Source organism: Pleurodeles waltl, chromosome 12 (genome assembly GCF_031143425.1).
Source record: "Pleurodeles waltl isolate 20211129_DDA chromosome 12, aPleWal1.hap1.20221129, whole genome shotgun sequence".
In the NCBI taxonomy this organism is placed as follows: Eukaryota; Metazoa; Chordata; class Amphibia; order Caudata; family Salamandridae; genus Pleurodeles; species Pleurodeles waltl.
The window spans coordinates 632,666,632-632,738,720 of record NC_090451.1 but is presented as its reverse complement, the minus strand read 5'-3'; the positions used below and the strand labels follow the sequence as shown (position 1 = coordinate 632,738,720).

Below are 72,089 nucleotides of genomic sequence, written 5' to 3'. Positions count from 1 at the left end.
CAAAAGTGTGAAGGGACGACCAAGTTGCGGCCTTGCAGATGTCGACCACAGGAACACCCCTAGCCAAAGCCGAAGTGGCCGACTTAGCTTTGGTAGAATGAGCTCTAATACCATCAGGAGGATCCTTCTTTGCTAAAGAGTAACAAATTTTAATGCAAAGAACAACCCACCTGGAGAGTGTTCTCTTGTGGACTGCCTTTCCTCTCCTCTTGCCCACGTATCCGATAAACAGCTGATCCTCCAGCCTGAACTCCTTCACTCTGTTAATGTAGAAGCTTAACGCCCTCTTTGGGTCCAAGCGATGTAGTCTTTCTTCCTCCTTTCAAGGATGAGGCGGAGGATAGAACGTGGACAAAGTGATTGTCTGGGCCAAATGGAAGGGTGAAACAACCTTCGGAAGGAAAGCAGCCTTGGTCCTCAACACCACCTTACCCGCATAAAAAGTTGTATAAGGGGGTTTTACTGATAAAGCCTGCAACTCACTCCCTCTCCTTGCAGATGTTATGGCCACCAGGAAAACTGTTTTTAATAACTAAGTACCTTAAGGGGCAAGAATGCATAGGCTCAAAAGGGGACCCCATAAGAAAAGTCAGGACCAAGGACAAATCCCATTGAGGCATAACGAATGGTTTTGGAGGATATTTATTTAGAAGACCCTTCAAGAATCTAAGAACAATAGGGGACTTAAACAGCGATGGTTGGTCTGGCAGACAAATGAAGGCTGACAAGGCAGACAAGTAACCTTTAATAGTAGCCCCTGCACAACCTTTCTGCGCTAGAGACAAAGCAAAAGATAAAACATCTGACAAATGAGCACGTAAGGGATCAATCTGTCTCTCTCCACACCATACCACAAATTTAGACAGCCTATTAGCGTAGATAGTTTTAGTGGAGTGTCGCTTGGCCGCTAAGATAACATCCACTACATCAGGCGGGAGAGAGAAGGAACTCAGGTTGCCCCGTTCAATCTCCAGGCATGAAGGTGTAGGCTCTGGAGGTTGGGGTGTAAAACCTGCCCCTGCGACTGCGAGAGGAGGTCTGCCCTGAGAGGGAGACGGAGCGGAGGGCACATTGAGAGTTGAAGAAGATGGGAATACCCACCCTCCTTGGCCAATCCGGAGCTATTAAAATTACTAGGGCCCGGTCTTGGCGAATTTTCCTCAATAGTCGAGGAATCAAGGGTATGGGGGGAAACGTGTAAAGCAACTGGTCGCACCAGCTTCTCTGAAACGCGTCCCCCAAAGCCCCCTGCATCGGATACTGGAGACTGCAGTATAACGGACAATGCGCGTTCTCCCGAGTGGCAAACAGATCTATCCGAGGAAACCCCCACATCTGGAAGATCAAACGAACTTGATCTGGATGTAGACGCCACTCGTGGTCGGCCGAGAAATGGCGACTGAGACTGTCCGCGCGTACATTCAAGACTCTGGCCAGATGATTCGCTACCAAGCAAATCTGATGGTCCTTTACCCAGGACCACAGTCGAAGAGCTTCTCTGCAGAGAAGGTACGACCCTACTCCACCCTGTTTGTTTATATACCACATCGCAGTAGTATTGTCCGTCAGGACCTGAACCGACTGACCGCGAAGGGATGGGAGAAAGGCCTTGAGAGCCAGACGTACAGCCCGCAACTCCAACAGATTGATATGAAAAATATGTTCCTCTGGAGACCAAAGCCCTTTGATCTCCAGATCCCCCAGATGAGCTCCCCACCCTAGAGTGGAAGCATCCGTTATGACCGTGGTCACCGGTGGTGACTGCGCGAACGGCTTTCCTTGTGAAAGATTGTCGCCCGCAATCCACCACTTCAAGTCCGCAGCAGCATCTCTGGAGATTTTGACCGAACTTTCGAGATCTCCTTTGTGTTGAGACCACTGCCTTCCGAGGCACCACTGAAGAGCCCTCATGTGCCAGCGAGCATAGGTGACCAACAGTATGCAGGAGGTAAACAGACCGAGCAGACGAAGGACCTTGAGGACTGGAATGACCGCTCCATTTTGAAACATTGGAACCAACTCCTGAATATCTCGAATCCGCTGAGGCGGAGGAAAGGCTCGATTCAATGTTGTATCCAGTACTGCCCCTATGAACAGGAGACGTTGAGAGGGCTCTAGGTGAGATTTGGGCACGTTCACCGAAAAGCCCAGGTCGAACAACAACTGGGTTGTTGACTGCAGATGATGCGACACAAGCTCCGGGGACTTGGCTTTGATCAACCAGTCGTCCAGGTAAGGGAATACTGCTATCCCCTTTCTCCTGAGCTTTGCTGCAACCACCGACATCACCTTCGTGAAGACTCGAGGTGCTGAAGTAAGACCAAATGGGAGGACCGCAAACTGATAGTGCTGCGACCCTACCACAAACCGGAGATACTTCCTGTGCGACTCGAGTATCGGGATATGAAAATAAGCATCCTGCAAGTCGACAGACACCCTCCAATCTCCATTGTTTAACGCCAAATGCACCTGAGCTAGGGTCAGCATCTTGAACTTTTCCTGCTTGAGGAACCAATTCAAGATCCTCAGGTCCAGGATTGGCCTCAACCGACCATCCTTCTTGGGAATCAGGAAGTACCTCGAGTAACAACCTCGACCCCTTTCCTGCTCTGGGACCAACTCCACCGCGCCCTTTAATAGGAGGACCTGAACTTCCTGTTCTAGCAACAGGAGGTGTTCTTTTGAATAATACGATGGGCGGGGCGGGATGGGGGGTGGAAACTCCCGAAAGGGAAGGGTGTAGCCTTTCCCCACAATGCTGATAACCCAAGTGTCCGATGTAATAGTCTGCCACTTGTGAAGAAAGTGCCGTAACCTTCCCCCTACAGGAGAGGAGTGAGTGGGGACTGGTGGAAGCCTAAGGCTGCTTCCCCTGCTGCACCCCTCCAGGGGACGAGGAAGAAGCAGAGTGCTGCTGAGAGGCTCCCCTGGTGCGGATCCTACCTCTCCCTCTAATCGATCTAAAGGTGAGAGAAGAGGCAGGTTCTTGGTATCTCCCCCGAAAGGAAGAGGAGGAAGAACCCCGTCCAAACCCACAAAACCTCCTAAAAAACCTAGAGGAGGCAGAAGAAGGAGCTTGCAGTCCCAGTGACTTGGCTGTGGCTCTGCTTTCTTTAAACCTTTCCAAGGCCGAATCCGCTTTGGCTCCAAACAGTTTGTCCCCATCAAACGGGAGGTCCAACAGGGTCGACTGCACGTCCGCAGAGAACCCTGAGTTGCGGAGCCAGGCCTGTCTCCTCGCCACCACAGCTGTGCCCATCGCCCTAGCTACCGAGTCGGTCGTATCCAACCCAGACTGAATAATCTGGGTTGCGGCAGCCTGGGCATCCAAAACAATGCTCAAAAGTCCTTGGGGAAGCTCCGTATACGAAGATGATATGTTGTCCATAAGAGCATGGATGTATCTCCCCAAAATGCAAGTCACGTTGGTGGCCTTCAACGCCATACTGCAAGACGAAAATATCTTCTTGGATAGCGCGTCCAACATTTTGGAGTCCCTGTCCCCTGGTACCGTCGGGAAAGATCCAGGCGCTGATCTAGAAGAACAGGAGGCTTGCACCACCAAGCTCTCCGGCGTAGGGTGTCTAGACAGAAAGCCAGGGTCAGATGGCGCAGCCCGTTATCTCCTGGCCACAGCCCTATGAACAGCCGAGGAAGATACTGGCTTCTTCCACACCTCTAACACTGGATCAAGCAAAGCCTCATTGAATGGCAAAAGAGGCTCCGCTGCAGTAGAGGCCGGATGTAGCACCTCAGTCAGCAAATTCTGTTTCGCCTCTGCCACCGGCAAAGGCAGTTCCAGAAAGTTAGCTGCCTTTCTTACCACAGAGTGAAAGGTAGCAGCCTCCTCCGTATACTCCCCTGGAGATGATAGGTCCCACTCAGGGGAAGTATCCAGCCCACTGGCTGTATCCAGACCATGAAGTCCATCACCAGAGTCCTCAATCTCCCCTTCCTCCAAGACTCGTTGGTATTCCTGCTCTTCCAAAAGACGGAGAGCACGCCTTCTAGAGTGCAGTCTTTCTTCGATACGCGGAGTCGACATGGCCTCCACCGAAGTCGAGGATCGGCGCCGATCTCCGGATCCATCCGACGCCATGTCCAGCGCCACAGGCAGCTTCGGCGCCGAGGTAGGAGCCGGACGAAGAGAGTCGCGTCTTGGAGTCTCCGATGGTCCCGCTGGAGTCACAGGTCGAAATCCCGAAGTCGACGGGATGGAAACCTCCGGGGCCAAAACCTCTGGAGCCACCGGAGCGGCCACCGGCGCCGACCCCACATTCCCTAAAGGGAGAAAGGGCATAAAGGGTGCCGGCCGTAAAGGCGCCGGAGCACCCAAGGAAAAAGCCAACGGCCCCGAAGGACCAGCTGGAGCACCTCCTGGAGCCATCTGCTGAAAGATGGTATACATTGCATTCAAAAATGCGGTATTATCGGCTCCAGGGGCAAGAAAAGCCGGATACTGGGGTGCCTGGATCGAAGGCGACCCCGACGCCAGCCTCAACGTCTGTGACGCCGGAGAAAACACCTGAGGCTGCGTCACCTCAATCAATGAAGTCTGTCCAGGCGAAGTCGGTGACGCCGGAGAAGGCAACGGCGTCGACGGATGTGGCGTGACCGTGGGACTGACCTCCCAAGTCTTTCGACGCCGAGCCGAAGGCGACCTCGAACGAGACTCCTTGCTGGAATGGCGCCGTGAATCCCTACGGCGCCGGGAGTCTTGATGACGCCGATGAGACCTCGGCGAAGAAGACTTCCTATGATGCTTTTTCTCCTTCCTTTTCGACTTCGCCATGAAGAGTTTAGCCTCTCGTTCTTTTAGGGCCTTCGGATTCATGTGTTGACATGAATCACATGTTGCAACATCGTGGTCAGAGCTTAAGCACCATAAACAGTCGGAGTGAGGGTCAGTAACGAACATCGTGCCCCCACACTCCCGACAGGGCTTGAAACCCGACTTCCTCGGAGACATAAAAACCGCAGAGAAAATCCACGCAGCAGAAAATACACTGTAACTATGAAAGGAACAGTAGCTCCCTCGAAGATAACCGTTTCGAATGCACGGAAAAAAGGGAACTGACGTCGGCACGTCGGCGAGGACCTCTTATTGCCTGTATGACGTCAGACGGCGTCGCGTGGGCTAATGTGACGTCCTCGTCGACGTGCAGAAGCTGGGAAGAAGATTTCTGTCGAATGCTGGCGCCATGGGAGTATTCATTAGGTGAGGAATCCACAGGTAGTTGTATCCATCAGAAATTTTATCTTGGAATGTGGCTGGTCTTCATGCAAAACTAGCAGCTAATGAATGACTACTGTTAGCAACTGAGTTCCTGGTTGGCAGCGGTATGCACCCTATCCAAGCAGAAACCACAATCCTTGTCAGGGTAAGTCAGATAATTACCATAAATTAACTTGTGCTCACTCTCTGGTAGATTGACACAGAGAAGGCAGGCTTAACTTAGGAGGCAATGTGTAAGGTATTTGTGAAACAGTGAAATCAAAACAGCACCCAAAAATAATCCACACCAGGATAGAAATGTTGAGCTTAATTTAATAAACCAAAAAAGACCAAAATGACAAAAATCCAATCACCAGAAGTCGAGATATGAATGTTTAAAGATTATCTGCAAATATTGTGCTTGGAAACTTAAAGCACTAACCGAGGCTACCTGGTCGTACTAGACTGGGGTAAATCCAAAAGGTCAGGCCAACCGTGATGGAGCGCAGGCGGCTACAGGGACCAACCTTGTCCTGCTGAAAAAGTAGCTTGTGTGGAGGGTTGCGTTGATGTTGAAGATCTGATGTGAGGAGCAGAGGGGGCGATGCAAAGGCGATGTGTTGTTCTGATCCGCGCAGTTAGGGATGAGTTGTTGTAAAGCCATGCAGTCTTCAATGCGATATCCTCGAGCAGTGCTGTGGCATTGAACCCTTTGGGATGAAGGTAATGCGTCGTCATCACGCCACACAGCTTGCGGTGCAATGGCGATGCATCGGGACTGAGAGCGATGCACTGGCTCAAAGTCAAGCAGTTGCTGCTGCAATGTCTTTGTCCTCAGCTGCAATGCACCAGCTGCGAGGAGAGAAGTGGAGGTTCCAATTGGATTGGCGGGGTAGGACTCATGGCTGGTAGAGTCCCAACATTATAGCAGAGTTAAGTAAAGTCTTTGATGTCCCCGAGACTTCAAGAACAGGAGGCAAGCCCTTGGAGTCAATTTGGTTCTGGGGTTGTAGAGATGCAGGTCAGTCCTTCTCACTCCCAGGCAAGGAGGCCAGCAGTGCAGGTAGAGCAAGCAGGAGTCCAGCAAAGTCCAGCAGAGTTCCAGCAGAGTGACAGTCCCTTCAGCAGCACAGCAGTCCTTCCTGTCAGAATGTCCTCAGGTCCAGAATTGTTCTGATTTGGTAGGGTCAGAAACCCATTTCAAACACCCAGTGGTGCCTTTGAAGTGGGAAAGACTTCAAAGGGAGGCCTGTGGAGTGCACAGGGTCCCCGCCCTTCCTGCTCTGGCTCCAGACACACTACATGGGGTTATGCAGCCCTTTGTGAGGTCTCAGAATCTATCCCACTCAAGTGTGTCAGCTCCTCTCTCCCTTCCTGCCCAGGATGGACCATCAATATGCAGATGGCCACTCAGTCACACCTAAGCTTTCTTTGTATGTGGCTGTCTGGAAGGAATGCACAAGAGCCCAGCTGTTACCAACCCAGACAGGTATTCAGGGACAAGTAGAAGGCACTAGATGATTTAAAGTGAGCACATTTTCAGAATTACAATTTAAAATTCAACTTTACCATAAGTTGTGATTTTAAATTGTGATTGCAAAGACACCAAACTTGGGAGTTCTATCTCTTTCCAACTGGAAATTACACGTAAAAGTAGAATAAGGCAATACCAATGTTAACCTATGGGAGAGATAGGCTTTAAGATGGTCAACAATGAATGTAAGAGTTTTTCACTACCTGGACATGTTAAACTTAAAAGTACATGTCCGACTTTTTAAATACACTGCACCCTTCTCTTGGGGCTGTCCAGAGTCTACCTTAGGGGGAGCCTATGTGTATTAAAAAGGAAAGTTTGGGCCTGGTAAAAGGGATAACTGGCCAGGTCAACATGGCAGTTTAAAACTGCTCACACAGGCTCTGCAATGGCAGGCCTGAGTCACGTTTAAAGGGCTACTTATGTGGGTGGCACAATCAATGCTGAAGTCCCACTAGCAGCATTTAATTTACAGGCCCTAGGCACATGTAGTGCACTTTACTAGAGACTTAGAAGTAAATTAAATATGCTAATTGTGGATACATTAATGGTAACAAGTTTGAGGGAAAGAGCACACACACTTTAACACTAGCCAGGAGTGGTAAAGTGCCAAAAGTCCTCAAGCCAGCAAAAACAAAGTCAGCAAACAGGAGGTCAGGGGGAACCACACCAAAGATGCCAGGTCTGACAAATACCTTTTATGTCTCAGGATCCCATTATTATTTTACAAGAAATGTGGCATCTTTCTGCCCCACATATTAACAGATACACTATGTCTGTTGTCATTGGGCCCTGTTCCTCTTCATGCACGGTGAAAGGTGGACTACTTGTTTAAGTTCACTCTTGACATTAATTGTTATACAAGAAATTAGGTTAGAATCTACTTATATCCAGGTGGGAGAATAGGTTACAAGGAAACTTAGCTCTTTTATAAAATTGAATTTTTATAAAAATAACATAAAATTTTCTAATTCGTCCATCACTAATCTGTCTTGTGTGATGGGCTGTGTAATGGATAATAAGTTACAAAGTGCTATCTTCAATACTCGTTTGGTTGGGGTTTTCAGTGTCAGTTAATAGACTGCTACAATTATCTACAGTTGTGGATGATAGTGACTCTACTGAGTCATTTTCTCCTTACTTAGTAAGGTTTGCAGCACCTTTTATTCAGGATCCTGCTCTACTAATTCTTTTTGGCTATGGGCTCCTGTGGAATTATTGATTATATATTTGCCTCAGTATTATTAATTAATCAAATCATAAAGCACAAGGCATTCTCTACAGATTATAGCAATCATAATCCATTTCCTATCATTTGAATTCTCGCTTAGCCTTTAATTATAGGCACAATATAAGACCTCCAGAAGAAATCACTTGGGACATCGGAATGGGACTGTGTTGGAGAAGTGTAAATCATAATACGGTCCTGAAAAAGGCGTTTTTTATGGCTATTCATGAGATATTAATATGTCTAGGTTAGGTAATGGATTTTAAGGACATTGGTGCCACTTATGGCGGTGGGTAATACGATCAACAATGCTCTTTTTGACACTTCATGCAATAAATCTTACAGCTGGCCTAACAGACGGTTTAGAAGCAATTGTAGCAATGCCAATCACAAGTTGAGACTTCCCCTGAGCCAGGTACTTAGGATTATTTACTGGTTAAAGAATATAAATCTGCTTATAAAAAAATCAATTAGTGCTAGAAAATGTTATTTGCAGGAGGAAACATGGGATGAGTTGTGTTTGGCATCGCAATTGGGTGACAATACTGCCTTCTGGAAGGTGGTTAAGTAGAATTATTTCACCAGGGTCACAGGTTGTCAGAATCCCTTTCAGAGGGCCACAGGTCAAGGGGGGGGTTACCAGGCCCAACTGTGGAGTTTGAGGCCTTTTACTCATGATATACTGGGGCCGACATACTGTGTATACTGAGCAACTGGGCAAAGTACCCCTTCAGCATTTTACTTTCAGTGGCAGAGCGGGTTGAGCAGTTCAAGGCTTCTTGTGAAGGATGGTGGGGAGACACAGGGTGGCGAACACAGGCTTACAACTCAAAATATGCTTAGGATCAGCAACAAATGATTGATGAGTCAAACACTAGCTTTTATGAAAAAAGGAGCATTAATATCCATCCACAAAGTAAAATACAACATTCACAGTCCCTGAGGTCTGGGCTCTAGTGCTTCATCAGTGGGTTTCCGAGTCCCACTACCCTCTAGCTAGAGGATATGGTTATTCCCCATTCACTGTGGGCTACATTCAGGTTAAGCCCCACATGTAGACGAGTCTCAGGAGTCCTACTTTGACTCTAAATTATTCTCAAAAGTGTTCCAGGACCGCAATGCTGTCTGTTAAGCAAGTTTCACAGGGCTGTCTCGGCTGACAATCAGTCTTACCTGCATCAGCAAGACCAGAGTGACCGGAGTCTCTGAGCATTCCCTCTTTCAGGCACTGAAGCTGCAGCAGCTGCCTCTTTTAAGTATTTCACACGACGCCCAGGAAGGCTCTGGACAGGGATCCTTGAGTTCCTCAAATGCGGTCCCGCAGCAGTCGGGGGTTCTCAATGCTCCTCAGAAGCTTGCTCATTTCTTTGGGTTCCTTCTAATGGATAGGGTCAGAAGGGTTTGCGCAATCCTAGCCCTGGTCCTCAGTCACAGCTTGGGCCTGCTCGAGTCACCAAAGGGGCCACCTTCCTCCACAGACAGCTCAACCAGATCACACTTCATACTTTGTCCCAGTGGCCACCCCAGCATATGTGGTCACCATTCTTCCTCTGTGCACGGTCCTCAGTCCTATCGGCACAGCAGCAAACATCATAGCAGCCGCACCTAGCATAAGGGGTTGCCAACTTGATACTATACATTGGCTATGGCCCAATCAGCGCAGCAATAATCTTCACAGCGGCCCCACCTGGAATACAAGATCTCCGACTTGATCTAACAACACACCTAAACTAACACAAACAATTATTTTGGATTGCTTAGTCTAGACACCAAAGATGAATTCCTTTAACTTAGGTATCTCACAAATATTCTCTTTGAAATTGGTCAACCTGAACTTGTTTTCCCACGAAATCGAAGGCAGAAAGCATTTTCTATCTACACATCTTGGATCCAGAACAACATCCCTGCACAGAGTGTAGAAAAGAGTTGAAGACGCGCTTCATTAAAGAACACTACTTCACTAATGCATTAACAGCACCTAAACCAGCTACCTCTCCTGCCTCTGATTGACAGTATGCTGGTCTGATACTATACAGTGCTCCGCTGCCTTTTAGTTAGGTTGGCACTACAGAAATACCACATAAATATATACATTCATACAATCATACATATTTGTGGAGGGAAACTGTGTAATGTTAAAATGTTGTTATTTTCACAAAGATTATTGAGAAGAGGATGAATTAATAACCCACTGGTTAGATCGTATGTGACAACAGTTAGTAATTTATGCTTAAAATTTAACCTTGATCTCGTTCCTAATGTATGAGTGTACTCTGTTATTTAGGTTTAGAGTTGAAGTCAATGCACCACTTATTGGCAACTCTTTAAGTTTGGCAGCTTCTAATCAAATTGATATCTGTTCTTTTGACAATCATTCTTCACAGACTACGGTGCATTTTATGTTATTTTGTGATCTATTTAATTTCCCAAGAATTAAATATCTATTGTTATCATTTACATTTTAGTAATTGTTGTGCTGCCTTTGCGCGCCCGCAAATGTTAACATCAACATGTTTTAAGATTTAAACGGTTACTGAGATTTTGCTCATGTATTATTTATATATTGAAAAAAACTATATTTTTGAGTGTTTTGTGGACTTTTTGCCGAATGAAACTGAAATTAGTACAGAGTACATCTCTGTGCGCTTAAATGTCAGCAGCATTTTATGGTCACCCTTATGTCCTTAATAGCAATTGCATCAATGTTTGTAAAAATGAAAATCCATGGATGAATCCATGGATGAATTCGGGGTGGTCATAGAGAGGAGACACTGGTCATCAAGTGCAGCATGTAGGGTGCTATTAACAGTTTCAAAGTTGTTTAGAAGGGGTAATGGGGCAAGGTTTGGTGCGTTTAAATCAGATGGAGTGAGACAGAGATCAAGGAGTACGTAATGGATGAAGAGAGGACATCTCAAGGAACAGGTGAATGAGGGAGTCACGGGGGGGGAGAACAATCAACTATAATTTGACAATGGGGAAGTGTGCAGGAGGTGAACAACAGGTCCAGATGATTGCAATGTGAGTAAATATGAGAGGCGAGACTGTTGTGTTGACTGATAAAAGAGCACAACCGATTGTTGGTGTGATCTTTAAAACTGAGGCTGACTACACTCAGGATGACGAATGGAGATGAGGAAACAGATAGCCAATATAGTCAAAGAAAGACTGAATGGGGCACGGAGGATAGGCAGTGGATGACTATAGGCTTTGAACATGTTACTGGCAGTAAAGCTGCGATGCTCTATGGAGAATGGTGGAAGAGAAGTCGAGCATGAAAGGGGTGATCAGTAATGACTCACTAATGAGTAGATGTATCTCTTCACCTTTATGCAAAGAGATTGGGAGTGGATGGCATGGCTAGAGTGGAAAGCAGACAACCCATCAAGTTATTTCTAATAGCTGTGAAGTGGCTACGGTATTGTGAGTCAAAATGTTTTTTTTAATGATAGTTATTTTGTTGCAGACTGACATAGCATCACATATGTATTCAGATATGTTTTGGGGATTTGCTACTAGCTTGTAATGGGCCAGGGTTTGTTGAATGAATGAAGGGCGTGGGAAGAGGAATCAGAAAGTAGCGCGAGACCAGCTGTGGGGTGGGGAACACGTAATTCGCCGATGAGGTTGAGTAATCTAAAGAAAATGTGGCAGAGACAAAGAGCTAGAAAAAGCTGTAGGAGTAGACAGGTTATACTCTTGGAGTATAACCAGCAGGTCCAGATGACTCTTGGACTAATCTTCGCTAGCTACGTTCCTCGCCGCTTCCCGTGCTGCTCTGTGATATGGTGTGTATTTTACAGGTCAAAATACACGTTATAAGTCCGTTTTTAGGTTTTCTAAATCACAAGCTTCGCGACCTCAAAAAACCTTTAGCACATTAGGGCCCTTGTTTCTGTGATGACTCCCATCGAGCAGGCTTGTAGAAAACAGAAGTTCCTCAGTCCTCCCACTCAAGTTTTTTTGTGTGGGTCAGCTGCTGCATTTTGCTTGTGGCACAAACGCGTGGCTTGACATTGAAGCTTTGTGCCATGGGCCTTCCGAGATGGAACCAAGAACTAAGAACCAAGAGAAAGCAGCAAAACAAAAACAAAAAAGTTGGGTGGGGTTCCACGGCATGTAAACAGGGAGAATGAGACAGGGTTACAGTTCACAGGAATCAGTTGAAGGAAGTACATTACCCGGTTAGTTTATGTAGTATCATTGTCAATTGCAGATTGCAAAATATTATCAGAGAGACATTTAGGAGTAGCAATTAAACATACTTAACCAGAAAGGCCGGAGGATGCTATAAGATTCTACATACTGTCGAAGTCGCTAGGAAGCATATTTTTCTAACATCTAAGACATATAAAAGAGAGGTGAGAAATGGGCTAAAAGAGCTCGTTTGGTTTAATTCAGCACTTCTTTTGTTTTTTGTTTTCTTTTTTTACCAATGAGGAAACGACTAATTATTTCAGGTGTCTTTGCGCACTTCCTGGAGCCAGGGACAGATTTATGAAATGGCAGAGCACTGAGATGATGCTGGGTCCTTATTCTTTCAAAAACATGTGGGGCACACATTCTTTTAGGAGAGGGAGAGTCCTTGCTGCAGGCCATCACTTTGATGAAACAATCGAGTGGCAGGGAATTAACTTACCTCGTGAGCACGGCATGCCATTTTTATGGACATGCGGAATATCAACATGAAGTGAAAAATATTCCTTCTAAAATCCTTGTGCAAAGTGTGTATAGTTATCAGAGACGTTTTAAGGCATGGACAAAGTGGGCTCTGGCCCAGGACTCCAGCCTTTCAAAGAGCCCCGTTATACTGCCAGCTCTCTTCCGCAGAGAGGTTCGCCCTGAAAACCTTGAATAATTCTTAAATAGATTGTCTTAAATAGATTGTTTTAAATGCCGTTTTCCTTTAATGTATTTTTAATGTGGGTGATGTGTGAGAGTCTATTACAAACATTTTGCAGAGTAAATGTTGTGTTTATGTTTCATGCAATATTCATAGAAAAGTTTCATTTTGATCAAAACAGGACCTCACATATAAGACACAGGCGGTTGTAATAAAGGTTATTTGCAGTAACATTAAAAAGCTGCTGCTGTGTTACAATATTGAAAACACACATCACTATCCCTGAATACTGTATGCAGACACATTAAGAATTTGGACGAGTGTCCCTGTGCACTGTGAGTTGCCTGGTCAAAGAGGACACAAAAGAGCTGAAATTGGATCATAAATTCAAAACTGTTGACAACAAGGGCTACCAAAATACATCTGGCCCGAGGCCCACAAAATCCTTTAGATGTCCCTGGTAGTTATGTATAGTGCTTAATTTGTAAATAAAAACGTGCCAGTGCCCAAAGCCCTCCTCTTAAAAATGCGACTGCTGCAATTAAATGTCGAAACACGGAATACTGAGGCAGCGTAATCCTGAAGCCATCTCGGGCCTCTTCGAATCATTTAAAGCCACTCTCTGGCCCTTCAATATACTCTTGCAGCTTTCTGCTTTCTCCCTTTGTGACGCTTTTTCGTTTTTCTCTTCCTTCCTTTCCAATGTGTGTCTTTTGCTAGCAGCAAATGCTTGAGGCAGAAAAATAAGTGCTGGCCTTCAAAAATAAGTGCTGGTGCTCCGCACCGGAAACAACAAGCACAAATAAAGCACTGGTTATTTGTTAAAAAACACTCTGCCAATAAGTTGTAAACTATAATAAAGGATAAAAAGTTTTCGGAACATGCAGAATCCTTCCCAAAAAATTGTCTATTGTTGTCCTTGAAACATTATGGCATTCATACGTGCACACACAATTCTGACTTGTCTTCACTTCCAACACTTAACATTCTGCTCTACGGACTTCCACAATTTCCACTATTTAGATCAAGCTTTCATAGATTTAAGGGAAACACTTAAGTGGGATGAAATCCTATAAATCACAAAAAAGTGCTTTTAATTGACGGAAAATGTTATTCGGCTCCAGTTCATTCATAAGGATTTCTCTCAAATTGAGATGACAAAGTTAAGAAACGTATCTTGGTCATAAATGGATCATGAAGCCACATGCACATAATGTATATGTGCTTCATGCTACTGGCATTGAGTTATTTAGTGAGCAACGCAGTGGGCACCATTTCTGTTTTGTTTTACTTACCAATCCAAGAAGAGCGACAGCACTTGGATTGGTAAATAAAAAACTAGAAAGGTCTGGCAGCAAATTGTAGCTACCTGGCCCTCCATTTAATTTTATGTAAAGTGACGGGTGGGGAAGCAATGAAGGAGAAGTACAGGGGGACCAAGATGAGCAATGTGTGTAAGAATTTATGAAAATACAAAGAAAGCCAAGGTGGAGGAAGCAAACAACAAGATGGGAAGAGAAGCGAGCAACATGGACTGTGTGGGGTTGGGGCAGGCGGATAAAAACAGCACACGAGTGAGAGGACAAGTAGGATGAGGAGAGCGCATAATGGAATGCTCAAGAATGGGGATGCAAAGGTTTGGTATGAAGGATCTACACAAAATAAAGATTCTCTTGCGTAGACCAACACCACCAGGAACAACTTCACCGCTTGCATGTCTGAAGTCGCAAACTGGATGTGAAAAAACTGTCTCAAACTCAACAAGGACAAAACAGAGATCCTGATCTTCGGAAATAAGAACTCCCCCTGGGACTCTTGTTGGTGGCCACCCGACCTGGGTCCTACTTCCACCCCCACAAACCACACCAGAAAACGGGGCATCTTCCTTGACGAAAAGCTCTCGTTGAACAAACAAGCCAACACCATGATCACAGACTTGCGCCACATCCTCAGAATGCTTCGCAAAATCTTCAATGGCTTCCCAAGCACACTAGACACACTGTCACCCAGGCCCTGATCACCAGCAGACTCCACTAGGATAACACACTAAATGTCGGCATTAACAACCATCTCACACAATGAATCCAAACCATCCAGAACACTGCCACCAAACTCATCCTTGACATTCCCAAAAGTGCACACATCACACTCTACCTCATAGAACTGCACCGGCTTCCCATCCAACAACACTGCAAATTCAAGCTTCTCGTCCGCCCCTAAAGGCCCCCCACAACGCATGACCAGCCTACCTCAATGACCAACTGCAACTCTACCAATGCTCCAGACATCTAGGCTCCACTTCTCTCTCCCTCGCACAAATCCTCACATCCACAGATGCAAGAGAGAAGGTGACAAATTCTCCTTCATTGCAGCCAAAAGCTAGTACAAACTCCCTGTAGATATAAGGCCCGCCACTTCACTTCTCGACTTCCGCAAGAAGCTGAAGATCAGGATGTCCAACTAGGAGCAGCTCTAGACCTACACTCCTGGATACACTCACGGGTGATAAGCTGAGCAATACAAACCTACATAAGATAACATTCAGAAAACACATGCAGTGGCCAAATTTTATAAAACAAAAACCGATACATTTCACAGTAATACATTAGGAACTACAAATTGACTTCAACCGAGAGGCACAGAATGACAGTGCTCATCAACATAGGAACACATACAACAAGGCACTATTGGCATAAACTAAATGCATTTTTTTTATTTAACCCAGTGTCATGGGTGTAAATGAAACTGCTTTCTGAGAAGAGCTGCTACCTAGTCACCTGGTCACCCTTCATACAGTTGAAAGCTTACAGAAAAAAGTATGTCCCTAAACGTGAACAGCAGAGGGATACAAGTCAGTCAACCAAATGGATACTAAAGAGGTTTTTCTGAGGGGAAAGGACAAACACAAGAAAAGGAAGAAAGGCCATCAAATACGAAGCAAACAAATGAGAGTGACAATAAAGCCAGTCGCAAATAGTAAGCAGTGGACATGCTCTAAACCCACTGTAAGTTTTTGGGATGGTCCACAAGAGTCTTCTGCCTACCAGACAGCAGGCGAGACCTAGAAATTGCCTGTGTGCTTCTGTTGTAGAACACTGGGAGAAGAGGCAAAACATGCCTTGGGACCACTTACGTAAAGGTAATTTCGGTGGTAATAGTTAGAGAGTGGCAGGAGTAGTGACATGAACACCTGCATTTGCTTCTTGACGAGGAGTGACACTGAAGTGAGGGAGTCTTGGGGTCACGGCAGGTGATTAATGACACGAAACCCCCATTCCTTGCCACCCTACACCACCTCCCTTAGGTTTCATGAGCTGCTCTTCGTGTGTATGAAAGTACTTGATAGGTTTCATTCTATGAGAGGGGATATGGAGGCCGTATTTTACTATCAAATTCCACAATCAAACAGCAATCAATACATTGTTTTATTTTACTTGGACGAGGTGTCTATATTTTGTTTCCCTTGATAATGCATGTTCCTTTGTCATGCTTTAAAAAGCGGACTGTTTAAAACACTGGCTTCCTTTGTTTTACGATTTTTCCCATGTTGCATTTTTAATGGACTAAACTCCCCTTTCACCGCACACCCCAGATTCCTTTCTTGTTTTTGTAAGGGAGTGTGATCTAGGTGGGGACTCTCTGAAATTCCGCCTGCTTAAGAAGAATGAAGACGGTCAGGGAGTGGAGAGATTACAGGACATGCCTTGGAGAAGGGGTTTAAGATGGCCGAGACCTCAGGAATTCCAACGTGAATCCAAAGGGGGAGGGTAGGAAGGAATATCACGCTGCATGAAGCTAAACTAAGAGACAGAGAAGGATAAAGGAAGGAATAAATATAATGTGAAGGAAATAGGAAAATACAAATGTAAAGAGTTGGAAACTGGAGGAAAAAAGAGATGAAATTAAAAATATATATAAACGGAAGTGTGAAACCCAACATGGATGTTTCAGTAGGGACATTAAGTTGACATATGTCTACATAAATATGTTTGATTCACAAAACAAACACATAAATAAACATGATTTGTTTCATTTTTGATATTTCAGACAAACAAATAATGTAAGTCATGACTTATTGGTCAGCACTTTAAACGCTGTCCAGGTCATCCAAATGTGTCCATGCTCTGGCTATGTTGGACATATGACATCAATACTTATTTATCGTCCACTTTGATTTGTTGATTCGCCATCAACCTATACTAATCTCCAAGGGGCAGACGGTGTCAATGAACGTAATAGCGAAGGAGACATCCACTAATATTTATCTGTCTAATAATTGCTCCAGGACTACTGGATTACAGCACTTTACACACGTCAGTTTCCCATTACATTAAGCAATATAAACATATTAGAATCCTTTGTAAAACAGAACAGTCATGTTTGCAAGGAAATTGAGGTGAAACGATGATATTAACTGGAACATATGTGTATGGGGTCCACAGGTTTAGATGGGGTAGTTTTTTTAAGACTAACTGGGTGGACTTTGATCCGATGTACGGAGGAAAAGTTTCAGGAAATGGCACCACCGAAGGGCTGCTTCTGGACACGATCCGTCCAGTCTTGTTTTATTTCCAGTTACAGGAGGTACATCTTCTGGTGTGTCTTATTCCTACATCAATGGAAAGCAAGTCAGACAGACAACGAGGATTGCTCTGGTGAATAACCTTATCAGAGGGAAAAAAGGTAGGACACTGAAAGATGTGAAGAACGGAGAAGAGAAAAGCAGGGTGTAGGGAAGCTCAAGGATTAAAGGGCCTCATACTGATTGTAAGCATGGGTGAATTGAGCGAGTCTGGCAAGAGGAGCAAAATGAAAAAAGAACTTGAGCCCAGCGTAGGGTCCATGGTCACAGACAAATGACTCCTCCCACTTCCCTAGAATTTTGATATGGTTCTGGTCATCCCCATGGCTTGGTACTCTGACATTTTGTCACAGCTTTGCCTTATCATCATGTGTGGCTCGTCAGTCTTCTCTTCAACACTGTAGCCATCAGAATGGGATCCAATCTTCTCATGAGCATTACAGAGAGAAAGAGACCCAACCATGCTTCATAAAAAAGCCTTATCGCATGCTGCTTAAGGCTGGTTGTTGAAAGCAAGGAGCTGCAGGCAAGGCCTGTAATGAATGATAGGGCCTTTAACAACCCATATAGACCAAGGCAGAAGGGCTATAAGACTATTATAAAATTCCACCCACGAAGGGAGAGAAGGTTCTAAATTAAAAAGAGAGAAACAAGAAGACAAACATTGGGAATGTCATTATAAGTCCGGAGCTACTCTATTGTCTTCTATGGAGTTCTCAACAATACAATGTTCTAATATAGCCTTATAGCTCTCTGCAGAGGGCTATGCCGGTAGTTGCAGGCCCTAAACCCGAGTTATAGGGCCGAACTGTAGGCAAGGGCCTATAATGAGGAAGAGAGTCCTTAGTAACCAGTATAGCCCTAGGCAGAAGGTCTATTAAGCTATTAGGACATTCCACCAACTATGGGTAGGATGTTCTAAATTAAAATGGGAGCAAAATAAAGACACTGCAATGTTAGAGTAGAAGGCTTATACCAGCCATTTTAAGCCTGGAGCTACTCCATTGTCTTCAATAGAGCACCCAGCGTTCCAATGTTCTAAAAATGTGAAGCATACACTGATGAACTGTTTTTGAATGTTTAAGACCAGAATTATTAGACTCTCTAAAAAAAAGTAGCTGCTCAAACAGGATTCATATAAACCCCAGCCACAGGAACCAATCTACACCTGACAGAAGAGCCCCAATCAGGGTGAAATTGTCTTGGGTTGCTTGTGTTCTGGTTCAGGGAGGACCTGGCCTGGATTGCTTTCATAAAGAGTAGGGTCAAGACTGATTTGTATATGGCTGGGTCCGAACTGATGTAGGATGGTGGGCAAAAGAATGATGGGTGGGAATACTAATCCAAGGCATTGCCAGTGGCTAGATTTATGGCAATCATTGCCCCCATCACATTTTGTGTGTTTCATATTCCCTAGTCTATCCAAAAACAAATAGTGGTCTCACGGGTGCAGACCCCAGAGACAGTAGTATGAAACGCTACCACAGTCAACAAATACATGCTGAAGAAATCATTCTTACCTCAACATATACTGTGCTCGCCATAGGTCACTGAAATCAGTACACAAGAACAAAGTTATTCTGAACTGAACAGATTTCACCTACTCAGTTTGCCCTCCTAAACCCAGAATTAGCTGTCATACACCATGAATTTACTAATAGGGTGGATAGAAAAGGCAGAAGCCCCAATCAGTTATGAGCATTGATATATTTTGGTGATAGACTAGGCAGCAGAACATAACCTGAAGCACCTCCAGTGGACTCATAAATTGATTGTTTATTCTACTAAGGAGAAAACGATTTGCAGGTCAGTGTAAGTCAGAAAAAAGCATAGTGGCACAAATGTCCTTTTTTCCATTGAGAACTCTCCTCCCCACGCTTGTTCTGATGATGAACATCCATTCTTCCAATGTTTTGGGCCGTGGTGGAAGGAACTAAAGAATTATTTCTACCCACCGTTGTCTTTATGGTGAGACAAGCACGTCAAGTATGTTTTCAGTTGGGGTCATTTTGTTGCCTTCTACCTCCTCTACCTTTGTGTTAAACATGGTGTAGATTTCATTTTTGGTTGCAGAACCCTGAAGTTGTAGAACCCTGAAGATGGTGCTGGGTATTGACAGCTCTTCTAGAAAGATGAAAACCAAATAGCTCTTGTGAATGTTCTTCTTGTTCTGGAGGGATAGAAGTAGAATGGAAACTACGTGGCTCTGTGCCTATAGCCTTTGTAATGACCATGTTTACCTTTCTGGTCTTTACTTTAAAGTGAAGAAACATGGCCAACTTCTTCCCATATCTTTAAATCCACGATGGCTCTTTGGATCAACAACAGAACCACTCTCACACGCAACAGCTGAGTCACGATTATCAATAACCCCCACCTAGCTGTTGACTTCCATGGTTACTTTAACAAAGCACCGTCCCCTCGGACTCCCACCACATAACCAGTTTCTTTTAATTCAAATTCACAGATGTCTCACCACCCAAAACACTAACAACGAATTTGCCAAATGTGGATTTTTTTTTGTCCCAGTTTAACAACATCTATCTTGGGGAAATTAACATATCAGGTGATAATCTCCCTAAGAACTTGAACCAGACAGACAAAGAAATCACTTTGCACAAAGCCACTTAAACGCACTGCAAGGGCAACACCTCAACTCTCATCCTCTCCACCTTTTCCTTATTTACCTGCTCACCTGACAACTATAATGCCACCACATGGATCATAACACATTTCAACAACTCAACACAGGTGAACCATAGTCTAAGCAGATCCTCAAAGATGCTTCAAGGTGTTCAGAAGCTTTACATAAGACCATCAAGGCTTAATACACCAAATGCCAAAAAGATGTCTTGAAACCCAGCCAGACAGTCAGTACAGCTTTTCCCAGTACCACAGACTGCTTTTTCTCCACAAGAAACAAAAGTCTCAAACACCAACCATTTGAACTCAGTAATACTCAAGAACTAAACACTAGCAAGAGAACGTTTGGACATTTGAAATGTGCAACTCCCAGAAGTCTCACCAAACTGAAACACTGTTGCAGAGCACTCAGTTGCAACGTAACAACACAAACTAACACCAAAAGCAAGGTTTATTCAGCAAAGTGGAACACAGGATCAACCAGAACACCCCCCACCACCTTCACCCGCACCCACTCTCAACCATCCTTTTCTCTATGGAAAATTCAACTGATATCAACTGCTATTTAATTGGCAAAATCAGCACCATCATATATAGTACAAAGTGAGCCCGAGGGGTAGGAATTTTTATGTACACTGGCGTGATTTTACCTAATTTCAAGCATTTTGTGTAACAAATGTTAAGCGAAATGTCTGAGATTAGTCCATTATGCTAAATTGCATTTTGCACTACAACATAGAGCAAAACGTCAATGTTGCAATTTTGTGTAGTAACCTTAACATTTCGCATAATTTCACATGTTTTAAACATTTTTCATAATTTCCTTTGGTAAATTACGAGAACTACACCCAGGCCTAGTTTAGACCTCTCAGTGGCCACTACATTCCGACTATTCCATCGCTGGTACAAATCCACAACTGACACTCTTTCCAGCCACTAACCATAGACACCAGTGACATTATCAATTCTTTGAACATAGCAACATACAATGATAGTATGGCACCATCAAAACCTAATCTATACTCTCTCTCGCACACACAAACTGCCCTATTCTCTCCCTTAACTCATTCCTCCTGACAAAAACCTTCCCCTCGTCACTGCTAAAAAAACGTGGTCAAATCCTGCCTTTCCTTCTGAAATCTCACCTGGAACCAGTCAGACGCCCCAGGTGGGAGAGAGACTGAGGAAACTGAATGTCTGCATTGAAACCTACCATGCCCACCTGACTTGACAATAGTATCATTCCAAATGGTCCTGAGCTGCTCTCATCAATCTCCATTGCCAATGTCTCTCCAAAACAGCAAAACATCTTGTCTGGATGACTAGACTAACGTTCAGGGCACACTTTGTTGAAGGGGGCATGTTGGGTCCTGTTGGTTTTTTTTCTAACACGTATTATTTGAAGGTTTAATGTATCAGACTGAATGAGGGATCTACCCTTGAACCAGATGAACCACTAACCAAAGATCAGACACCGGGAATGGCTGTTGTTTTTAAATAACGTTGTATCATATTATCCCCATTCATGCTTGGTTGATGCCCATCTGGGTCATAATGTCAAACCCTTGCAATGGTAGAGCAGAAGATGTGGAATAACAGCAGAGGCAGTGCTTCCGTGGATACTATCACCAGTTGCCCTTCACTTAGTACACTTGTATTCAGCAGGTTGAATGTGTCTGGCCAAATGGTGGTTTTATGCTCACTCTCTTTGCCAGTGGTTGGTTTTCTAGGTGCATAAGCCTCTCCTGTCTCTGAGCTCATGCCAGTAGGCCAAGAGCTTGCACCATTCTGTTGAGCAGTCTCTAATGTAAAAACCTCTTATTGACTGTTTACTTGGCATAGGTAAACTCGTGGTTCTGCCCGGAGGTGCAGCTTTCAATCTGGTAGCTAAATCAGAGGTAGCAGCTTATCTGAACTAGTGCTTTACATTACCAATTACTCCAATATAGCCACTGGAAACACACTTTGATGGAACAAAGCAAATGAGTAGCTGACACAGCCTTTCACCCTCCTGTTGCTTTGGTTTCTGGCATTGGGGTCACTGCCAATGTCCCCATGGGAGAGTTGTCAAGGTCGGTTCATGAGGAGCCATCTGGCTCTGTGACACTTCTTTAATGTGGTCCACAGCAACTGTTATGTCTTTAGGATAGGATCTCTTTAGAATCCAGCTCATCATTAACGTTCCCACCCATGAGGCTGAACACTTGCTTGACCCTCTGTTCACCAACCTGAAGAGCCTGCAGACTGACCAACTAATTATTTTCCCTTGGGCCGATCATTTTGTGGTTCCTTTTTTCCTTTCTATCCTCTTGGGACCCCCCACACGGGCAGAACAGTCAGTCTCCACTGCCAGGTGCTGGGCAAAACTCAACATCCCTGCTCTGAATTCCATTTAAGAGTTCAATTGTCCTACGTTAAGCAACTCAGTGGAATTAACTCATTATTGAAACCTAGCTTAGGTCTTCGCTTTACTCTTTAAATCCTACTACGAGCAGGAAGCACCATAGAACCCTCCCTCTGGCTCCATGGTACAATGATTCTCTGCGAGAAAACAAAAAGATATGTAAAGGATTGGAAAGAGTTTGGTGCACATCCTGGAGTAAAGAGGATAAACAGAAGTACAAGTCAGCTTTAAAGGACTATCAAAAAATATTTCAAGTCACCAGAGCCTCCTTCTACTCCGACAAAATAATTTGGGCCCAAGTTGCCCTAAAACGCATTTTCAGGTAATGAAAACACTCTCCGATCCTACTTACATTGCTCCAGTTACCCCCCTTCACAACCTCAGTACGATGAGTTAGCTGGTTTCTCCCAAAAAAATGCCCGGACATTCAGGCTTCTTTCTCCGCTTCACTCATCCTGTGCACCCATTCAGTGCAATCTAATGTTCATTGAGCCCTGAGCTTGTTTTACCACCTTGACCATCTCACTTTTACTTCACTTCTTGCTGCCACCAAATCAGGCTCTCTTCTCTACCCCTGTCCACCCTCTGTGTTCTGTAAGCTTGCTTCTCAATCTATGGATCGACTCACCCAGCTTCTGAATGGATCTCTTTTAGAAGGCATTGTTCCAAAATCTTCGAAACATGTTATGATCACACCATAGATGAAAAAGCCAAATCTTGATCCTTTTTCATGGTGTTATTACAGGACAATCTCTCACTTGCCTGCTCTGGCCACAGTGTAAGAAAAACAGATCATGTTGAACAATGAACTAAATTGCTTGCTCCACCTTTCCCAATCAGGCTTTAGAGCTGACCACTGCACCGAATCAACTCTTCTCAGTGTTGAGCCATCAGCTAGACAATGGGGGTACTGCTGTGCTGATCCTTTTAGATCTTAGCTCAGCATTTGATATGGTAAAGCACACCATTCTTATCCAAAGATTAAGGACGATGGGTGTGCAGGGTACAGCCCTGTCTTGGTTGGGATCTTTTCTGCAGGATTGTGTCTTCCAGGTACACATGCACCAACATCATTGAAAGCTTACCCTTTATCATCGGGAATGCCTTAAGACTCCACCCTTAGTTCGACTCTTTTCAATCTCTATGTAAGGCCATAGGCAGGGATTGTAGAAACATGCAGTCTTACACTCTTCTCATACATGGAAGACACCCAGATCGTGGTATCCCTATTATCTAAGGAGAATCACAATACAATGGTTCTAAACACCTGTCAACACCAGAGCAGTACGCGCTCTATTGGCGACAAAAATGCAAAAACCCAGCACTCTCAAAACAACGTAATTTATGCATTGTGCTGATATGTTGTGGTTTAACCTTTTGCATTGCAGAGTTCAATCCTGAAAACTTATTTTTAATATGCTTACAAATACTGTTCCTTTGCAATGTATTGCTGCAGGTTTTCAGAGTGTGTTAGGGTGTGGCCCCTTTCCATGGCCTTCCAGAGACTTTCCCTGCAACATGCCTGTGCGTGGTTCTGGGCTGGGCCAAGACTCTATAAAAGAGAGTCAGCCCAACTCCCAGTGCTCACTATTCAGAGGTCCCAGAGCAGAGCAGCAGCTTCTTCCTGAGCTCCTGTCCTGGCGGCCTATTTGGATCTTCCAGTCTTCTGCCCTTCATCCTTCATTGGTGATCATTGTTCCAGGCGGTAAGACGGTGGTTGGACTATCCCGACACCGTTATTGAGAATTTTCATATTCTTGGTTTAATTCTTAAATGAGTAACAGATTACTTACGCGCTACCATTTCTTGACATTTATATTGTAGTTTACAAATAGGCAAGACGCGCGATTTGTTTCATAAAGGTTTGACTTTGTTATTCATTGCGTGCTACCATTTCTTGACACTGGCATGGTGGCTTAAGAATTGGCAAGACGGGCAATTCGTTTTATGGTGTTTAAACATTGTTGTCCATTGCGTGCTACTATTTCTTGACATTTACATGATGTTTTACGAATTGGCAAGACGCGCAACTCGTTTCATGAGGATTTAACTTTGTTGTTCATTGCGTGCTACCATTACTGGACATTTATATGGTGGCTTAAGAATCGGCAAAAGAAGCGCGATTTGTTTCATTGTCCTTTGATCTTGTTATTTATTGTGAGCTGTTATTTCTTGACATTTACATCGTGTTTTACGAATCGGCAAGACGCACAATTCGATTCATGATGATTTGACTTTGATATTCATTGCATGCTACCATTTCTTGGTATTTTACATTGTGACACTCGAATCGGGAAGACGCACAATTCTCTCCTCAAGTTTATTTCATGTTGTTTATTGTATGCCACTATTCTAAGATATTTATTATGTAATATTTGAGTTGACAAGTTATGTGATTTGTTTCCTGAATCCATATTGTGTTATTCATGGTGCACAATCCTTTCATGGTGTTTACTATATATATATATATATATATCTGCAATATGCGCAATTTGTGTTGAAACATTTTAAGAGTACACAGAAGGCCAGAGTTTCTAGATGCAATATTGTATGGTCCTAGTATACATTCTCAAAACAGGATTTATATGACTGGTTTAAAATTTAGTCAGAATGTTTTTTCTGATTCTCATGTAAAGGAAAGTACTTGACTAAGAAAGTTTTCATTTAATTCATCTTGATTCCCCTACAGGTATCCGGCCATCTTGAAACTTAGTCATTTTAAACTTAACTCTTAGATTGTTCATGTTTTCAGTGTGACTAGGCTTAGAATCATTGTCTAGTATTGATTTCAGGAGATATAAATTTCATATTGTGTGTTCTAACCTTTTTCTTACTACAGGTCTCCTTCCCAGCTGTTCCCTTCCTAATCCCCTCTTCCCCTCTTGAACTCTCTCAGTCTCTGTGATTTATCTATCAGAGTCTTGGAGCTGTTCAGTGGTGGACGTGTTGGGAACGTGCACAGACCCCGAGGATCTGGTGACTCTGACAACACCTGCCTTACTCAAGTTTAATCTTGGATGAATTCCAACTTCCTTAAGCTAAATTGGGATAAGACAGAGGTTCTGTTGGTGGTAAACCTCCCCCACCTTTGGGGACCTCATCTATGGCCTGCGGCCACGGGCAATATTCATACTGCAAAACCTGTGGTCAAGAATCTAGGGGTCTGGCTTGATGACAGGCTGTTCATATGTCACCAGATTACCAAGGTCACTGCCACCTGCTTTGGTATTCTTCGATGGCTGAGGAAAAATCTTGGATGTCTTCTGGACTCAGCCTAGAAAAGTGTAATTCAGGTCTAGGTTATTGTCAGGCTGGATTATGGTAATATCCTCTCCCTGGGCATATCATAGGCTTTGCTTAAACGGCTCCAAATAGTGCAAAATGCTGCGGCACGTCTTCTACTTCATCCCCCTGAAATTACTTCCACAGCCAGCCTGCTCCATGACCTACACTGGCTGCTAATTGAACACTGAGTGCAATGTACAGCTCTATGCTACATGCATAAATGCCTATCAAACTCTGGACCCATCTATCTTAAATCCTCAGTGTCTTCATACTCACGCAATCAGTCTCTGCGCTCAAACAATCCCAGACTGGCTGTAATTCCCGGGGTAAGAAAGTCTAGTCAAGGACATTGTGCGTTATTCTGTTTGGGTCCTAAACACAGGAACTCCCTGCCCCTGGCCTTGAGAGCTTATCGCTCACTTTTAGTTTTCCATAAACTGCTAAAAACTTGGCTGTTTTAAATCCTCTCATAGTGAATAGGATAACACTTGTTATAGTGATTAGCTTAGCGCAAGAAAAACCTTTTAGGGTAGCCATGCGCTTGATAAATCTTGTTCAATAATAATCATAATAATAATAATGATGATGATGATGATTGAAGGAGGAAAGGCCTGGGACTGTCTTGGGTGCAAACGAGTGACCTAAAAGAGGGGGCTTCTATAGCTGTGGTGCAGTTTGTTTGCTACAAGCCTCCATCCCCTCTATTAATACTCCACCAAGCTGAAGTGAAGCACTAAGCCACCAATGGAGCGCCATGATGCTCATTCCCCTTATTCAGACCTGATTCTAGACTCTGCCACCTTGTGGCTGCCACAGCCAATGTACTGAGGTTCTAGAAAACAAAACCCATTGTGCATTCCACAGCTGCTCTCCCATTGTAGCAGCAATAAGGAAACATTTATTTTCTTTGTTGCACAAAATAAATATGACATTCTATGAGGTCATGGTGAGAAAGCTAAATAACAAATTAAGAATGTACTTGATGATTTTGTGTTGCTAGCTGCAGGCCTTTAAATAACAGAAAAACTATGGTGAATTAGTTTTCATCTGCTGACCCCGTTGTTAGTCCCTTTATCTTTCCTTCTCGTAAAATATAATTTTTGAGGGCTAAAGGCTGTGTACTGTTGACAGACATCAGTGTTTTCGTAGTCTATTATGAGGTTTCTTTCAAAATGTTACAAGCAGAAATCGTGCAGGAAGAATGTTGTGACAAAGTGCAGGGGAACTGCAAAATGTTTTTAAAGTCATTATTTTTCTTTTGGCAGAACACATTATGGGCCTGATTACAACTTTGGCGGAGGGGGTTAATCCGTCCCAAATGTGACGGATATCCCGCCCACCGTATTATGGGTTCCATAGGATATAATGTACTCGTAATAAGGCGGGCAGGATATCCGTCACATTTGGGACAGATTAACCCCTTCCGCCAAAGTTGTAATCAGGCCCTATATGAATAATAAATGCTTGCACCAGTATTCATGATGTAATCAAAATGAATGTTACGTGTGTCTGGGCAGAAACCAATGAAATATATTTAATTTGATGTACCATCTGGTTTCCTTAATCTATTGCTAATAGAATGATAAGTGCGTTGAGTTGTTTTGTCTTGAGCTCTCATGCTTCTTTTTGCTCAGATCTCTGCTGGTCTGCGCTGGTTTTTTTGTACATATGTAAATATGTATGCATATGGTATTTCTATAGTCCGAACCTAGCCAAAGGGCAGCGGAGAGCTGTATTTGGTGAAAGGAAAGTTTCAAGTCAATAAGCAATAGGAAAGAAAGCTGAGTTGTGGGTGGTAAATCCATTGTCAGGTAGTGTTCTTTAAAGAGGTGAGTCTTCAATCGTTTAATCCTTTTCCCCACACCAAACTGTATATTCTTTGCAGAGTGGCTAAAGATAGAGTCCTTAGTTAGAGTTTAGCAGCTGGGTGTTGTGCCACAGCGAGCAGTCAGATCGCCACGCCGGATTTCAATCCTGAGCTATCTAATGGGACAAGGAAATGAGAGCTACTCACCTCTGGTCTGATGACCGCGTTGCCTCAGTCTCTTGCCAATCTATTCAGGTGCAGCAACTCCTTCTAGCAAAAAGGGAACAGGAAGTTTCTTAAATTCTTTTATAGAAATCACTTCTTGAGGTCAGTTGAGGCCACTTCCTGTCCCAATCCAAGATGGATGATCTCAAGTTTTTTTTTCGGAGTGGACCATTTCAGCAGGGCACAACTTCCTGTCCCTGCCTGGATTATATACATAGGGCCATTTTGTGACACACACTGCGTTGCAACGCAGCTGGAGTTCTTCGACAGTCTCACGGTCTTTGAAACTAGTCTATTTTTCTCCCTGTTACTCTTCACATGTCATTCTACTGAGTGAAGGGAACGTGGCTACTGGAAGAAGTTGCCCATACCTTGGGGAAGCCAGAGACAAGACCCAGAAGAGTCTCTTTCATTCTGCCCTGACAATTCGATACTCTGATGAAACATGACAGATATCTCGTCTGGTACATTACAAGTTCCATAGGCTATAAAGCATTTATAATATGGCACACAAGACATTGTGTAGGAGGCTGGCCCTCTGTGTATTGTGGAAAGCCAGGCACACTGTGCAGGGGGTCCCGGAAACCACCCATTGGTTGACAGGGGTAAAAACTAGATCACCTAATGCTCTAATTTTTAAGGTAGCTTGGTCGAGCATTTAGGCCAATCTTGGAGAAGTGCAAAGCATTTGTTGTACTCAAAGATTCAATCTTGCCACTCACACACTCAAAGGAATAACTGGAGACCAAGTTATAAAAATACTTAACATTTTTATGTCATTTTTAAGACCAAGATTATCAACATTGGTTATGTATTTTCTGAGACATGGATTTTTGAAATTTAATAAAAACAGTCTTTTTCTGCGTAATTACACATTATAGGAATCAATGGAAAGTCACCTTTAAAAATACGTATAAACTCACACAGTTGCTTTACCAAGGCCTTCTTTTGCAGGTTGGTCGAGGTCGTCGGTGGGCACGCTGTGCCAGCTGGAGAAGTTCGGACGGCTTCCGGTTCTGGCGGGAGCAGTGGTGAAAGGTCTCTGTAGCTGGTGCAGGGCCACTGAGGGGGAAAACTTGGAAAAGGTCTGTGCAGTTTAAAGGTGTTTCCTTGGGGTCTCCTTGAAGTGTCAAGGTCGCAAGAAGTAAGGGATCACCAGGGCACAGCAGGTTCTTTGTTGAAGGGCACAGGGCGGCCGGGTGCAAAGCGAATCTGTGAGCCAGGAGCTGTGCACAAAGATGCCCTTTGGAGCTGGAGGTTAGTCGGTTCAAGGGACGTTTGCAGGACAACGGGGGCACTCTGGCAGGAGGTCTTGGGTGTTCCTGAAGTACCTCGACTAGGGCTTCCTCCTGGTTCTTTTCAGCCCCGAGCAGGCTAGTTTTCTTGGTGTCTGACATCAGATGACCAATACCCAGGATATTGACATGGTTTGACCACTGGAGGGCGCAGTGCCACCAAACGTGGCACACTTACAGGGTTTGTCCTTGCGGTCATTGCTGTGTCATCGGGTCCAGCTGCAACTTCTGGTTCGGGAGTTAGCGGCTAGTCAGTGAAGTGACCCTCACTGGTTTGAAGGTTTCTTCTTGTTGCAGAGTTATACCTCCACTCTGGAGGGAGATATTGGGCAATTTTTGATGCCTGGAGGCCCTCTGGGGTTCTTTAGAGTTTTTTCCAGTTGTCCAGCTGCTTCTCAGCAGCGATTGTCGGGCCCAGGGTGTAGCAGGCAGGGTTTGGCGCCTTTCCTTTGTACAGCAGGTCCACAGCTCTCGTACCTTGGATCTTCTTGGTGCTGGTCTTCTCTTTGTCCGTCAAATTTGATTTCTTAGTCTAGGGATACCCACTAAATACAGAATTTGGTGGTTTTTTTAGGGGGAACCTGGTAGTGTCCAATGGGAAACCTACCTTTGGGTGGCTACACCTACTACAGTGACCACTTTCTATGCGAAGGTCACTTCCCTATCCGTGATTGGCTATTTTCCTCCCATCTAAGATGGAGAAAAATGAAATGGAATGTCCAACTCCCAGACAACACCTTAGGGGAGGTGCATGCCAGGTGGGGCCACTCTTCCTACCCATTGTGTAGTTTCCCACCTTTGCTCCTGCCAAAAGTCAGGGTTAGTACTGGGGTTGACCATCTGCTGCTAGCAGCAGGCCCGGGGTCAAGTTTCCAAGGCAGTAAGCCCTTTGAAGCTTGTCGCCAGGGAAGTGCACATTCCTGAGGGAGGGTTGTTAGCACCTCCACCCAGGAAGGGCACTGTTCTACAAACCAGAGCAACAGACCTCTCCCCCAAGGTTTGTAGATTGGGTGTCTGGAGGTGGCAGGCTGGATAGAACCATTCATAAACCAAACTGGGATAGTTAGCTTTTGCAAGGGGCACCTCTAAGGTGACCCCTTAGTACATTTAGGGATAAATCCAATACTGGTACCAGTTTGGATTTATCAATCTGGGTTGTTGCTGGGAAACTCGTATTGACCAGTGTCCAGCACATGTATTAAAATGGCTGCTCTGTTCACTCACTATGTCCCAGGTTTAGCAAGGACACAGTGGGGGCATATTGCTCATGCAGCTATGTCCTCGCAGATAATATTGTGCACCCTGCCAGAGGGATGTCTTACCAATGGTATATGCAGTGTATGGTGGGCAGGGAACAAAGGAGGTGTGCCATGATGAGTTTGTGTTTTAGGTTTGCACCAGTACACCCAGCCTGCAAGGGCAGTGCTGGGGGCATCTGGGTGCATGGCCCTAGAGGGTTGCACAATCTGTGCTGCCTCCTTCAGGGGCCTTTCCACAGTACCCCATGCCCTGGGTACGAAGTACCTTTTAATGGGGACTTATAGTGGTAGCTAAAGGTGTGTCCAATTGTGCCAATGCATCACAACAGTTTTAGGGAAACAGCTCTGGCCAGAGAACCTGGTTAGCAGGGGCCCGGGCACAATTTCCAGGCTACATCATACATCAGGCAAAACGTAGGGCCTAACCATGTCAAAGAGAGGCCTTTTCCCACACATCCATCACATTAATGATAGAGTATCTCATCCACCAAATTCTAAATAAGACCCTAAGGCCACGATTAAGATTCATGGTGTAGGACTAATATTGCATGTCTCTGTAAAAACCCTGTGTTCCATCTGATTTGCCCAATCATGACCTCAAAATTGGATTAAGTATTCTTCATGTGTAGAAATAACATTATTTGTACAAGACTGCATGGAATAGCTACGGTATGCAATGAATAACATTACCAATACACTCTGCACATGATAGTTATCATATGTAGTATTTACAATTGCAATTACAAGGGTTCTTCTTGAGGGTAAACCATCAGAGGATGCCCTTGAAAAACTACTTAATTTCAAAGTAGGTCAAAAGTATGGAGTTATCCTCAGAGGATGTTACAAGTGCATAAAAAGTAGTGAAAAATTAGTTACCAAAAGGTACATTGGGACAATTACTGCTCCTGTGACACTGTCACAAAACCTGTAAATGCAAGAATTCAATAATTACGATCCACAATAAGGGCATCCCTAATGTGTACCATAGTTCCTAATTGATACAAAATGCAAACATCTCTAGTATGGACACCGCTTTCACACTGACATATGCTCTGGATTCATGCATGCAAAACTGGGTCAGGAAGCCTCAAGTACCTAGCAAAGCGCATCGGGTACATAGCAGATCAAACACTGTAAAACATTTATTGTATTGTATTGTATTGTAATAGTATTTATATAGCGCTTACTACCCCTGACGAGGCGTCGAAGCGCTTTTCGGTGAGTAGCATGCTACTCTTGAACCCAACAAGAATTAGTGATGGATTAGTACCGGGAAATATGAGTACAGTTTTAGTATTATAATGAGTTAATTTGAGCCGTGGATATGAGAGTTTGTTAGTTAGATTGACTGGAGTAATGGAGGGGTGGAGGAGGAAAGAAATCCAGAAGTGTTAATTGGGAGTATATCCCTCATTTATTAAACTCAAAGGCTTGGGATGAGTAAAGGGGGATGGAGGAGGGAAGAGTCTGTGGAAGGGTTAGGGAGAGCATAGTAGCAGGGTGAGATAAATGAGGAAGAATTTAGTAGGGTTGTGTGGGGAGATCATGGTAGTAGAGTGAGGTTTGGTGATCACACATAACTCATTCACATACTACCAAACTCACATTTTACACCACTGCAAGATTTGTTAATGTGCCTAGCTACTGGACACACAAAGCACCACTTGCCACATGGAGCTGAAATCAACTATATTGCGTAAAAAATGCTGGATTAAATACACTTACAGATGATTTACACATTGAATCAGTTCAGCAATACTTCACCAGAATGATGCCATGATGTTTGTGAAAAGCTGCACGACTACAACACCGGAGACAACCAGAAACAACATCATTATACATGCACAAGAGAAAGGAGATTGTTGTTTTTTCATACTTAATTAAAAATTGGAAAAGCAGGCAAGATCATGCTTAATGAGCTGTTTTATTTTGGGGTGCTACAAAATAATGTCAACCCCATGATATGATTTTTTTTTGTTCAAATCAGTGCAGGAATGTCTTTAATGTAACATATAGACTGGGTTGTATTTAGAGAGTTATGAGGGGTGTTGCACACCCTACATGTGTTATCAACAAGCAATGGTAACCTAAACAATATAATCAGCAAAAAACCTTCTTAAGCTACAGTTGTACAGGTTAAAAAACATTATTCACTAACTTTGTTTTGGATTGAGGCTCTCTGGGGGTGCCCAGGAGTTTAGTCACAGATGCAGACCTTCTCCTACCACTAGGGAATGATGTCTGTATCAGTGACTGCCCAATCGCCGGGAGAACAAGATCTCAACACGTCCCTCGTCTCCCCTGCAAGACAAATATCATCCCTTTAAGGGAAGATTACATTCCGAAGCGGAGGAGCTGCTAGAGGATAACTTCTGGGTACTGACCCTGGTGTCAGGAAGAAAAGAGGGGCCAGACATCGATACGGTGTCTTTGCAGTGGCAACTGGAGGCAGAGCCAGGAGAGAAAAGTGCTGAGCGACCGGAAGAAGAACAGATGCTTGGATGTCTTCGAGGATCGAATGGAGTTGAAAGACAGTGGGAACTACCCCCTTCACTGTGACCCAGAGCAGAGGACGACAGAAGGGACGCAACCCGAAGCAGTCCAGGAGACGACTCAGGAGGCTGTTTGCTGTGGAGCTGCTTTTTCCTTCTGCACTTCAGGAGGAATTTTTCTCCGTCAGGTGTGTGGCCAGGTCGGGGGACTGGGAAAGACGCTTGCGGCTATCCAACCGCCCCAGTAGTTCCAACAAAGAGAAATCATGAGGTGGAGGGATAAGTGGGGTCTCTGTCTTGCATGTCGGGGATGAGGCTGAGTATAAGCCTTGATACACTGAGTATAAGCCTTGCTACCCTATTGGGACAACGTATACATTTCTTTATAGTCTTCTTTTCCCTCACATACCTAAAAGAGAAAGAAACCTTTCTTCCCTCCCTCCATTCCAACTCTTTGAGTTTTCAGTGCACATTAACGGTGTTTACGGTGATAGTATCAAACTAAGAAGGAAAATCAAATACTCATTAATACTTACTATGCTTCTCACGAGAGAACAGAAGACTGACCTCCTCGTTGGAACCTTAAAGAGAGAGGAAAAAGAACAAGCATTAATCTTCATCTGATGTTTATGTTGAAATATCTTGAGAAGAATAAATATAAAAAGTGCAATCCCTAATTCCTAAGAAGTGCTGCCAAAACATCACAGTTGGAGCATGATGGTGTAGTTGATTATGGTGTGCTGGATAGTGTTGGGCTGGCTCTTTGTGCCAAGTGGGTTGCCTGAGACATAGGGGTCGATTTATATCTTGATGGTATCTATACCGCCAAGATAATGATTGCCACCAAACTTATATGCAGGTGGAACTTGGGTTTAATCATGGCTAAGACTACTCTGTCTCTGCCATAATTAAACCCCTCCATCTGCCCTATGGAGTAAGGGCTGTCCGAAGCAGATCTCTAATCCTGCCCACCTAATTCAGATAGGTGGAATTAGAGATCAGTTTTCACTGCCCATCACCGCATTTGACTCCTATTGGATTTTTGTCATTTTTGTGCCATTCCATTTATTGAAATGTACAGTATTTTTCTAAATTGCTTTGAGATTTTTCATGTGTTGTGTTTTTTATTACTGTCTTGGTGATGCATAAATACTGTACACATTGCCTCAAACTTAAGCCTCTTTACTCTGTGCTTTAGCTACCAGGGGATGAGTTCTAGTTAATACAGTGAATTTGGAAGGTAAACTTGACAAGGATTGCGTTTGTTGCTTAAAGTGGCTGGCCGTCCACCTTAAATAACAACGCAATTTCTTACAGTAGTGTTCAGTGGTGGGATTCAGGACTTCAATTTTGCAGTAACATTAAGTGATTTAAGTTGAAATTAGAAATCTTTTTTAAATTAACACCAAAAATTTCAATTTTGGTTTTCATTCTGTCATTTTTGAGTTTCATTAACTTCATTTCTGTCTTCAATTTTTGCACCTGTGATTTTTGCAAGCATGTAGGTAGATTTGAGCAGCATGGAAAATCTTAACATGGCAGGCTGATAAAGATGTGTAAAGAAAAAGAGGGCTTAGACTGCGCAGCGAGCCCAAAAAGGAGAACTACCATATTGCTTTCAGAGCTTGGGACGGAATATGCTTACTGCAATCCACCCCACAGCAGCATGGATTCATCTAGTAAGGCATTGGATAGTTGCATGAAGGGCAGCAAGGTAAAGGGTTATGGTGAGCTGTACAGTCTAATTATGATAGAGCATATTTTAAGTAATAGTTATACAAAGTTACACCAGCACATTATAGACACCAGGATACTCTGCCCAGAGTGCCTGGGAAAGATGCATACCTCTTGATTAACACCAGAGTGTCAAAGAAGATACCTGGAAGGGGGACAACAAGGAAGGTGGACTAGAATCCCACCAGCAAAAAATGAATGCGGAGGCAAAAATAACAAAAGGGAGTTTCTTCAAAGGTCTCCCAAAATGTTCCCAAGGTACATAGTCCCATTCCTCTACAGACCATTCTAAGAAAGAAGCTTAGGGGCCTTAACAGTTGAGGCGCTATGACTGGAACCAGGCAGGGCACAAGTGAGGAGATGCTTTTTGCTAAAAAATGAAGCTCCCCACCCCCGTTGGTGGGCCTGTGTTAGTCTGGCTAGTCTGGGGTGGAGGAAGAGATTGTCCAAGTTAAATTTGGAAACAATACAGAGGTTACCCTAGTAACCCCGAGTGACCACAAGATGGTACCCAAAGCCTGCATGCCTGATAACACTAAAGAATACAGGCAATGGTTCACAATCAATGAGCAGAGAATAGTAACTCTGAAAGACACAGGAGCCAGTATGACAGCTGGCATGTGTTATCTGGTGTCTGCAGTACAAGGTATTCCTAATGTAATCCACAAAGTAGTGATAGCTGACACCCAGATGAGCCATTACCCAGTGGCAATGGCTGCACGGAAATGGGGTGGGATCTCTGGCTTTCTGAAGACAGCTGTGAGTCTAGTTATGCTAGCAGACTTTTGCCTTGGCTACTGCCTGGAACCTTGCTCCAATGGAGGAACTTGATACTCCACTGAGACATCTCCTGTTGGCTATCTGACCTATTAGAACCCTTCTCTGCAACACCCTGCTACCTTGTACCATTGAAAACTCTGGACTTACATTTTTGAGACTATTCCTGAGGTACATCTTTTGACCGGGTCAAACCTGGTCCCCGTCTGACCCACACTCCATAGTTGTAGTTATCAAAGCATACTCGAGTCCCAGTCTACTGTGACCAGTTGACTTTGATTGGCGGTAAATACTTTTTTGCATTTTTTGTATTTTAAAATTTAGAAATTCATATCTCCAGTTTCTCTTAGTGCACTTTTGGTGTCATTTTATTTATTCAAATGTACTCTATTTTTCTGAATTAGTGTGGGATTGTTCTTGGGTTTTATTTTGAATTTATTACAGTTTTGGTACTGCATAAATACTTTACTCATTGTCTCTAAGTTAAGTCTGTCTGCTCTGTGCCATAGCTACCATGACGTTGAGCTAAGGTCAACTTAGTGACTTTAGTGGTTCACCCTGACAAGGAATGGTTTTGTTGCTTAAGGGTAGTAGTCACTCCTTAACTGAAAACCTAGTTTCTTACCTTAGGTATTTTACCACACCATTAATAATCTCCTCTGTGATTTTTTTTAGGGTGCAGAAATTATCCGTAGCAGTAACTGATAAATCTTCATTCCACATGCCCTGAAAAAACTCATAAGTGATCACCTTTCACCCCACAAGTTCGCTATTTGTCAGGTGTGGTACATTTCACAGGTTTACAGTTTACAGTGAAACTCGTAGTCTGGGTTTACATGTACACATGTCTGCCCCCCAAGTTTGCCAGTCTATGTAAGCCTGTTATTGTGCATTGTGGCTGCATGTGTATTTTAAGGGACTGTATGCATGGTATGTGTGAGCCTCTATTTTTTTGTTTGTTTTCCTGGGTATCTCTATGTTTGTAGGTGTATGTGAATGGATTAATGTATGTCTGTTGGTTTGTGTGCATCAATACCTGCACGTCTTTGCAACTCTGTGTATTGTCTTGGACTGTTTACAATTAAGTCTGTATGCGCATCATTCTGTGAGTTGTCAGTATAGTAGTGGGCGAGCAATGTAAAGCTCAAGCCAGTCTGGAATCACTGGCCTGGCTCTAGCTCAGCTCAAGGTGCTCTTGTATCCTCGAGCCAAAAACCACACGAACTTTAATGTGGCTTCTGCCTGTCACCCACGCTCTACCATCATCCACCAACAATTAAAAACAAAGCATAAACCTTTGGTTTCAAAAAGGAGGGTAAAAGACACCCATCTAGTCTGTGAAACCAGAAAACCTGTTCCCAAACCTGGTTTCCGACTGTTTGGGTGATCCTAGGCAAATATTTTTTTTTACAATCTCCCTTTTCTCCATTATCACATATGTGAAATCAGGGTGTACGCCGTGCAAAAATAATCTAATGTGTTAAGGGGAAACATGTTTGCATGCTCAATACCATTTTCTTAATTTTAAGGAGACTGGCATATATTCACATGATGCTTGTTGTATGCTTTAAATGCCAACCATTTTCAGAGCTCAGCTCGTGCAAGGGCTCTAAGAGCCGGACCCCTGGCTCGCCCACCTCTGTGTAAGCATGCGTGTTCAGCCTGTCGCATGTTTGCGTCTGCATGCACGAGCGGGTTTTTTTCGTCAGTATGTTGCTAGTTGGTATTTACTTGTGTGTGACTGGGTGAGGAGTGTGTGGTCGACGTGGAGTGCAGAAAAAAGGTGAAGATGGGGGACCGACGTTTGACCGGTAGGGGATAATGAGGGGAAGCAAAATGCGAGAGAGCGTAGGCGGTAAAAAATGTAAAAGAAGGGAGTGATGGAGAGAGCTAGCCTACCAGGCCGATAGATAAGTGCTTTTCGAGAGGTATCCGCGGGTGGTGAGTCAGTGAGGCTAGGCCTCAGATTTCACTGGGCTGGGCGCTAGCAGGGAGTGCCCTCCCGCCCACTTCCAGCAGGGAGTTCCCTTCCTCCCACTATAGGCGCTGGCGGCAGCCTCCCTGCTCACTCTTGCCTGGGGCGGTGCCGCGCAGTCTGCTGTCTCTCTCGTCTCTGCTGAAGGTGAGTGTAAACCCTTACGTTATTATCGGGAAGTGGTTTGCCCACTCCCAGTATGATTCCACCTGTTTTGTGGCACGTCTCGTGCCGTGTGCGGCTCCGTGCGCCCCAGAGGGGGCTGCTCGGAGAGAATCTACGCCTAGGTGAGTACGTGGCACTGCGAGAAAAGGCTAACACTAGAACCGAGAAGAAAAACACCTAGAAAGGACGCAGGGTAGAAGCGGAAGTTGGAATCCGTGCCAAATCTAGATTCAAAGTTGGGTGCAGTGATAGCGCTAGACTAACGGGGGCGGTTAAAAAGCATATGCATCTCAGAGCTGCGGGGGAAAGAAACACCCTGAAGGGTCCGGTGTCCGCTCCGTCTGTTTGGTACAAGGAAAGGAGTGTGACCAGTGCTTGCACTGAATTATAAACGTGTAAGTACTTACAAACCCATTGGAGTGTTCATCATGTAAGGGACGGAAGGACAGCAAAGAGAGGTAGATCAGGGTTTGTGAAACTCTTTAAAAGTGCCTTTTTTAATAAATAAGAAGGAACCATGCATGTTATCCAAGGCCAACCGGAGCTCTGCAAATGAACCAGAGAATATACTTGGGCTTCTGGAGCTCTGCACATTATACAGAAGCTGAACACAGGGAGAAGGAGCACCGAATATCGTCAAGAAACTAAGCATAGACAGCTCTGCACCTTATCTGGGGTCTAACCATGACCAACTGAAGCTCTGTGGTTGTTTCTTGGGGCGGAACCTGGGCATTATAAACAAAAACGAATCATGTTCATCTGGAGCTCTGCACTATATCCAGGAACGCAGAGCAGCGGGACCTCTGCACTAAATCTAGAAACCCAAACAAGAGCAGGCGGACCTCTGCACTATACCTAGGGCCCAAATCAGAACAACGGGACCTCCGCGCTATATCTAGAGCCCAACCTAGAGCAGCAGGACCTCCGCACATTATCCACTAGTGAAATCTAGACAGCTGAGCTCTGGCTTTAAACGGGAACCAGGCCTGGATCTGAGTTCGTATGTAAGGGGCGCTCCCTGATCGTCCATAGTAAAGCAGCTGGGACTCTACTCTTTATCCAGATCCTAGATCTTTTCAGCTGTAGCTCTATCCAGAAATACCTGATCTCAGATCAAAGTGCAACAAAAAAGCAGTAGATCTGTGACAGCCATGGTAAAGCTGGGGCAGGCATGGATACTCACAGGGCGAGGGCGGTTATCTAGAACTGATTGCGTGTTCGATGTCTCTCAGCTCTACACCGTACTGTGCATTGTACAGTGGAAGTGGATAACAAGGGCCTCTTAAAGCGACCTCGGCACTTCTGCAGCTCTGAACTTAGATTCTCTAAGGCCACAGACCGGCATGATGGAGGTCGAGGGCTGTCGCTATCGGCTCAGCCTCGCTGGCTGCGTTTGTTTAATCTTAATCGGGAGAGGCAAACAGATGGAACAGTTTATTCATTGTTTTAACGCAGAAGTTCCTTCGGTAGACCTTGTGAAGTCAGAGGGGGCGGGGGCCGCGCCCTGAGGAGCGGGGGAGGCTCATGGAGAACTCTGGGATATGTGCCGCCCGGCCGCCATGGCTAAGCGCCCGTTCTGGGCACAACGGGTGCCGGGAGTGAAACCTGCATGGCACAGCCTTATGAGCTAGGGCGGGAGAGGAGAGTTCTGCGGTGAAACCTTGCAGCTGTCGCGTCTTCACTGATCCATAAATGAATGTGGGGGTCAGTGACTAAAGGAGACAATCGTACCATGAGCAGAAGCAAAGAGTGCCTCGTAACTGCTTCTAGGCGCAAGCGGGAGAAGAGCAAGCCGAGTGCGGATAATTCACAGAGACCTGAAGGTCTGGCTTTAAAAGGGAGAAGGGTGGGGATATTGTGTCAAGGAAGGGGGCCAAGGTTCAGAATTATTGCGTTTTCATGTTCTCTGAACAGCTCGCGGCTGGGGGCGCTGTGTTATGAGAAACGAGGGGATACAGGCCGGGGTCGAGTTCCGAGAATCATCTGTCACCACATTCTAGCATTTAGTTCCAGATGTTCTGATCAGACTGTGGGTGATGGTGGGTGGTACCCTGCAATATTTTCCCGTGGGTGTCGCCCTTTCAGACATTTAAAGAGATAGTACAGGGTTGAAATGCGATTCTGGAGTTGACTGGTGACCGCTGGTCTTCTGCGTTTTTCAGAGTGGTGCTTTCATTTTTACTGGAAGCCTTAATAAGACCGAGCACCGTTTTTTTTGGGCTGTGCAAACTTCTAATTAGGGAGGCCTCGGCAATCTGTGGTTAATTATACGAGGTGGGAGTTGACTGATGATTTTCAGCTTTGGCGAACGGGAGAGTCTTTTCGAGACACCTCATCTGATGGAACATGGATGACTATTGCGTCTATTTGGGTCTTTAGGTTAAGATTCACTCCTTTGTTTTTTTCACCTTTATTTTTTATCAGTACTTTTTCGTCAAAGAAGTCTGCTTGGGACGAGGTGGCATGAGTATATTTCTTTCCCCGGTTAGTAGTACCCGGAATGGGGAGTTTGTTTCTTTTTTTCCAGATGTAGCCTGCCTGTGCATTAGCCACAAAAACCTGTCTGGTACTCCTTTCAAAATGGTCTTTCAACAGACATATTCAGTACGAAAAAAAACGATGTAGGCCATTCAAACTAGAATAGTTTTTGCTGTAATTGGAGACAATAAGGTATTTCTTTTTCTCAAAGTTTCTCCATCGTACCTTACCAATGACACAGATAAGATACCACTGCCTTGATAAAACTGTGCATACTACCATATCTCCCCACGTCTTAATTAATTTACATGCCAACATTAGAAGTGCTTAGACACAAACTTCCAATATTCATTGGGACCTGCATAACTCGAGGTCATCAGGACACTGCAATATGGAACATAAGCTAAGGTATCAAATTGCAGTGTTGTGTAAAATTAAAGGTGGGGATTGAAACATGTCTCAGGTAAAAATGAATCACATTATAATCTATTGTATAGCAGAAATTATGGTCTCAATTCATAAAGGTGTTATCGGCTGTCAATATTCTTTTACGGCTGAAAACACACTTAACTCACGCATGCCATGATGACTGCCAGGTGTACATACATGGGTATAGTACTGCACATTTCTCAGCAAGTCATGCGGAAATTAGGCACTGGGAAATGGATGTTTAAAGGCGTGGTCAGACTCAAATCGCCCATTTCAGACCTTGATAAGGCTTGATATATTATTCACACCAAGGGTAAGAACAGAAACCGGTCTTCCCCACATTTAGTGGAAGTGTAGGTCAAATGTTTTCTGCATGTAGGAAAAGATAAAGAAAAAATGTGCATTTGCAGAGCGGGTTCTATTCTCCCCATGTTTACATTTACCCTATGTAGATTTCCACACAGGCAGAATAGGAACCTGCGGAGATGTCACAAGACATTCCAAAAAACGCCTGGATCCTGCTTCTTGCGCACTTTTCGAACTGTGGCCCATACTTATACTTTTTTAGCGCCGCATTTGCGCCGCTTTTGACGCAAAAACGGTGCAAACTTACAAATACAATTATATTTTCTAAGTTTGCGCCACCTTTGCATAAAAAAAAAAGATGCAAATGCGAGCTAAAAAAGTATAAATATGGGCCTGTATGTCTGAACTAAAACCTGTAAAAAGTATGTTTAGGGGGAAATATCTCCGCACGTATTTTAAGCTTTTTGTGAATTGGGCCCTCTAAATTTACATTTTGTACTTTAAGTTTGTAGAGGAAGTCTGATCAGGAGCAGACTGCCCTAACGGAAATCTCAGATCTTGATGTCTTGAAAAAGCCGTGCGTTTGGTCGCATGTCAGCTTCACTGTGGCCAGGCCTCCTATTGAATGTACCGCCGCTTCTAGTCATTTAGGCTGGGATGCGCGCCCTCGTGCTTGTGCGTGTGTATCCTTCATCGAGTTCCTGAATCAGGGTGTTTGTTGGCAATGTATTCTGGCCTTGTGAAAGGGCTGGTCGAAGTCCAATGGGTGCGGTCCCGAGCAGGCGCGGCCTGCACAGTGTTAGCGAGCGCAAGTCTCAGCAGGGCCCAGGATACTATGTGTTCTCGTCTCCCACACCCACGGAAGGATGTACAGAGATTGGGCACGGTGCTGACATCACTGCTCAACCTGCTACCAGAAATGGTGTCTCTGGTATGTATCAGTCAGGTAACTCGGTGGGTTCAGCATCAGTGCACGAGGTGTATGTGTGTAACATAAGGCGGCGTGTAAGCAGCCAGGGCTGACATCTTCTCGCCACTTAGATGTGGATGAAATGTTTAAATATGCTGCCCCGTGCCTTCATAAAATGTGTAAATTTTCTGCACCTCCTCTTTTTTTAGCCCCCAACTGTTCTCGAGACATGCAGGTTTTCTTTTCTTTTATCAGTATGTGCCTAGTTCGAAGAGAGATGCCCCGGGAAATTTCACTGCATATAGTCCCTGTGCCCAGCCTCTGTCGCCAGTCTCCTCCTACAAGCACACGGCGCAGGTCTGAGGCCTCCTCTGAGCCGAAGAGTTGACCACAAGCGGCTTTTGCCGGTGCAGTGTTAGGGACAGTGCGGACAGCCGCCCTACCACACCATCACAAATAGCCACATGTGTCCCCACGTTACCAGAGGTGGCCTGAAAAATGACTATTTGTGTTGCCAAGGAAGCGTCAAAACTGCAAAATATTATGTTGCCTTAGGCTAAAAGAATTGAACTACTTTGTAACTGTGTTGTGAGTTCCTTAATTGATCACAGTCCCCCAAAAGGCCCACAACAAGCCTTCCCATTCCTGATTGTGCTAACCCCTTAGCTGTGAGGGGGTTAATCATGAAGCCTAGGTACCCAGAGCCAATAAATGAGCTGCACCTTGCAATGGGTTTTCATCATATACCGGGTATACAGCACTCCATTTGGTGAAATATAAAGAGTGAAAAATAGGTATCAAGGAAACCTTTGTATTTCCAAAACGGGCACAAGATAAGGTATTGAGAAGCAGTGGTTATTTGCATATCTCTGAATTCCGGGTTCCCCATACTAGTGTGTGAATTACAGGGCATTTCTCAACTAGACTTCTTTTTTTACACACTGTCTTAAATTTTGAAGGAAATATTGTAGAGAAAGACAAGGGGCAATAACACTTGTTCTTCTATTCTGTGTTCCCCCAAGTCTCCCGATACAAATGGTACCTCACTTGTGTGGGTAGGCCTAGTGCCCGCGACAGGAAACATAACATGGGCACATCACATTTTTATATTGAAATCTGCTGTGTTTTTTTAAAGTGCCTAGCTGTAGATTTTGGCCTCTAGCTCAGCCGGCACCTAGGGAAACATCTCAAATCTATGCATTTTTGAAAATTAGACACCTAGGGGAATCCAGGATGGGGTGACTTATGGGGCTCTTACCAGTTTCTGTTACCCAGAATGCTTTGCAAACCTCAAAATCTGACAAAAACAAACATTTTCCCCTCAGATTTCGGTGCTGCAAAGTTCTGGAATCTGAGAGGAACCAAAAACTTCTTTCCACCCAGCATTCCCCTAAGTCTCCCGATAAAAATGATACCTCACTTGTTGGTATGCCTAGTGCCCGCAACAGGAAATGCCCCAAAACACAACGCAGACACATCGCATTTTCCCAAAGAAAACGGACATGTTTTTTGCAAAGGGCCTAGCTGTGGTCTTTGCCCTCTAGCTCAGCCGTTACCTAGGGAAACCTAGCAAACCTATACATTTTTGAAAACTAGACATCTAGGGGAATTCAGAATAGGGTGACTTGTGGGGCTCTCACCACGTTCCGTTACCCAGAATAGTTTGAAAACCTCAAAACGTGGCAAAAAACACTTTTTTCTCACATTTCGGTGATGGAAAGTTCTGGAATCTGAGAGGAGCCACAAATTTCCTTCCACCCAGCATTCCCCCAAGTCTCCCGATAAAAATGGTACCTCACTTGTGTTAGTAGGCCTAGTGCCCGTGTCAGGAATGGATCACACAACGGTCAATGTTAGTCCTTACATGAGGGCAACTAGTGACCCTGGAGTGATCTATTCCTGATGCAGGCACCAGGTACAGGCACTCAAGTGGGGTAGTGTTTTTATCAGGACTGGTGGGGAAATACTGGGTGGTAGGAATTTTGTGGATCCCAGCATATTCCTGTTGTTTGTGTGACAGAAATGCAAGAAAAAATAGAGTTTTTATTCAACATTTCACCTTTGCAGGGTATTCCGCGTAAGAAAACATTGGGGAATCCACACAAGCCACACCTCTGTGGACTCCCCCGGGTGTTTAGTTTCCAGAAATGTCTGGTTTGGTAGGTTTCCCTATATATTTGCCGAGCCCAGGACCAAAAAGCAGGTGTCTGCCTTACAAAATCAGGTTGTATTGTGATAGACAATTTTGATGTCTCCACAATACGTTTTGGGTGGTGGAATTTGGGGCTGAACTAAATTGCGGAGCTCCCAAGAGAACAGTCTCTGTGCTTGCCACCACATGCACCTGCTCTCTGGTTTGGGCTAACCAGCTACTGTCCCTCTGCACAGACTGTGCTTGCGAAGGGACAGCAGGACTGTCCTCATCATCTCACTCAGAATCACTGGAAGAGGAATTGTCGGAAAAATCACTCCTAAAGTCTGCGTCATTGTCCTATCCCTCAGATGCTGTCTCAATATCTGCTGTCTCAATCTCTGATCTTAAGTCAGAGCTGCCCTCTATAACTCGAGTTAGGGCATGAGCAGCAGTCATCCAACAAGACGCCATCCCTGCTATCTCTGCTACTGGCTAAACGTGCGCTCTAAAACACTAGTCTACGTAGACAGTCACAAAATTGCTGGTGGGTGTGATGCCTACAACAGTAAAGGTCAGTCACCTTACCTTTGCTTCTTCCCTCAATAATTTCTCTCAAGACACTCAAAAAACACAAAAAAGACACACTATTACTTCACCTTGTCACATACCAATCGTCACAATCTTTAGCGCCTCTGGAGCCAATCCAACAATCATTATTGGTGCTCCCACTCCCATGACCTCCTCCTCGGATTCTCTCACTACCACCCAGCAAAAGTGCCCTTCATCTCTCCATAGCCCCCCTCGCACATACATTTCATTTGTATTATAGCAAAGGTAATTACTGGCTTTACTAATCCACTCAGCTCTTTACATAAAATACAAATTTGATCTTTGCAGTAGGCATATAAACCTTCTGCACTATTTTATGGCTTCAAAACTGCCACTAGACAAAAGTCAGATCCTTTTGTAGAAGAAACATAATCACAAGTTACTTGACTTTTTTATTGCTGCCTAAAAGCTTCAGTTGAAACGCGTCAGTTGAAGTATGTTCGTTGCTTTGAAGGTGCAAGTTTCAACTGCAAGAGAACTGGTGGCGAATATATATATATATATAAAGAGATGTGGGTGTGGGTTTCCTGGGGGCGGATCACAGCCCCCAGGGAAGCCACACACGCATTGACAAAAGTGATATCTCTCTCTCTCTCTCTTATATATATATATATATCTATATATAGATATACATATCTATAGATATGGGGGGGCGTAAACTTGTTATTTTTTTTAAATATGCCCCTGGGGGGAGGGGAGGGTCATCCCTGGTGTCTAGTGGGGTTTCCTGACTGTTTCAGGAAGGCATTGTTTGAAAGGGGAGAATCCCCCGTTTCAAACAAGTCCTTCCCAAATGGTGGAGAGGCTCGTTTGGGCCCGTTTTCCCCACTGGAGAAGGAAGCGGCCTTACCTCCGCTTCCAGCTCCAGTGGGGAAAACAGATTGTGACATCAGTGCGCCACGTGCCGTGCTGACGTCACAAAGGGGCGGGGGGAGACACGGAAGCTCTTCCGTGTCTCCCACGGGTATTTCAATTTAGAAAAATTCTCTGGTGCAATGTTTTTCCACCCCCTCCCTAGTGTCCACTTATGAGGTTAAATTATTACTTTTCTACTTGAAAGGATCGACAAGACAAAGGTGTAGCAACCCTCTCTTTTAGCCGTCCCCACAGTAATGAATATGGATGGGACATAAAGAGAACCTGATGGTAGTGCAGTCACACACTTGTTACACCCCTATGCAGACTCAGGCTTAGACAGTCTGCTTGGGGAAAACTGGTCGGGAGGCACGATTATCACAATGAATAAAAGTTATACTGTAAGCTATCTTCTGAACTTAAGGGGGAAGGGTCCCTGCAGTCCCTCTGCAAATGAGGTTGAGGAGGGGAGATTACTTCTAACTCGCCCACAGATAGGAGGACTTTCACAGTGCAAAGCTATGTCTAAGCAAGGAAGAGTGTGGGGATAAACAGAACACTAAGCAGCCAAAGGTAGTATACTCACTTCCAGTATGTTCAGTTACAGACGTGGCCACCAGTTTTGGGTCAAGATGTGCCCTGATCACAATGGGTGCCGCATGACTTTATCAATCATGTGCACGTGGATACGGCCAACAACACAAATGCATCAGTGTAAGTCAGCATTCACCTTTTCTGTGGTTCTAAATACCAACAGGTAGCCTCTTTCTACGGGCCCTCAATTTTCACCAATATGGGAAATAAGGCACAGGCAGGTGTAGTATTTGCACCAGTGTCAATGGTGGAAGATGAATCTGGTCCTGGGCTATGCTAAGGTTGGGGAGGAATGGGGTTGGACATGCTTTGTTGCTGTTGACAAAGTGCTTTTATGCTGAGATGGGCTTTCCTGGGACCGTTTGTTCCTGGTTGTGGACTGGACTGGGAGCCGGTGTGTGCTAGTCTTGAGCTCAGCTGCACTTGGCTGAGCATACTGCTAGGCTACTCTGCTGTTACGCTGGGCAGGGATAGGCAGTTTATGCTTGGTTGTTGGCCTGTTGTATGCCCAGATGTGGGCTGAGCACACAGCTAGGCTACTCTGCTGTTAAGCTGGCTAGGGATAGGCTGGCTTATGCTCCATGGTTGGCTGAGCACACGGCTCGGCTTCTCGGCTGTTACGTTGGGCAGGGAAAGCCTGGTTTATGCCCAGTTGTGGGCTGAGCACACAGCTAGGATACTCTGCTGTTACGCTGGGCAGATATGGCCTGGTTTATGCCCTTCATTGGCTGAGCACACAGTTAGGCTACTCTGCTGTTAGCTGGGCAGGGATTGGGCTGGTTTATGCCCGTTGTGGGCTGAGCACACAACTAAGCTACTCTGCTGTCCATCTGGGCAGGGATGGGCTGATTTATGCTTGCCAGTGGGCACCTGGGAAGACTAACCATGTGCCGAGCTGAGTTGTGCTGGTTTGGCTGATGCTTAGTAGTGTGCCCAATGCCTTGCTGGACGAGCTTTGTACAGATCTGAGGTGGACTAGTTCATGCTTGGTTGCAAACTGAGCACCTGGTTGGACTCCTTTTGTGCTTAGCTTGGTTTAGCAGGGCAGGTTCATGCTTTGTTGTGGTCTGAGCACCTGGCTGGGGGGATACTCGTGCTGACCTGGTTCATGCTTGTTGCGGACTAGGAGCAGGGCTGGGCCACACTTCTGAAATGGGCTTAGCAGGGAAGATTTAAGATTGGTGTGGGAGGGCTACTCCTGTGTTTGGCTGGGTTGGCTCAGACTTTGTTGTTTTCTGAGCTCTTGGTTGTGCTACATTTGTGTGGGCCTGGGGAGGGTTTTGCATGGTTGTGGATTGAGCGCCCGGCAGGGATACCTTTGCACTGGGCTTGGCTTGGCTGAGCAGGTTTATGTTTGCTGTTGGCTGATGCCCAGTTGAGCTACTCTTGTGTTTAGCTGGACAGGGTTTAGCTTGTTAGTGGGTTGGGCTATGTGCAGGCCTGGCCAATGATCTCCTGCTTTCACCTGAGCTTGTATATAAATTGGCAGAGTTAAACAGTCCGCCTAGTCCTTTGGTACTGTACTAGACAATGCTCAGAAATTGACTCAGCTCCTTGTTGTGCAGGCTGTGAGCTGGACTGGAATGGACAATATACTGGGTGTTAATCTGCTTTGGGTTGTGGACAAAACACAGTGAGATAACTCAGTGTCAGGCATATCATGCTGTTTACTTTAACATTTTAAATCACTTTCAAAACAGACAAATTAGTAAAATGGTACTGGTCTTCTCTACCCCAACTATTTCAATCCACCACCATACACCTCTCTCGCCCTATTCTGATTTCCATGCCACAGTTTTCATTCTAGGAGCGCCAGCTCTGGCCTCAAAATAAGTTAATTGAGCCTATTAATAGCCCGTATTATTAGCGCCCTAGGGAAAATCCAGCTTTTAGCATGTGCACATTGTTAAAAAAAAACAGCAAACGCATCAGATTTCTTATCAATAGAATCAAACAAAATCTAAAAGTTACATTTTTTTAACAGCCCACATTAAGTACAAAGACAATCTACCTCAGCAACAGGCATGTGCCTAATTTTGCCGGGTGTGGAAATACAATGTTGGCTCTCAGCATGTGGACTACGTGAAAACGTTTGAAGTGCCACGTTAATGAAAGAAAATAAGGATATTCACTAACAAGCAGAATTAAGCCCAGAATCACAGGCCTGCTCTCTCAAGCATAGATACACATTCACATTACTGAGGTTATGAAGGGCGTACATTGACATCTAGTGCAGGAAAGGAAGCATTTTAAGTCTCTCCTTATTGTTTACAACATTCTGCAACACCAGAGTCTGTCAGCTGAAGCAAGATTTTCTAGACACTTTAGATCACCCTCCCACTTTGTGTCCCAACAGTGGACATCAACCTCGCCATCAAGGAAGATACTGCCAAAAAAAACAAAGATATCCTGGTGCAAGCTCTCTCTTCTAATAAAAACAATGACCATGTCTTCCAGAAAGCTACTTCAGAATTGCTGTTCAAGACCCTGTACTCTTGCTCCCCGATGGTGGTAACACCCTGCTCCGTGGCCTCTCAGTCTCCATATTAGCACACCTTAAGTGGAACCTACTCATTATACCAAGTGTCATTCAGGGCTTGAAGACATATGATCACATCACCCCCATCCTGTTAGGACATAATTGGCTCCTCTTGCTGGCCAGTGCAATCTTCAAAATCAGCTGCATCATTTATAAAACCATCACGAGCATCCATGCATGTCTTGCAGACAAGCATACCATTGCTGGTGGTCCTCGGCCATCCCACAGCCAGGACACAATTAGATTACAAACTAAGGAGTGTTATTAAGAAAAAACAAAGCTGCAGACCTTTTCCAGGTATGCGCCAAGAATCTGGAAATATATCCTTTGTATGCATCAGCACCACCTCAACACTGATCCAATTTAGAAACAGTTGAAGTACATCACAATGTGGCAACAGTCCACAAACCAGCGATCTCTCCTCCAACTTGATGACTTAATTCTTGTCTTTGACCCGGTACAGCTCTCTACTGCATTTTGCCTTGGTTCGCTATAGAAATACTACATACAAACATATATCCCATAACCTAGTGGTCATTTGAACAGTCCAGTACAAAAGGATTAGTGGGATATTTTTTAAAACAAAAGTCTCTTTATTTGGGAACCTCTGTTCCATTCACCTCAGGCCTAATATCACTTAGATGCAAAATAAAAACCCTTAATTTAAAATCTGGCTAAGGCCGTGCCACCAACTCGGGTCATAAGCTGTCGATGCACTCATTATCACCGTCTGATGTTTCTATAATTTTACCTCTTCTTCCTGCCAGGAAGCACTTGGAAGCGGACATGCACTATACTAAAATCTCAATAAATGCTAAATCAAATAATAAGCCATGGCTAATATCCTGTATATGTCAGCAGAAAGTAGCTATCTTGCTAAAAACAGAGACACAAGCCACCCTTGTTAGGGAATTGGTTTCAGTTCTTGGGGCAGCGACTGCTCATTGCAAAGCGGGGGTGGCAGTGTGGTTGTGCAATAAGTGCTTTTTTTCTGAGCGTCCAGTAGCTCAACAGTGCCACACGATCCTCTAGGTCTGATTTTATTCAACATGTTTCGATTTTCCACGGATATCAGAAATAGGACACAAATCCGTTTTGCTGTCTCAAATTCAGCAATACCTTCTCCTGGTGCCTGTATGATGGCAGTATGATTAGAGGAGCCACTTTTGTCTTTCCACCCTCCTTGGTGATGCCAACAATGATTGACTTGTTGCGAGAGACAACCCTTAGGTTCTCTTGATGTGCGGTCTTTAGATCTGGCCCCAAAAACACAACTTATTTACGAGGAAGACTAAACATCAACATTTGGTGACATTCCCACTCTCAGAAAAACATCAGAGCTGTGTGATGGAGAAAGCCCTATGGAGGTGTCCTGCCACTCCGGAGAAAAGTGGGAGGAAAGAAAAATAGGCATGCAAGTGCTCTTCCACATTTGGGAAAAAGCCATGGAGCTAGGCAGAAAGGCTATGGCATCTCCTTAGAGATTCATCTTGAATGAAAGAACTGGGCGAGCAGAACTCCCAAAAATGGAAAGTAATATGAAAACATACCAGATGGACTTGGAAACAAATATATGCATGTTGGTTTGCTTCTCTTAGTAAACTGTTGGAAAAGCCAGATTAACCAACGTTAGATGGCAGCTTCTCAAACCAGACTCCGGTTGTTCCAGACAACTGTTGGGTGCAGCCCTAGGCTTTGTATCTACACGTTGTTTTGCAGATGCATTGGTTGCAATTAATTCTGGTCGGAAGCAGTGGTTTACATGTAAGTATAGCGAAAAAAGCTGGTCATCTTTATCGGTGTGCAACAAGTGCACCTCTACTTTGCTGGCATGGATACCGCATGCACAGTTGAGCATGGTAATGACTGATGACTGGTGGAGGACAGGCTAAGGTGCTCATTGCAAGTGAGGAGTAAATCCTGACTCTACTTGTAGAGGGAGTTACTGGCTGAATCAGGATTAGAGGTTGTGTTTGAAAACAGTAGTCTTCAGGTTTTGCCATGGACCCATTCCTCCCGAAGCAGGTGGAAGTTATCTTCTAGGGAAAAGTGACTGGAAAATCTGTGGAAACCAGTGCATAAACACAGGGCCAATCTTCAATTCTAAGTGTGGGATACATCGGGAGACGAGATCAACCACAAATGCAACCTTTCAGTGTATACATGCGGTTTTACTGTATGACACTAAATTGAGGTCAATAATATCGACTTTCAATAATATTGCATCCAGTATACAGCCTACCACCAGATTGTCAACGTAAGTATAATTATTATTATTGCCTCTATTTCTACTTACCAAGACTTACCATGTGAAGTCGTGTTGATTAGGTCGATATAGCTGATGCAGTATTTTTGTCATGCTATATAACAAATACTATACAGTGATAGAGACCATATTGCCAGTTGAGATTATCATCCAACTAGTTGACAGATATTTCTGCAGGTTTAAGTACATTTCTGCACAGACATTCTAATTTTGTGAATTATGAATTCATTTTTGGTTGTAGAATCCTATTTCTTAACAGCTTGCTGATGGCCGCAGGAGCATTTAGGCATCAAGAAGCATCCAAATTGAACGAGAAAGCTATTATGATGTTTCAACAATGCTGTAGCCCAGCTGCTTAGTAGGTCGGGGGATCTCAGAAGCACGATAAATACAGAATAGTCTATTAATCTAACCAAATGATTCCTACAGAATTAGTTCAGAGGTGCAATGAGAAGGAAAACAATACTAAAGTAGCAGTTATAAACAAGCCTTGGCAAATCCCTTTGGCTCTGCCAAAGCAGACTCATTGGCTTTGCTCATGCTTTTGAGCGATAATGCTCAGCATTAACAAAAAGAAAATGTTAACTGCTAATGCTGAACAGCATTGATAAAAAAAAGATGATGCATATGCTTGCATGTATCATTACACATGGGAGCGTCCTACTGCTGTGGCAGCCCCAGCGCATGTGTGCATCACCATGCATGGTCGCATATGCATCGGCTTTCATTTTTTTTTTATTTCAGCCTTCTAACATGGCGGCAACACATCTTTCAGTGGTAAATTAAAAATAATGTGCATGAAAGCACATCGCAAAAGAGCTTTTCAGCGCCAAACTGAAGTTGCCTCTCCCTCCTAATAGGTTAAAATAAATGTAATTAAAAAAAACGGAACTGGAAGGGACAAGAGAGCAACAGAGAATGAGGGTTCCTGATGCCATGAAGTAAACACCACAAACAAGCGTGTCCCGATTCCTCCCATCTATTACTCTTTCTTTCTTCCTCGCCTCTATGGATTTAAACCTTTTACTTTATACTGCGTCTTACCTCTGGCCCCTCAATAATACACAGTATTGGGAAATGATTCTAGTGGTCCTACTTGAGCTGCATTTTGTGGCTGACATTCACAAGCCAGGGGAGTCTGGAACACTTTATTATGTGCACGTCATGCTGCAACCACCTAAACAAAAAAATGTTGTTATTTTATTCAAAATGGGCGAGCCGCCTAGAAGTGGGAAACGTGCCTGTTCCTCCAGGCGAGAGAGGAGTGTCTCTTGAGGTAAAGAAGAACATGACATGTAGAACTGGTTATTTCACAGTGGATGACTGTGTAAAGAAAAACAACAGTATAAATATTTTAGAGAAGTTGATTTATAAAACAGCAAAGCTAGAACATTTCACAAATGTATATTTGTTTTTTATTAGCCTTCATTTAAGCGTAAAGGGTGTTTGAAATCCATAATCTCTAAACGTTTCCTGAGATAGCATGGTTAGAGAGGAGTGCAACTGTTCCCTAGGGCTTTGGGCTGGAGCTACTGTTAAGACTTCTCTGGACAAGCCAGGCTGAATGGGGGTAGGACGTTAGATGCACTTTCTTGAGTGTAAAACGCTATAATTTCGAGGAAACCCAGATGGCAATATTAGTTTACTTTAGTTTTTCAATTAAATAGTACAGTGCTCCGCAATCATTGGACACTAAACAATTTCCCTTGTTCTTAGGACTCCGGGGAGTTTATGGTTAGCGGATTCAGTAGTTTTCATTCTTTCAGTGTGACTAGATATTCATGCAAACTACAACGGATCCATGCTGCAGTATGATGGAAGATTTTTTGTGTTGTGTTCCAAAAAAGGATCCTACATGCAAGCCAACTGAATCAGATTGATCTATGTGATCTAGATGAATACCGGAGTTGAAGAAACCAGTTCTGAAGAAACTTCATCAAACCTGGTTATTCATATTTTTCTACATAAAGGATACTCTACAAGACATCTAATCAAATCCATTGCGGTGAATTACTTTGCTGTTAAAAAAATATAAGGTTGTTATGTTTTTGGCATGAATCATATTGATCCCATTTGATGATCTAAATATCTCACCCTCTGTCCTTGTTTTAAATGTGTCATATTGTTTCCTCTTTTCCCTTGCAAAAACTCTACATTCTCCTCCTGCTTTCTTTTGTTTTCCTGTCACGTGAGAAGCACATAAATCCCCTCCCTTATCCCTTCATTTCCCCCTCTGTCTTCGTTCAGCCTTCTTCATGACCCTTCTTTCCCCCACATCACTCCTTGTCCCTTTCTTTTTTTATGTATCTGAATGGTGGTGGTGGGGGTCAAAACCCCACAATCCCTATCAACCTCCCATACCCATACTTCATGCACTTTCTCCCCAACTTCGCATCCCCTTCCTGCATTTAGTCATCTGATCAGTCTTTTTCATTACTTAATTAAAAATTTTTTTTTTGCTGTTTCTACACCCCAACACTGAACATTTTCTTCATTCCTTTCCTCCACACTTTTTCAAGATTTTTTTCATCTTCTTTAATCTGTACAGCCGCCAGTGCCCTTCCCAAACTGGTTCGTAGTTTATATATTTTTCTATACCCCCAAACTCAATTCATATGTTTTAAGATACTCTTATAATTAAAAACATCTTTGGAATTGTAAGACGTTTGCATCTTTTTTCTCCATATCAGACCGGGGATTCAATCTCATGACGGTGTTTTTTTTGTTGCATAAAATTGTGTTTTCACCGAATAGGAGGGTTACCATTTTGGTGTCATCTGGATTATGTGTTCCAGTTAACTATCAAGGAAACAGACAGACGTTGATTAATATATGGAATGGTGGATGTAAATTGGTAAAACAACAGGAAATTAAGCTTTAATTAAAGAATTTCTTACTAGGCATGTTTCTGCATCCAACCTTGTTTTAGATGAAATGTTCTGCTTTGTTCTGGTTATAGAATTAAACCATACATCTTTATTTGTCCTTTTCTTGAAAGATTACCACAAGCTGTCAAGATGGTGGTACCAACTCAACTGGAACAAGCTATGGAGACCATCATGTTTACTTTTCATCACTATGGCGGAGACAAAGGCTACATGAACAAAGATGATCTCAAACGCTTCATGGAAAAGGAGTTCACTGAATTTCTCAGGGTAAGCAAACATCGATGAGATGTTAACCCCAGCCAGTGTTAATCTTTCTCATACAAATAAGTCTAGCATATGTAAGGCTTCTGAACTTCTTCAATCTTGGGTTTCTTTCCCATCTCCCTGACATTCAAGTAACAGAGACAGAAGAACCAGCAATATGAGAAGTACATGGGCATTGGGTAGGGCGCACTCGCCTATTGGTACCCAATGTCCTGTGGATTCAGTACCCTTGTTGTGGTAATGGCATACCATAAGCTACATCAGGATAGCCTTGAGCTGACAACTTTCCTCTTGCTTAGAGATATGTTTGCTACAATCATGGCACCCCACTTTCACATAGAATTCTCCAAGATTGGACAGCAACAAGTGAAGATAAAATACAATCCAGTTTCTACAAAGATGTAGAAGCACTAGTTCAAGAAGCAAAATCACAACCCTTCCTGATGTTGGTTGTCATATAATTTTTACACCTTTAAAATTGTGTTATACCTTAGGGCGGTCTGCCCCACAACTTTTTCCTTCATCCTCCATTTTTGCTGACCTCGTTTTTGCTGGTGTTAGGACTCTGTGCACTTCACCACTGCAAACCAGGGCTAAAGTGCTGGTGCTCGCTGCTTAAAACGTGGCAACATTGGCTTATATCTAATTGGCATATTTAGTTTACCTATAAGTCCCTAGTAAAGTGCACTACTAATGCCCAGGGTATGTGAGTTAAATACTGCTAGGGGCCTGCAGCACTGACTGTGCCACCCAATTAAGTAGCACTTTAAACATGCCTGAGTCCTGCCATTGCAGAGCCCGTGTGTGCAGTTTTAAACTGCCATGTAGACCTGGCAAAATAAACCTTTTGCCAGGCCCAACCCTTCCTTTTCAATACATACAAGTCACCCCTAGGGGAGGCCCTCGATAGCCCACAGGGCAGGGTACAGTGTATTTAAAAAGTGGGGCATGCACTTTCAACTTTAACATGTCCTAGTAGAGAAAAACTCTTAAATTTTGTTTTCACTTCTGTGATGCCTATCTCTCCCATAGAATAACATTGGAGTTCCAAATGAGGAGAGATAACCAGTTCATGTTTGGTGTCTTTGGAGTTGTAGTGAAGGGACGTCCCATTTTATGGTAAAGTCAGGCTTTTGATCACCATGACAAAGACGCCACTTTTAGAAAGGTGGCATTTTTCTGCCTTTAGCCCTTTTGTGTCTATAGCCTGGCCTAACTGTCAGTGTAAATTTCATACTTTGTGAATTCCTCCCACACAGTCACACAATGGAGGGTTAGGTGTGCCTGGATGGGCCATATGCTGGCAGGATAGAGGGAGTGGAGCTAAGTACAGTCCTACTTACAACTGAATAGCCTGTGCTCTACCTTCAAACACTGGGCCTAACAACCCTGCACTGTCACTTCAGACAGCTTGGAGCTGGGGTGGGGGCGATTCCTTGCACTTCAAAACCCATGTCTAGAAGCTTCTCCGACCTTTCAGAACCAGAACACCAGGGAATAAAAGAAGGATCTCAGACACCGTCTCTTCAATACACTTCTGGACCTGTGGATTCTCTTCCAGGAAGAAGAGCTGCTGCGCTGCTAAAAGGACTGCCACTCTGCTGGGCTGCTGCTCTGAAGGAACTGTGGCCCTGCTGAGCTGGCCTGCTGCCTGCTTTCCTCCTGCCTGAGGAAGAAGGACTGAACCTGCATCTTCATCATGAACCTAGGACCCCAGAGTGTCTCAAGAGCAATTCTGCTGGCTCCCTGGTCTGAGCCTCAGGGGCATAAAAGGCTCCCCAACAGCAACTGGACCAATCTTAAAGTTAGTTCCTAACCCCTAAGTGGTGCATCTTAGGACCCTTGGGGCGGCTCTCGAGCTATGAAATCAAGCTTTTGGGCTCTTCATGACCACAAATAGGCACGTTCCGACTGAGACATTACGCTCACACCGTAGTGTGAGCTACCGCCCGCCCTTCTCCTTGCATAGCAGCCTCGACAGCCCATGGGGGACCGCCATGTAAAGCTGCAGTCTGCCTGTCCACAACGCCCAGCCTGCTTTTTCCACCATGCCTACTGACACCCCCAACACTCTCCTTGCTCCTAGCGACCCTCTGCAACACGAGAGGGACACTTGGCACAAAGCTTGAGAAGGTAAACCTTCAGTGGAACTAATCTGGAACTGTATCCAACCTGCACCCGCAGTCCATCTCAGTGGGCCTGACCTTTTGACTTTGACTCGGTCCAGCTTGACCAGATCGCTGCGGTTGGTGATCTATGCTTTTAGGCTTTATTTTACAGTTTATTCTTTAAAAATTCATAACTTCGGTTCTACTGGTTAGATTTTTGACATTTTGGTCTTGTTTTATTTATTAAATTTTGCCATATTTTTCCAACCTGATGTGAGATACTTTTTGCGTGGTGTTTTCACTGTTTTACCATTTGAAGTGCTGCACAAATAATTTACACATTGCCTCTAAGTTAAGCCTGACTGCTCCCTGTTGTCTCACTTCTTGCCCACTTTATCTCTGGTCCTGATAGTTCAATCTATCTTTTTATTCTTGCTCAAGAAGGTTTTGTGCCTTCTCAGATTTGGTGGTGATAAATAATTTGGAGGTTATCCACCTGAGAGTTTTTACATTTATCTGCATTTGCATCACTTTTTATCCCAGTTCCTGTCCAGCTGAATTCTGGTATTTGTAGGTAAATCTAAATTCATGAACTGAGAAGAACTATTCCATCTTTGCAGTTTGCATAATTTAAAGCCAATCTCATTAATGGGGTGACCTCTTTTTGTCTTTCAGTTCCCTTTCTATCGGAACTGTACCATTCTGTAACCTCCTTTGATTTTATGTTTGTTTCCAACAGAACCAGAAGGATCCTTTGGCAGTGGACAAGATCATGAAGGACCTAGACCAGTGCCGGGAAGGACAGATCAACTTTCAGAGTTTCTACTCCCTCATTGCTGGGCTTAACATCGCCTGCAATGACTACTACGTCGCGCACATGAAGCCCAAGTCAAGAAGCTAGGAATGCTATCAAATACTGGAACCCCGCGCTGCCATGACGGCATTACAGTATGGAGCGATGAACTTACATGCTCTCTCTGCGAGAGGGAGAAAAAAAGAGTGATAATCCTTGATGTAACTCTTGCAACCCACTACCACTGACTCAAAAAATAAAGATCCTCCTTGGCTTGTTTTGGTAAATATTGTGAGTATATTTCTTGCTCCTTGTCCCAGGCAGGGTGACCAGTTTTCTCAATCCGTTTTCATTTCCTCCTTATTCTTTACCCTGCCTCACCCTGCACATATACGTTTAAGATAAGGTGTTACATATTTTTAGGTTAAACCCACCCAACCGTCTTCAGCCATGAAAAAGAAAAGCCACCACACGCCTTTTCTCATAATTCTTGTATATTTCTAAATGCAGCTAGCAGTAGAATTACCAGGAGAAGTTTGTGTGTGGGGGAACTTGTGCCCAAGCAGGATTTTTGCATTTTGAATTTCTCCTTCTTGAGGAAGAGATTGAGGTCTTGAAGGTCTAGGACAGGACGTAAGCCTTTGTCTTTTTTGGGCACCAGAAAGTAGCGGGAAAAACAACCACAACCTACTTCTGGTGCAGGGACCCTCTCTATGGCTCCCTTGGTCAAGAGAGCCATAACCTCCTGGCGGAGAAGTGCCAAATGATCCTCCCGAATACGGCGGACTGATGGAGGCATGGCTGGTGGGGCAGATTCAAAGGGGAGGGAGTAGCCCCTTCGAACGATCTGCAAAGCCCACCTGTCCGTAGTGATGGATTCCCAGTGGGGTAGGTGATGGCGAATCCTGTCGCAACTGGACCAGAGTGAGGGGACGGACTAGGAGGGTTTGGAGGCTGCAGTAGGGGCAGGGCTGGACTGGGCAGACCTCTGGTTCCCTGTCCCACGCAGGATTCCACGTCCCCGGCCACGCAGTGGCTGAACAGCATAGGTGGCATGGTGGTTGGGGTACGGATGCAATAGGGAGCCCCTTCCGTGGCCAAGAAAGGAGCGAGAGGCGGACTGTTGTGGACAAGGGGCAGTGGAAAGGCTGAGGGACTGAGCTGTAGCCTGGGAGTCCTTTAACCTATCCAAAGCCGAGTCTGCCTTGCCTCCAAAGAGACGGGAGCCATCAAAGGGCATTTCCAGAAGAGTCTGTTGGACATCCCCTGAAAACACAGATGTACGCAACCAGGCGTGGCACCTCAAGGTCATTGTCGTCGCAACCGATCTACCAAGAGAGTCGGTCGTCTCCAGCCCACATCTGATTGTGAACTTTGCCGGTCGTCTCCAGCCCACATCTGATTGTGAACTTTGCCGCATCTCTCCCATCGGTGACAGCTTGGGAGACGATTGCAAGGGCCTCCTCCAGTATCTGCGGCAGAACTTGCGTGACCCCATCCCACAGGGAGTGGGTATAGTGGCCAAAAAGGCATGCAGTGTTCACTGACCGCAGCGCAAGACTGGAGGAAGAAAACATCTTCTTCCCAAAGTGTTCCAGGCTTTTGGATTCCCTATTCGGGGGTGCAGAAGGGAATGCGCATTAGGCTGCCTGGATGACAAGGCTCTCAGGCGTGGAGTGTTGGGACAGGAATTTAGGGTTGTTCAGGACAGGACGATGGCGGTGTGCAACAGTCCGATTCACAGGAGCTCTTGTGTTGGGTCTGGACTAAGTACCCAAAAGGGCATCAGTGAGGGCTTAATTGAATGGCAGAACAGGCTCAGATGTGGAAACCCTTGGCTGAAGCACCTCTGTCAGGAGATTAGAACTGACCTGAACAGTAGGCAGCTCAAGGCCAAGGACCTCAGCTGCCCTACTGACCACCATGGAATAAGTTGCTCCCTCCACTGTAGCCACAGTAGGAGGAGACAACATGTCAGCATCTGGAGAGGATCCAGACCACTGGCCTCGCCCAACTCCTGTGCAGAGTCCAAGTTAGGGTCATCCTCAAATTTATAAGGGTCCAGGGACCCTTCCAATCCTTCCCCAAATTTGTACCTCTAAGAAAAAGGGTCAGAGTCCAACCTGGGGTGAATAGGCCCCATTGAAGAAGGAAGTGGAGTCGTCCGACGCCGGTCGGACTCCGAGTCGTCGGAGATGAGGATCGGGTCTACATCAATGGTGGGCACCACCGACGCCAGGAGCATCGACAATCGAACCGGCGCCAGGGAAGGTCTCAGTGGTACGACAGGTGCCAGTGCAGATCCGAGAGTTGATCCAGAGGGGACCGCGGTCGCGGAGTTGAGCGCTGGGCCACCATAAGCTTGATGGGCCAGTCCCTCAAGCATACAGGAGTCATAAGCTCTTTTCTAGATGGAAGGTTTCTCCACGAGAGAGCTGCATTGAAACTCGCAATGCACATAAGTGCTGATGTTGCGCGTTCTCAGCGGTGCCTTTGTGACCTTAGGGTGCAAATGTCATTTGTTATCCATGAAGCATCGGCGGCTGAGTTTGTGCCCTCTGGCACGCAAAGTGATTTACCACCAGGAAAATTTGCCCACCCCACCACTCTTGCTGGAGTATTAAATGGTGGTGATGTTGTCTGTTAGGACCTACATCAACCTTCATTTGAAAGTAGGCAGGAAGGCCTTCAGCGCCAAGCAAATAGAACTCAACTCCAACTAACTGATGTGGAGTTGAGTGTCCACCACCTCTAATCTCCACGTCGCCGAGATAGCCTCCCACACATACAAGTGATGCATCCATTAACTACTGTCAGATTTGGACAGGGTAGGGAGAGGGGTTTACCACAGACTTAGTTGCTGTCCAGGAGCCACCACTGCAGATCTCTTGCAGTTTCCTCTGAAATCTGTATATAATACAACAGATTCCCAGGATGCTGTGCCTCCTGGGGCTTAAAGTCCCACTATAGAGTCTGCCTGTGCTATTTGATATGTTTGACCATCCAACAAGCTCAACCACAACAAAGTCATCTGCACTGAGATTTATGGCAGAGACTGAAAAATCAGGATAGCAGCCTGAATTTCCTGGAGACACTGCTCCCAGGGAAAGGCATGAAACTGTTCTGTATTGCAGACAGAAATTACCATCTTTTGCATGATATCAAAATATGCCTTGATAGTTCCAAATATGTTAGGAATTACCTTAATTGTTCCAATGCCAGCATTTATATGGGTACCATCTTATGCCAAAAATTGCATATAATATTCCAGTACCAGAATTTTCCCACTGATATTGGCAGTATACTATGGATGGCTTGTATGTCAAACATTACCTCCAGTATTTCAGAGCCAGCATTTTATCATGGTTTGCTACCCCAAACTCATCCCCTCAGCCCCAGTATGCCATTGCTGCCATCTTTAAAGCAAAAAAAATAATTCCAGTATGCCAACATAAGCATTTTGCTGCAGTTGTCCCCTTTTGTGAAGTATTACTTCCTGTGTTTCAGGGTCTGCATTTTGCTTGGGGACCCACCATTATGCCCAGAATTACCACCATGCATCAGCATTTTGCCACGAGTGCCCCCATAGCAAGAACTCCCTCCTGTATGTAAGCACCAGCATTTTCCACCCAAGTCCCATGGCAAGAATTACTTCTAATATGTCGGGGCCTGACTTCTTCCATGCAGGAAGTCCATTTTTCAAAACTGTGCAACACCAATAGGCCTAATATATCAGGACGGCATGTTAAACCCGTCTGCATTTTGTTTTCATAAGACAACCCCAGAAGCAAGGATTTCTTTTTTAAAAAGATCAATGCCCCATTTCATTGTTTGTTCTTGCCCCAGCGAGCTGGAAGAAAACTATGTTCAAAGAACTAGCCTAACTGGAAGAAACCATGAAATGCACATGATACTTAGATGCTACTCCAAACTCTGGACTATGGCTAGCCATGGAGAAGGTAATGAATGATCTGAACAAGCCAACATCACAAAATAAAATGATGGACGGAGTGTCACCCCAGTTCAGACCCAGCCATATGCAAATCAGTCTTGACCCTGCTCCCTATGGGAGCAGTCCAGCCCGAACTGCCAAGCCAGGTCCTCCCTGGACAGGATTCAAGCATCCTGGGACCGGTTTCAGGGTATCACCCTTCATCAACCAGGCTAGTTTGAATCCAATGGCGCAGCAAGCAAGGGACCCACGTCTGGGCATACCCTAGCCACTTAGGGCGCACAAGGCAACATCACAAAATAAAATGAAATGATGGACGGAGTGTTGAAACTTTTCAAACACTCACCCCCAGTCACAGATCTGGGTTTAATCCATCGTTATTTTGCTTGCCACGTCACCCCAGTTCAGACCCAGCCGTATGCAAATCAGTCTTGACCCTGCTCCCTATGGGAGAAGTCCAGCCCGAACTGCCAAGCCAGGTCCTCCCTGGACAGGATTCAAGCATCCTGGGACCGGTTTCAGGGTATCACCCTTCATCAGCCAGGCTAGCTTGAATCCAGTGGCGCAGCAAGCAAGGAATCTGAACAAGCAGCATAAATGTTTCAAACACATTCGGCAATCTTGGGATTCTCTGTTGTGCATCAAGAACTGGCTCTCTAGACTACAATAACTGGGAGCTTTGGGCCCAAACTACAGCTAGTACTAATCAAGAACTTGAGATCAGTGGAAAACTAGAAATATGACGTAGATTTATGGGAGGGATCCTCATGGTTGTTGCTTGGGAGGCCAAGTGTTTGTGAGGGAGAATGAGGTTAATAAGGCGTAAGAGGGACTTATAAGTTAATAAGAGACAAAATTATGTTAATTTTAGAAGCTTGAATACTTAAATTGAATGTTTCATCTCAATACAAAAAATATTCAACGTACATAAGATCCTAAGCGCCAAAAAGACAACTCTACTGATTATCAACATTTTGCATATTGACATCTGTAGGTTATTATTTTTATTGCAAAGGCGAGTCTGTACCCAAAGCCGCATTGGTAGATTTGACAAAATATAACAGCCTAACTAACATAGACAACAACAAAATTACATGAACAACAAAAGACCGAGCAGAAGAGAGAGGCTTGAATAAGCCCCGGGGGACCTGTTGACTCAGGCTGCTCGAAAAACTCAGGAGATCCAAGCCTCAAGAGTGGACCCAAACAATACCTGAAAATTAATGGTTACCGTCGGTTTCATGTAGGCTGTTTCACACTGTGAGAGCTTGCTGACATAAAAGATATAATTAAGGATGGACAGTTTGAAACAAATTAGTTATCTCTGTCCAGGCCTCAGTGGGTTGGTGCACCCGTCTATTAAAAAAGCTCTTCTTGCCGCCACTTTCCATAGTATGGTCAGAGAGTCCGAGGACCAATCGGACGAATAGTCTGAGCTTAATTTTTAAAATAGATTGCCAAACCATCAAGAAAACGACACTAAGATGAGGAAGGATTCTGACATCAGCGTTTGCTCTTGCAGCATGCGTTACATATAGCACCCTGTTCCCAAAAGTAATTTTCAATATTTGACCACTGTTCCTGTCAGTGATCATCCGACTTGTTTGATTTAACATTTGACATTTTTTTTATTAATTTTTTTTGAATGCGTATAAGCTTTTAATATCACAAATTTGCAGTTCTGAGATATGCATAGGGGGCGTGTGTGGGAGAGGAGAGGATTTGAATAGCATTCGAGGGAGAGAGTAACATAAGGGCAAGAGAGCAGGAGGTTTGTGGGAAGCACACTAGAGGCAGCAACACATGCAGCAGAGTACAACATGGAGGGCAGGGCAGGAGAGTTTGTCGGGAGAAGCACACAAGAGACTGAACAATAAACGAGGGAGAGAGCAACACAGAGCGTGGGGGCAACTGGTCAAGCACAGGAGAGAGAGAGAGCTGGAAAACACGTGCACTCTTGTGGAGTACTAAACCAAAAAGAAAAAAGTAGTTACCTAAAAGTGAGCAGTAGAAGCATGCAAGTGTGCCAATCTAAAGGATGGTATAGAGGCTAAGCTCTTGGGGAGCAACAAACACAAGTAGAGGAAGGAATGCCAACACAGACCAATGAATAAGAAGCAAGCAAATGAGAGTGACACTAATGCCAACCAATGGTAAGCAGTAGGTGGGCTGAAAGGCCACTGTGAGTTCTTGGTAAGCCCATACTAAATCTTTCGCAACCGGACAGCTTGTGCTTTCTGGTAGGTGATACTAAAAAATGTCATTTGTTTTGAATGTTTCTTAGTAAAGATGCAAGCAATGAAAAGGTGCATTGTTCTACAGCAGTAGCACGGTCAAGCAAAAAAGAAAAGCACACTTAAAAAAATCTAGGTCTGTACAATTACATACAACTGGAAAGAGTAAATTATCTGAGTTACAGTTACTAAGAAGGGTGTCAGACTCACCTTTGAGCCCAGTTGGGAAATGTCCAAGAATTGATTTTCAAACTCACAAAAATAGAAATTGCTTTAACGAACAGTAATGTTGTACACCCCTACATTGAATCTTCCAACATTCAATCCTAATCTAAGCTAATACACTCACTCTCAGGCTGGTCGTCTTAACTAAGATCCCAAATATCATTACTTATCTCATCAAGGAGAGTCAACTTTGGGTGCAAGGGCAGAAGTTTACAAGGGCGGGACACCATAAATGGTTCTAAAAATACATTTCACCATGGTGCTTATTGTTACTTGGATGTCCTTCTTACCAAAGCCTAGCGTGCATCAATGCCACATACACGCTACAAATAATAATTAATTAGAACAAATGGGCAGAATAGGCTACATCTGTCCAGTGAAAAAATGTCTTAGTGCATAATTATATCTGTAGATATGTTAGAATTGTACTTGTGCCCTATAAGTCCTAAGATAGTTACTTTTAGCTCCTGGTGCCTGGCCATCAGTGTAGGAAGCTTGCCTGATGTGTGGTGAGTACGGATAAGTTACTTACCTGTAAATCCTAGTTCTCTTCCAGGGGTATCCTCATCAAAGTCATAAACATTGAATATTCCCGCCCTTGTGCGGGGACCCCGGAGCATATATAAAATATATACACATTATACATGTGTAACAAACAGTCATGCAGGCTATCATGTTAAAAACAGGCTAAAATGCTTTATTTCTATTAAGTTTTTTTTTTTTTTTTTTTAAATACTACAATAGAGCATAAATAAGTACCCAAGCTCCTAAAACTAGGCTTGGGGAAGTAAGCAGTAGCAAACTCTAGTGAAAAAATAGAGAAAACTGCATTGAAAAACAATGAAGCATTCTTAGCCAATAGGCTGCATGTAGGTTAACACAGGAGAACCATAAAAACTTTGGCACTGTGCCTTTAAGACCCTGAGCACCTCCAGTATCCCACCATGCCTCAGGGGTGAAGGAAAGGTGACAGTTGGTTCACAGTTAGGTCAGTTCTTTTTACGGTGACAATTTGTATAATTGAATCAAAATACTGTCTGTCCTGCACTTCCAGTAGACGTGTGTCCGGGGAGGAGGGTGGGTTGTTTATGACTTTGATGAGGATACCCCGGGAAGAGAACTAGGATTTACAGGTAAGTAACTTATCCTTCTCTTCCAGGGGATCCTCATCAATAGTCATAAACATTGAATAGATTAGCAAGCCCATCCCTAAACCCAGCGGACTGTCCGATAGAAGTGCAGGAATAGACATGTCTTACGCAAATAAATTCCTTAGAGAGGCCTGCCCCACTTGGGCATCCGCTCTTGCATCTGAGTCTAAACAATAATGTCTTGTAAAAGTATGGACAGACTTCCATGTAGCAGCCTTACAAATCTCAGATATAGGAACATTGTTAAGGAGAGCAGCTGTAGCCGCTTTTCCCCTTGTGGAATGCGCTCTAGGCCGCGCTAGCAATTGTCTATTAGCTAGCTGGTAAGTATTAACAATACAAGAGACTATCCATCTTGATATTGTTCGCTTAGATGCTGCTTCTCCTGTCCTTAAATGACCATAGTTCACAAACAAGCGGTTAGAGTGTCTAATCGATTTTGTCTTGTCCAGATAAAATTTCAGCACTCTTTTCAAGTCTAATGAGTGCAATGCTTTCTCAGCCGGAGTTTCCGGATTGGGAAAGAACGTCGGTAAAGTTATGGTCTGATTAATATGGAATTCTGACACCACCTTCGGAAGGAAAGATGGGTGAGTTCGCAGAACTACTCTATTGTCATGAAAAACCGTGTACGGTTCTTTTGCAGACAAGGCCTGGATCTCACTGACCCTCCTCGCTGAAGTAATGGCCACCAGAAAAGCCGTTTTCCACGTAAGGTGTTGTAAGGAGGCCTTATGGATAGGCTCGAAAGGAGGGCCCATAAGTTTTGATAGGACTATGTTCAGTTCCCACGGAGGAGAAGGCCTCCGAATTGGCGGAAAAACTTTCTTCAAACCTTCTAAGAAATCCTTGACTACAGGTTTCGTAAAGAAGGATTCCTGAGAAGGTGACTTGCGATAGGCAGTAATAGCAGACAAATGTACCTTAATAGATGATACCTGCAGACCGGATTTCGCTAGGTGAAGCAAATAGGACAGTATGACGTCCTCCTGCGCCCGTATGGGATTATGGCCTTGCTGACAGCACCATATGTAGAATCTCTTCCACTTAAAAGCGTAGGAACGCCGCGTGGAAGGCCGTTTGGACTCTTTCAAGATGTTCATGCACTCCTGCGAGAGTCCTAGGTGCCCATACTGCAGGAATTCAGGAGCCATGCTGTTAAGCTCAGAGAGGGTAGGTTGGGATGCAGAATCCTGCCCTCCATTCTGCTCAGAAGATCCGGTCTGCACGGCAGCCTCCTGTGAGGTTTTTCCGACAGGTTGAGGAGATCCGTGTACCAGAATTGTCGAGGCCATTGTGGCGCTATAAGAATCATTCTGGTCCTGGATCCGTAAAGTTTGCTGATCACTGCCGGAATGAGGGGAATCGGAGGAAAAGCGTAAAGAAATGTCCCTGACCAGTCGATCAACAGGGCATTCCCTCGAGATCCTGGACGGTAGAACCTGGATGCGAAGTCTGGGCATTTCCTGTTTACATCGTCTGCGAAGAGGTCCAGTTGAGGCCGACCCCATTGCGCGAAGATGTATTCTGCGACTTCGTCGTGCAGGACCCAATCGTGAACGTCCTCCAGGTGTCTGCTTAGAAAGTCTGCTTCTACGTTCTGCTGACCTGGCAGGTGAACTGCTGTGATTGACATTCCTCTGGCCAGGAGCCAATGCCATATCGCTTGGGACTCTCGTGAAAGGGGTAGGGATCTCGTTCCCCCTTGTTTGTTCAAGTAATACATCGTGGTTGTATTGTCCGTCTGTATCAATAGAGTTTTCCCCTGAATTAGCGGTGTGAAAGACTTGAGAGCCAGATGGACCGCTCTGAGTTCTAGCAGATTGATGTGGTACTGCTTCTCCTTGTCTGACCACAGACCCTGCGCTTGAAAAGGACCCAGATGAGCCCCCCATCCCTGAAGAGACGCATCCGTTACCAGAGTGTCGGATGGAAGTACCTGGTGAAACGGAGCGCCCACTGACAGGTGAGGTCTGTGCATCCACCATCTCAATGACTGCAGTGCTACCTCCGGTAGCCGCATTGTGTCTTCCCAGCGACCTGTTCTTTGGCTCCAATTGGCCTCCAATGCCTCTTGGAGGGGTCTCATGTGGAGTCTGGCATTTGGGACAATAAAGATGCACGATGCCATGGAGCCCAGTAGTGATGTCACCTGACGTGCCGTAGGTGCGCTGGCTCTCAACAGGTCCTGGCACTTCATGTTTATTGAGGACAGTCGTTCCTCCGAAGGATACACTTTTTGTAGTTCTGTGTTTATGATAGCTCCTAGGTAGTGAAGACTCTGCGTTGGAGTCAAGGTTGACTTCTGGTAATTGACCTGAAGACCTAGAGCTTCGCAAACTCCTAGTACAATGTCCCGATGGCTTCTCGCCTGCTCCGGAGAAGAAGCCTTTAGTAGCCAGTCGTCTAGGTATGGATATATGTATATCCTTTGTCTTCGTAGATGCGCCGCCACCACTGCCATACATTTCGAGAAAACTCTTGGAGCAGATTTCAGGCCAAAGGGTAGAACCCTGAACTGGTAATGCTGTAACGCTACTCGAAAGCGCAGGAATTTTCGATGCTTTGGAGCTATTGGGATGTGGAAATACGCATCCTGCAGGTCGATGGAGCACATCCAGTCTCCCTGATGCAGTTGAGGGAAAATTTGGTGAAGCGCTAGCATTCTGAACTTCTGCTTTCTTATGTATTTGTTCAGCAGTCTTAGATCCAGGATTGGCCTGAAAACGCCCTCTTGACCCTTCTTTGCTACTAGAAAGTAACGGGAGTAGACCCCCTTTCCTCTGTGGGCAGGTGGAACCCTTTCTATGGCATTCTTTCTTAGGAGGGCGAGAGCCTCCTTGCGTAGCAAGGTGAGATGAGCCGGATTGTGTTTGGTTGGTGGCAAGTGTGGTGGAGGCTGCTTGAAAAGGAGAGAATAGCCATGTTCGACAATATTGAGCACCCATTTGTCTCTTGTGATAGAGTGCCACTCGTGAAGATGAGCAATAATACTTCCCCCCACCGGAGTGGTGTACAGTGTCGAGGGAAGCGAGACTTCATTGCTTAGTGGGTGCTTTTGGAGTGGACTGTTGAGGTCTACTTGACCCTCGCTCCCTTGTGTTTCTTCGCTGAAACAGAGGGCGTCCCTGTCGTTGCTGAGACCTTTGCGACCAATGAGGGGTTTGAACCCTCTGTTGGAAAGGGCGTCTATCGTACGGTCTGTACCTCCGCCTGAAATCTTTCCTTCTTTCGAGGCCTACCGCCTTCATGGTATCCACCTCGGTCTTCATGCGGGCCATCTCTTCGTCTGCATGGGCACCGAATAGAGAATTCCCGGCAAATGGGAGATTCAGGATACGTTGTTGTGCCTCCTGTTTCAAGCCAGTGAGCCTCAGCCAGGAAGATCTCCTCGCACAGATACCATGTGCGTACCCATGAGCCGCCAAATCCGCCCCATCCGCTGCCGCGCTGATAACTTGGTTAGATACCAGGCATCCTTCCTGTAGAATCTCTTGGAAATCTTGCCTGTCTTCTCTGGGCAGTTTTTCTGTAAATCTACTGAGGGAATCCCACAGAGAACGATCGTACCTGCCCAGGAGCGCAGACGCACTAGAGACCTTCATTGCTGAAGCCGCTGTCCCGCACATCTTTCTTCCCAGAGAGTCTAAATGCCTGCTCTCTTTATCCGGGGGTACCGTGGATGAAGATGCCACCGAGTGGGTCTTTCGGGCGGCAGCTATGATCACTGAGTCTGGTGGCGGATCCTTCCTAAGGAATAAAGGGTCTTGCTCTGGAGCCTTGTACTTTTTAAGAATCCGAGCCGGGGCAGACTTAAGCGAGGCTGGGGCCAGAAAAGTGTCCATGGTCGGCTGCAACAAACCAGGCACTAGAGGCAGCAACTTTTTCGACGCTGATCTCTGTTGTAGTGTCTCAAAGATGATTGATGAGGAGGTAGATGGTTCTGGAACCTCTATATTGAGTTTCTGTGCTCCTCTTAGCAACACCTCGTTGAAAGTGGTTATGTCATCCACTGGTGAGACTCTAGCAGGTGGTGAATCTGTAAGAGTAGGTGAGTAACGCCCGACAGAAGAACCTGATGAAGACCAAGAGGGTGATCTTCTTGAGCGCGACCTGGATCTCCGTTGAGAGCGAAATCTGCTGCGGGACGCTGTAGCCGAGCGCCTAGGCCTCGCGGTCGGCTGTCGAGGAGCTGAACGAGCCCGTTCTGCCCCGGCTGTCGGCGATGGCGTTCTTGGCGGGGAGGCAGTGGGTGAATACATTCGCGAATATTGCGAATCTGGGGAGGCCGCTGGTCTGTTGAGGCTCTCCAGTCATCTCGGAGATAGGTTGATGGGCGAGACATGCCCAGGAGATGCTCTTGACCGAGAAGAGTCGCTCGGTATGGAGACCACTGGAGACTGAGCCTTGTCTGGCGAGGGGCGATGTTCTGCTCCCTGTTGGACAGGTAAAACCTGCGTCGACGTCGATGGCTGTTTCGACGTCGAAGGACGCCCAGTCGGTTGGTCCTGCCTCGACGTTGATTGCCTCGACGTTGAGTGCCTTGACGTCGAACGGCGTTCCTTGGACCTCGACCTGCTCGCCGTCGTGTGCCTCGACGTGGAGCGATGGGAGGTTGACGGCGGATGTTTCCCGTGCCGTCGTGGAGATCTCGACGTCGTGTGTCCTGACGTCGGGGGGCGCACAGCCTTTGGCGGCGACCGGGCATGCCGGCGGTGGCTCGACGTCGATCGGCGGGCTGCCGTCGACGGAGACCTGCCCCTGCTCTGATGTTCCCTCGACGCCGTTCCCTTCGACGTCGGGTGCGTCGCCGTCGACGGCGATCTATGCCGGTGGGACGGTGGTAGCGACGACGTCGACGGTGAACAAACAGGTATTTTCCTACCTGTCGACGTCGACCGGGCCATTCTCTCCTGAGAATGGCCTTCTGGATGCCTGGGGAGTGAGGAGGACGATGTTCTTTTCCTCTCCTGAAGCCCATGAAGTCGGATCTTCTCTCTGTCTTTCAGAGTCCTCCTAGACATGTTCTTACAGTACTTACAAGTGTCAGGGCAGTGACTCTGAGGCAGGCACACTATGCACAGAGAGTGGGGATCTGACTGGGCCTTCTTCTTCCCACAAGCAGGGCATTTGACAAAAAGAGAAGGCATTTTTCTGTCAGAAAAAACCTTCCTAGCTCAGACAAAGATGTTACTTGTCGAGTGAAAAGTGAAAAAAAACGCTTTTTTAAAGAATTTTTCTGAGGAAAACTCAGAAAAACTGAGAGCTCAATGCTCCAGGATCCTCTCAGAAGAAGCCGGAAAAAAGAACTGACCTAACTGTGAACCAACTGTCACCTTTCCTTCACCCCTGAGGCATGGTGGGATACTGGAGGTGCTCAGGGTCTTAAAGGCACAGTGCCAAAGTTTTTATGGTTCTCCTGTGTTAACCTACATGCAGCCTATTGGCTAAGAATGCTTCATTGTTTTTCAATGCAGTTTTCTCTATTTTTTCACTAGAGTTTGCTACTGCTTACTTCCCCAAGCCTAGTTTTAGGAGCTTGGGTACTTATTTATGCTCTATTGTAGTATTTAAAAAAAAAAAAAAAAAAACTTCATAGAAATAAAGCATTTTAGCCTGTTTTTAACATGATAGCCTGCATGACTGTTTGTTACACATGTATAATGTGTATATATTTTATATATGCTCCGGGGTCCCCGCACAAGGGCGGGAATATTCAATGTTTATGACTATTGATGAGGATCCCCTGGAAGAGAACTAGGGTATTATCACCTTATACCAGGTCCATGAATCCTCTATTAGTGAAGTGTAGTCAGTGTCTAGGAAGCCAGGCTCTCTAGAGGATAGCTGTGTATGAGCAGCCAAGACTTCAGAGGAGGATATTGCCAGACCCAGACAAGACTGCAAAAAACCAAAGGTGGACCCGGGAAGAAGTAAGGACTGAACGAGAAGGGGACCAAGTCCAGTTCCAGTTGGAGTGTGGGGCAGGAGCCACTACCCACCTGTCTGTGGGTGCAGGAGTTGGTTGACGGTCAGACCAAGACAGTCAGCAATGCAGTCCTGGAGCAGATGAAGTGTTCCTGAGTGATGCAGTCAATGTCCCATGCCAGATGAAGAATTGCAGTCCGTCTGTGGTGTGGAAAAACCCCCAACAAGCCTTGGCAAAGGCAAGTGCCGTTGTTGGCGGAAAAGTGGAGATGCCGGGGACCGGCAAGGTCCAGGGGGGACTCAACCCATGGGTGGAGTCCCAGGCGACCCTCAGCAGTGCAGAGAGTCCAAAGAAGCTGAGCCTCCACAGAAGACCAGGCGTCGCAGAGAGGCCCTGGCAGCACAACTGAAGAGAGGTCCCACGCCGCCGGGGAAGCATGCAGAGGGTTGTGCATCGCAGGGAAGTTCGCTGGGGGCTTGGGCTACACAGAGCCTGAAGATCCCTTGGTGGAGATGCCCACAAGCCGTGGTAGCTGCAAGAGTCACGGTGCACTGGGGTACTGTCCTGCGTGGGAAAGCAAAGGCCTACCTTCATCAAAGTTGGAGAGCTGGTGGAGAGGAACAAGGGAACCACTCCAGATCACCGTCGTGTTGCAGGATCCACACTGCTCAGAATGAGAGGAGATGCACACAGCCAGTCGTCATTGCAGTTGGTGCCTGCGGATGCCGGGAGTTGACTCCTTCATTCCAAGGGAGATTCCTTCTTGCTTCTTGTGCATACTGAAGGCTTGCTGCCCTCAGAGGATGCATAGCCAGGGAAATGTGGCAGTTGCTGGAAGGAGCCAGAGAAACAATGTTGCAGGGTGAAGTCGTTGCTGTTGCTGCAGATTGTAGGTACCTGTGGAGCCCAGTTGCGATTCCAGTGGCCAGAAGTCAAAGTAAACAGTGCAGAGGAGTCCTGCTGGAGTCTTGCCCGTCGAATCTGAGGACCTACCCAAGATGGAGACCCTAAATAGTCCTGGAAGGGGAATTGGTCACCTAGCCAGGTGACCACCTATCAGTAGGGAACTCTAACATCACCTGCCTGACATGGTCACTCAGATACTCCCAGAGGCCTCTGCCCAGCTTGGATTCAAGATGGCAGAATTGAGTGGCCATCTGGAGGAGCTCTAGGCACCACCCCTGGAGTGGTGATGTCCAGTGTCCAGTTTCACGCCAGAGCAAGGGCTGGAGATCCCTGAACTGGTGCAGACTGGTTTATGCAAGGAGGGCACCAAATGTGCCCATCAACAGCATACCAGTGGCGTGAGAGAGGCTACCCCTCCCAAGCCATGTAACACCTATTTCCAAAGGGAGAGGGTGTTACCCCCCTCTCCCAAAGAAAATCCGTAGTTCTGCTTTCCTGGGCTTGAGCCAATCAAGCAGCAGGAGGGCAGCAACTCATCTGAAGGGTGGCAGCAGCGTGGTCTGCCCAGAAAACTCCAGAAAGCTGGAAGGAGCAATGCTGGGGGTCATCTCAGGAGCCCCGAGAGTGCATGGATTCATACAACCAATACTGGCAACAGTGTTGGGGTATGATTCTGACATGTTTGATACCAAACCTGCCCAAGTTTGGAGTTACCATTATGTAGCTAGACATAGGTAGTAACCTATGCCCAGTACACGCATAAAATGCGTCCCTGCACTCACAAAGTCCAGGAAACTGGAGCCAGAGTTCGTGGGGGCACCTCTGCTCATGCAGGGGTGTCCTCACACACAGGTACTTGAACCCAGCCGTCTGGGATAAAAGGGCATACCATAGGGGTGACTTACAGTGACCTGGTGTAGTGACCTGTAGTAGAAAAGGGTGCATGCACCTTTTCACACAGGCTGCAATGGCATGCCTGCAGATACACTTTGCATGGGCTCCCAATGGATGGCATAATATATGCAGCAGCCTATGGGGGACTCCTGGTGCTCCAAT

The 72,089-nt window shown here is 45.2% G+C and overlaps 1 protein-coding gene across 2 annotated transcripts; it reads left to right on the top strand.

The window, feature by feature from the left end:
- Positions 1-37,289: 37,289 nt before the first annotated feature.
- On the top strand, positions 37,290-56,923 carry S100A10 (S100 calcium binding protein A10). 2 transcript variants are annotated; one of them, XM_069218052.1, is made up of 3 exons: positions 37,290-37,445; positions 53,582-53,738; positions 56,583-56,923. In XM_069218052.1, the coding sequence occupies exons 2-3, from the start codon at positions 53,601-53,603 to the stop codon at positions 56,742-56,744; spliced, it is 300 nt and encodes a 99-aa protein (XP_069074153.1). In that variant the 5' UTR covers positions 37,290-37,445; positions 53,582-53,600; the 3' UTR covers positions 56,745-56,923. The 2 variants fall into 2 exon arrangements, with proteins under 2 accessions (XP_069074153.1, XP_069074154.1); XM_069218053.1 differs by lacking the exon at positions 37,290-37,445 and adding an exon at positions 37,561-37,585.
- The last annotated feature ends 15,166 nt before the right edge of the window (positions 56,924-72,089 follow it).

Coding starts and splice junctions, on each gene's coding strand:
- S100A10 (XM_069218052.1), top strand. CDS start 53,601: ATGGTGGTACCAACTCAACTGGAACAAGCTATGGAGACCATCATGTTT. Junction 53,739..56,582: donor AGTTCACTGAATTTCTCAGG/GTAAGCAAACAT, acceptor TGTTTCCAACAG/AACCAGAAGGATCCTTTGGC.